This window comes from Abrus precatorius, unplaced genomic scaffold (genome assembly GCF_003935025.1).
Source record: "Abrus precatorius isolate BTA unplaced genomic scaffold, Abrus_2018 Scaffold11, whole genome shotgun sequence".
Taxonomy (NCBI): Eukaryota; Viridiplantae; Streptophyta; class Magnoliopsida; order Fabales; family Fabaceae; genus Abrus; species Abrus precatorius.
In genome coordinates, this window is record NW_020874303.1 from 27577356 (window position 1) to 27638399 (window position 61044).

General features: G+C 30.9%; 6 protein-coding genes across 9 annotated transcripts; 4 read left to right on the forward strand and 2 right to left on the reverse strand.

The window, feature by feature from the left end:
• Positions 1-4849: 4849 nt before the first annotated feature.
• On the forward strand, positions 4850-20859 carry LOC113856147. Its single transcript, XM_027487837.1, has 3 exons — positions 4850-5483; positions 5663-9911; positions 20735-20859. Exon 2 carries the CDS (start codon positions 5753-5755, stop codon positions 9902-9904), a length of 4152 nt encoding a protein of 1383 aa, XP_027343638.1. The 5' UTR covers positions 4850-5483; positions 5663-5752; the 3' UTR covers positions 9905-9911; positions 20735-20859.
• Positions 15530-21118, forward strand: LOC113856146. 3 transcript variants are annotated; one of them, XM_027487836.1, is made up of 3 exons: positions 15530-15596; positions 16179-20433; positions 20740-21118. In XM_027487836.1, the coding sequence occupies exon 2, from the start codon at positions 16269-16271 to the stop codon at positions 20424-20426; it is 4158 nt and encodes a 1385-aa protein (XP_027343637.1). In that variant the 5' UTR covers positions 15530-15596; positions 16179-16268; the 3' UTR covers positions 20427-20433; positions 20740-21118. The 3 variants fall into 3 exon arrangements, with proteins under 3 accessions (XP_027343637.1, XP_027343636.1, XP_027343635.1); XM_027487835.1 differs by having other exon boundaries at positions 15587-15998; positions 20674-21118; XM_027487834.1 differs by having other exon boundaries at positions 15587-15998.
• A 5209-nt stretch (positions 21119-26327) lies between these two features.
• LOC113854469 (kinesin-like protein KIN-5D) lies at positions 26328-32518 on the reverse strand. 2 transcript variants are annotated; one of them, XM_027485467.1, is made up of 24 exons: positions 32354-32518; positions 31991-32168; positions 31767-31896; positions 31324-31479; positions 30756-31232; positions 30348-30445; positions 30085-30241; positions 29919-29988; positions 29676-29752; positions 29529-29582; positions 29371-29451; positions 29174-29285; positions 28890-28976; positions 28615-28790; positions 28368-28529; positions 28181-28288; positions 27953-28111; positions 27755-27838; positions 27468-27673; positions 27275-27376; positions 27073-27182; positions 26837-26988; positions 26576-26758; positions 26328-26442 (listed from the first exon to the last, which is right to left on the reverse strand). In XM_027485467.1, exons 2-24 carry the CDS (start codon positions 32164-32166, stop codon positions 26374-26376), a joined length of 3186 nt encoding a protein of 1061 aa, XP_027341268.1. In that variant the 5' UTR covers positions 32167-32168; positions 32354-32518; the 3' UTR covers positions 26328-26373. The 2 variants fall into 2 exon arrangements, with proteins under 2 accessions (XP_027341268.1, XP_027341267.1); XM_027485466.1 differs by having other exon boundaries at positions 31991-32210.
• Positions 32519-39490: 6972 nt separating this feature from the next.
• LOC113856207 (chitinase 2-like) lies at positions 39491-40707 on the forward strand. Its single transcript, XM_027487940.1, has one exon. The coding sequence runs from the start codon at positions 39627-39629 to the stop codon at positions 40557-40559; it is 933 nt and encodes a 310-aa protein (XP_027343741.1). The 5' UTR covers positions 39491-39626; the 3' UTR covers positions 40560-40707.
• Positions 40708-43855: 3148 nt separating this feature from the next.
• LOC113856245 (ruBisCO-associated protein-like) lies at positions 43856-44768 on the reverse strand. Its single transcript, XM_027487984.1, has one exon. It carries the CDS (start codon positions 44714-44716, stop codon positions 43916-43918), a length of 801 nt encoding a protein of 266 aa, XP_027343785.1. The 5' UTR covers positions 44717-44768; the 3' UTR covers positions 43856-43915.
• Positions 44769-56114: 11346 nt separating this feature from the next.
• Positions 56115-58050, forward strand: LOC113856431 (zinc finger protein CONSTANS-LIKE 2-like). Its single transcript, XM_027488247.1, has 3 exons — positions 56115-56495; positions 56879-57052; positions 57826-58050. Exons 1-3 carry the CDS (start codon positions 56151-56153, stop codon positions 58048-58050), a joined length of 744 nt encoding a protein of 247 aa, XP_027344048.1. The 5' UTR covers positions 56115-56150.
• The last annotated feature ends 2994 nt before the right edge of the window (positions 58051-61044 follow it).

Below are 61044 nucleotides of genomic sequence, written 5' to 3' on the forward strand. Positions count from 1 at the left end.
ATTTAGGCTAAAATTTAAATTTGCAAACACTCATTAATTTTTGCTAAGTTCACAAGTTACTTTTTTACACAAATAAATTTTACAATATTAAATATCATATGTCTATAATTTTCATGATAACAGTGTTATATTTTTTTGTAGCATATTAAATATTATTAAAATAAATAATTTTGAACATTTTGATAATATATAACTTAACAAAGTTAGCTAACATTATTTTTTATTATCAATTTTGTGTCTCTGTTGTCACTTTAAGATATTTATTGAACATGTGATTTTCTTTAAATAATTTTATAAAAAAAATAAATATACACTTTTTAGAGAACAATTAATAAATATTATTTATTTTTATTAAAAACTACATGTGTTTGTTTATTATTTTTATTAAAATATTTTATTTAAAATCAAATTTTAAATATAAAAGATGTATTTTAAATATAAAATAGTTTATCAATTTTGTCTAACCAATTTATTTCACTTTAAAAATAAATTTTATCAAATTAAAATAAGTCAAAATTTAAATTTGTAAACATTTATTAATTTTTAATAATTTCATAAATTATTTTTTTCTGTATCAATGAATTTTATAATATTAAGTATTATATGTTTATGATTTTCATGATAAAAATATTGTATTTATTTCTTTAACACAATAAATTTAATTTAAATAAATCATTTTAAATATTTTGTTAATTTAACAATAGATGACTTAAAAAATTTAACTAATGTTATTTTTTGTTGTTAGAATTTTAAAAATAATTATTAAATGCGCAATTTTCTTAAAATAATTTTATAAAAATATATAAATAAAACATAATAATATAAAAATATATAAATATGAAAAGTTTTATGATTAATATTCAAATGAAATTATAAAATAACATGTTAAAAAATTATTAATAAAATTATATAAATGAAAATTGTTACTATAATATAATAATTATTAATAGTACAAACAAAAATTAGATAAAGATGTAACTTAATTTGATAATAAATTATTATATTTTATTTAACATTATTTAATAGCAACAATTTATTCTAAATATTTAATATTATATAATTTAATTTTTTTTTATCTATTTTTAAATAATTTTATTTATTTATAAATTTATAGTAAAAAATATGTTATATAAAATAAATATTTTAATGAATTGTAAAAATATTTTTAAAGATAGTTGGCTCATGGGTTAGCTCTAACCCACTTAATTATATAGACTTTTTAGTTCTATGGACTTTTCATAGTATAGGCTTTTTAGCCCTATGGCTTTTTTGCCCTAATCTACATGAATTAAGGTTAAATTAATTAGGACTGACTCATTTGACACCTCTAAAAAATAGAGGCTAAGTTCAATATAATTGTAAACAAAAAGTTTAATTTTTCTTTTTAACAAACAAAGGTCCCAAAATGTTTTTATAGAGGTAATAAAAGATGTTTACTTTTTAAGCAGAAAAAAATTTAAGAAAAGCCATACACTATTTAAGTACAAATAGGAAAAAGTTAAATTCAAGTTTTATGAAAAGAATTATATTAATGAGTATTCTTAAAATATTGATAAAGAACAATAAAATATATTTTATCAAATATAATTATATATAAAAGGACAAATGTTAAATAACTTTTATACTTTCAGTGTAATAAATATTTTTTAATAAAAAATTATTTCTTCTCAAAGCAGAAAAGAAGAAGCTTTATAAAGATAAAATGTTGGGTTAAGATATTAAAAAGAAAAATAGCTGAGAGATTAAGATAAAATGTTGAGCAAAAGCTACGGTGAATTAGTAAATAAAGTAAATAATTTATAAATAAATTAATAAAATAACTTACTATAATATATTTTAAAATTTTAAATATTTAAAATTTAATTTTATTATTTTTAAGACAATTAACATTTAAGGAAAAACATAATTATTCATTCACATAAAATTATGTCATATTCTCTTAAACTTATTCTTATCTTTATTTTTGAAGCAAATTCAATAATTTATTTTGTATTTTTAATATAAAGTTCAACGATAAATTGAGTAGCTACAACTAAAATTTGCTTTATAAAAGTCTAAAAAAATATAAACAATACAAAAGATCTAACGAAACCAACTAATTCTTTATTGGAATATTGTTGTAAATGTTTTATTCAATTTTTTTTTCTTTTATTTCAATTCCTTCATATTTCTCTCTACTTAATAGTATGCAAACATTTTTTTTCAAATATACCTTAAACTTACATAACCATTTTCCTTTTGAATTCATATACTTTCAACTATAATCTTTGTAAATTTGAAAACATCGTACACTCATCTTAATTATCTTAATAATTAATACTTTGATTTGATCAAAATAGAAGTAATGACTAAAGAAATTATGTGAAAAAAAAAATACAGTGAATTCATTTATTGTAAATTTTTCTAAGTCACTATTATCTTGTTAAGTGAAATTTAGATCATAATAAACTAATAAATTTTGTTAAAACTCACTTAAACCAACAACTATACGTTTAAGTGAATCATAATCAGAGATAAATTTAAAATTTTTGTCAAAGTTTACTTAAGCCAACACTATTAGCTTAAGTTAATGTTGTACTATATTACACAACTTAAAGTGTTTTATGTATTGCTTAAGTGAATTACCTCTAGTAAAATATCTTTTTCTGTAATTTTTATTTAAGTTTAAAAAATTAGCTTAAATTATGGGTGTCAAAATGGCCTAACCCGAGCTTGCTCCATTTAGAAACTAGGTCAGATTTTTAGCCTGACCTGTTTAAGAGTAAGTTGGCAGGCTACTGGAACAGCCAACCAAAAACTGATAAATAAATAAATAAAAGTTAGTGTGCCATTAAATTAATAAGTTAGTTCATTGAAAATTATGTTTTTTACAATAAATAATAACAAAATATTTAAAAAATGTTTTTATATTAATTAAAATTAATATTTAAATATTTTTTATTTTAAAAAAAATTGGGCTTGACGAGGCAACCCACCTTGGCCTGCATTTTAGCAAGCTAGGTAGATCGGCCAATTTTGCCACCTCTAGCTTAAATGATTATTGTAGAAACTGTGTGATTCAAAAATGACTATTGTCCAAAAAAATATGAGAATGATCTAAAAGAATATTGAATAATGTATTAATATAAAACTTCATTTTCATGTTGAATTTTGACTGTGAAAGTTTTTGTTCTAAAATTATTAGTTTCATAAATAAGATTTGTAAAGAATTCTAAAGATTTAAAATGATATTCAATATTTATTGATTTAAAAGTTATTTTTTATTATAATTTTAAACTTTTTAAAATGAGATTTGAAAATACATGATACGCAAAAGTGTAGAGAGAAAAAAAACAAACAAGTCTTGAAAATAAAAAATAACGTAATTTAAAGATATAAAATAATAAATTTTAAAAGTCTAAATTTAAAAATTTTTAACAAAAAATTAAATGATAAATAGATATAAATTTGTGTTCTTAAATTACATGTCAAAAATTTAGATTGTTTATAAATTTTAAAATATATTTAATAGTTTTAAAAATAGTCAACGGTGAATTACTTAATTTATTAATTTAATTTAACTTGAGCTAAAATTTTATTTTAATTTAAAAGATAGATGATAATGGATAAAATATTACAATTTTTAAAAAAAAATTAGTATCTTTAACTAATTTTTATCTAATAAGATTTTAAACTAAATATATATTTTTTTACTCTTACATTCCTTTTTTTATTTATAATAGTGTGATATCATGTGATTAATTGGTGAATAAATAAATATAATTATTTTCTTACCTTTGATAGGAGTGAGCATGGATTAGATTTGCATAAAATCTAGATGCATTTTAAATCTAATAATATGGATTAAATTTGCACAAAACTCATATAGATATATTTTAAATCCAATAATATGAATTGAATTTTAAATTAATATATTTTTTTAAACTGGTTTTAAAATTTAGATTCAGTTTAAAACTTGTTTTAAATTTGATTTTAAAATATTTATAATTTTACATATAAAATAATTTTTTTTATAAAAACTAAATTAAACATTAATTAATTTTATAGAGATAAAATAATTTTAATTTTTTTTGGATAGATGTATTTTAAAAATAAAATAATTAGAAGAAAAAAATGAAGATAAAAAAGATAAGAAGAAATAGGATGATTTATTAAAATATTAAAATTATATCTAATAGTAAAATTATTACTTTATTAAAAATAATTATAAAAATATATATTTTTAGTAAATTAATTAATTATTATTATTAGTATTTTTAGTATAATTTATTTATTTTCATTTATTTAAATGAGTACTTTTTTTAATATATTTTATTTATATTTATTCAAATAATATTTTTATTAAGATAAAGAAAATATTTTTCATGAAAAGTTCTCGATATATGTTGCAAAGTTCTCAACAATTTTTAACTATTAATATAAACGATTGATAGAAAGTGAGAGATAGAGAAATTCAAAATCTACAATTTTAAGAACTAGACATCAAATATGAAATGTTGTATATGCAAAAAATAAAAATAAAAATTGATAAATTAAATATAATTTTGTTAAATAAAATCTAATACATATCTGAACAATAAAAATAAAAAAATGGATAGGATATGGGATTATTTTAAAAATATGGATTAAATCCAGTTTGTTATGGTTAGAGATTGGGGTAATAAATCCAGATTTTTTTTGCCCATCTTGTCTTTGATTTGTTTTCTCATGTCAAATTTGTTTTATTTTACGAGCATAAATGTTATCGGACCCAAAAAGGCTTTATTATTGGGTACCCATATTTTTTAAATCCTCTAAACATGTGGTGGTTTGGATATATTTATTATGGATTAAGATCACAGGATATATTATTATTATTATTATTACTATTCTGGTATGTACTTTGAGAAGAAAAACCGCATAAACCATAACGAGTTCCTTACCACCGCACAACACTGACGCTGCAGCATTTTGCAGTTCGGTGGAGTTCCCTTTCTTCTCAGCTATACATGGAATAGACACTAGATAAAAAGGAATTAAAAAAAATTACGCAGATCCAACGGCCAGAATTTCGAGGCCGCACGAGCCCAAAATCGAAACGGTCTTTCTGGGCTCACTTGCTTCGTTCTCTCTCTCTCTCTAAAGCGGAAACCAAACTTATTTTTTTTTCTCACTTTGGTTTCACTTCTTTTCTGCACTGCGTTGCGTTCGTCGCTGTTTGGTGCGGTGGACTTTTTGGTCTTTTCAAGTTTCCATCACTCTGCCAATCGCACGGTCCCTCTACATCCACGTCACCTTCGTCTTCTTCATACCCTCCCCACCCTCCTTTCTGTCTTTCCCTTCCCTCACTATATAAAAACAACGTTTTCATTCCTTTAGGGTTTCCTAAAGCCATTCTCCATCGCACCGAGCAATTTTTCACCATCTCCAATATTTCATGTCTCTTTCCAGTTCCTCCTTCGTCCCTCAATTTCATCTTCCGCGCTTCTTCTCTCTCGATTCAGGTATTCCGCGCCTGAATCTCCCTGATTCAGATTTTTCTTTTTATGTTTCTGAGTTTTTTTTTTCTTAAATCGATTTCTGAATTGTGAACGTGGTTTAATTGTTGCTTTTTTTTTTATAAGTTGAGATTGGTTAGCTTTATTTATTTATATTTTTTAATTGGTGGTGTTGCGTTTGTTAGGGTTTTGATTGAGATTTGTTCGTCCGGGATTCAAATTTTTTTAATCGGATCCCAAAACGCGTTTTTGGCGGCAGTTTGGTGTTATGTTTCATGGCAATTGAGAAGAATAACTTTAAGGTGTTGAGGCTTGATTCCGAGTGTTCTCCCAGAAGTAGAGAAACTATGTCTAGTGATGAAGAGGAGCTTCGGGGGCGTGACTCTGCTGTGGAATCTGATGATGACGACGAGTTTGACGATGCTGATTCTGGAGCTGGGTCGGATGATTTTGATTTGCTGGAATTGGGTGAGACGGGGGCGGAATTTTGTCAGATTGGGAATCAGACTTGCAGCATTCCCTTGGAACTGTACGATCTTGCAGGACTTGAAGATTTACTGTCGCTGGATGTGTGGAATGAATGTCTGAGTGAAGAGGAGAGGTTTGAACTTGCCAAGTATCTGCCTGACATGGACCAAGAGACTTTTGTTCAAACCTTGCAAGAGCTTTTTACTGGTTGTAGCCTGCATTTTGGGAGTCCTAGCAAGAAGTTATTTGATATGCTGAAGGGTGGCTTGTGTGAGCCCAGAGTTGCTCTTTACAGGGAGGGCTTGAATTTTTTCCAGAAGCGTCAACACTATCATCTGTTGAGGAAGCATCAGAACAACATGGTTAGCAATCTTTGTCAGATAAGGGATGCTTGGCGTAACTGTAGAGGGTACAGTATTGAAGAAAGGCTCCGTGTACTGAACATTATGAGAAGTCAAAAGAGTTTGATGTATGAGAAGATGGAAGATTTGGAAGCTGATTCTTCAGATGAAGAGTCTGGTGAAGGTGTATGGAGCAGGAAGAGCAAAGATAGGAAAACCGCGCAGAAAATGGGTCACTATCCTTTCCATGGGGTGGTGGGTTCTGGTCTAGAACTCCAGCCACAAGGACGGTCAGTGGTTATGGAACAAGAGAAGTATGAGATGCAAAATCCAAAAGGCATACTCAAGTTGGCTGGTTCAAAGACAGCTTTGTTAAAAAACCGAACAGGTCGCTCATCTTCTTACCATGCTTCAGATATGAATCCTGGGCTAAATGGCTCAGCACCTGCTCTTTCTCAACAGAATAAATCAGTGGGATATGATTCAGGGTCAATGCACAGGTTGAGGGATCAGCTGTGGAATAGTGACAACGAAGAGGAAATGTCATATGGACTAACTGTCCATCAAGATCGCAATTTATCATGTAGCAAACTGATGGACAAGCCAGGTGTTCCAAGACTGGGAAAGAGGCATGGCCGTCTCAGAGGTGATGGGATAGATTCTGAAAATTTGATGGGTCTGTCTCTGTCCTCAAAGACTGATCTACATGGATACACTAGAAATGCAAACCAACCTTCTGATATGAAATTGTTCATTAGAAAGCCATCTTCTAAGAGAAGTTCTTACGAGTTTCCTAGAAAGGTTAAGCATCCAGAAAATCTTCAACAAATTGTAGGAAGTGATCAGGTAAAGTCTAGATTGAGGGGTTCACACTTACCACTTAAAGTCAATACAGTTGACTCAGCAGATTATGATGAACTTTTCTATGGAAACGAAACACCAGGACAAGAATTTGGAATGGATTCTTCATTTAGGTATAGTGATTGGAACCTGAAGGGCAAGAAATGGAAGGCAGGGAGAAAGTCTCCTGACCTCAGTTACACTGCTTATAGATCATCCTCTCCACAGGAGAGTGATAGACTTCTATCCTCTGAGTTCAGAGAAAAATCATTGCAGGAGAAGATCAGAGGGAATTTTATGAAGAACGGAGGAAAAGGTACAATGGCTTTGAGGGGTAACCAGATGCTTCTGAGAAGTGAACAAACTGAATCAGACTCATCTGAACAGTTGGATGATGATGAAGATAACAATCCTTTATTCCAGAGCAAATATCCTTACCTGATGGGTACTGCTTCTGGTTCTCGCCTGAAATCATTGAAGTCTCACCTAGATCCCAAGAGGGACAAATTTGTTACAGATTTCAAGCCACATGCAATAACGCACTCCAAAAAGAAGGGTAGCTTCTCGGAGCTGGGGCACATGCATGGTGCAGAAAATTACCATTCAAAAGCAAAGCAGAAGGGTGAAATACGCAATAATGGTTCGTTGCACAGCCAAGCTGCTAAATTTATTGGAGAGAACTGTCCTTCTGGATCAGATTTACTTAATGTTGGTGATGATGATTGGAAACAGGTATACAAGACAGGAAAGAATGGTAGAATACAGGAACCTATTAAAAGGTCACACATGCCCTCATCAAATGCATACACTGCTGAGCAAAAGAAGAAAGGCAGAACTGGTTTTGATCATTCCATGCTGAGGTCAAAATATTTGCATGATTATGCTGGTGATGGGGATGACTCACTTGAAAGACAGTTGCTAGTGGATGATAATGAAGATGGGCAAAGTAGGTATGGGAGAAAAAGGCAGAAATATGTTGCAAGTAAGGGTGATCAAAATGAGAGATCCGAGGCACCATTGCTTGGTTGCAAGAAGCGAAAAATGAAGGTTGATGCTTCAGATCTTGTTGGAAGAGAGGAAGATGCCAATCTTCTGTCAAACAACCAGACAGATGCTTCAACTTATTTGAAAAGAAAGTCAAAGAAAAAAATAGAGGCTGAGATGGTTAATTCAGAAATGGAAAATTCTGAACCACATGTTACAGATATTGGGACAGCAGATATAGAACTGGAAACAAAGCCACAGAAAAAGACGTTCACTTTGATCACACCTACTGTTCATACTGGATTTTCATTTTCTATTATGCACCTTCTTTCTGCAGTTCGCATGGCAATGATTAGTCCACCTTTAGAAGACAGTTTAGAATTGGGGAAACCTATAGAAGGGCGGAACAGAGTACATGAAGGACGTATGAATGATGCTCTTTCTAACAATAAGGTGACTGCCAATTGTGACCCTGCTGACCAAGTGAACATGCCATCTCTTACTGTTCAGGAGATTGTTAATCGTGTGAGATCAAACCCTGGCGATCCTTGTGTTCTAGAGACACAAGAGCCCCTCCAGGATTTGGTCAGAGGTGTTCTGAAGCTATTTTCTTCCAAAACAGCACCCCTTGGAGCAAAGGGTTGGAAGATACTAGCAGTTTATGAAAAAACTACCCGAATTTGGTCATGGACTGGTCCAGTTGTTCAGAATTCATCTGACCATGATAACATTGAGGAGATGACATCTCCTGAAGCTTGGGGTCTTCCTCATAAGATGCTTGTCAAGTTGGTTGATTCCTTTGCCAATTGGTTGAAATGTGGTCAGGAAACTCTTCAACAAATTGGAAGCCTTCCTGCACCACCTTTGGCCTTGATGCAAGTCAATCTTGATGAGAAGGAAAGGTTTAGAGACCTGAGGGCCCAAAAGAGTCTTAGCACCATAAGTACAAGTTCAGAGGAAGTAAGAGCATATTTTCGCAAGGAGGAAGTTCTCAGGTACTCAATTCCTGACAGAGCATTCTCTTATATTGCAGCTGATGGTAAAAAATCTATCGTGGCACCTTTGAGAAGGTGTGGCGGTAAGCCAACATCAAAAGCCCGAGACCATTTTATGTTGAAACGTGATCGTCCACCACATGTTACAATTCTTTGTCTTGTCAGAGATGCAGCAGCTAGGCTACCTGGAAGTATTGGCACTAGAGCCGATGTTTGTACATTAATTCGAGATTCTCAATACATCGTTGAAGATGTTTCTGATGCACAAATTAACCAAGTAGTTAGTGGAGCCTTGGATAGATTGCATTATGAACGTGATCCTTGTGTACAATTTGATGGGGAAAGGAAACTGTGGGTTTATTTACACAGAGAAAGAGAAGAAGAAGATTTTGAGGATGATGGCACTTCATCCACAAAGAAATGGAAGAGGCAGAAAAAAGATGCTGCAGATCAAGGAACAGCTGATCAAGTAACATTAAATGTTGCTTGTCATGGAACTGGGGAGCAAAGCGGATATGATTTGTGCTCAGATCTCAATGGTGATCCACCATGCCTTGATGATGATAAGGGAATGGAACTGTTGTCTATTGATACAAGGCTAAATGTGGACGATAATGTTGATGTCAATCGTGCTTCTGAAGGAGGGAATGTTTGTGATGGTAATTCAATGGCTTGGGAGGCTCTTGGTTTAAATCCTCCTCGAGAGTTATGCCAAGAAAATTCAACTAACGAAGATTTTGATGATGAATCCTTTGGGAGAAAAAGGCCTGTTGGGCTACTGAGTGCAAGCTTATTGTGAAGAATTCCTAAGGTAGTTTCTTACATCATTTTGCCATTATTCTGATTGCATGTTGTTCCTTGCCATTTGCTTGCTTGTTATGAAATTTCATTATACATTTGCTAAGGTGGTTTTGGAAAGCAAAATTTGAATAAACTACAGTTTCTTGGTTTTCCCCTATAGCAATGGGAACATCTATTAGTACTTGTGACTTATGCATAGGGATACTCGTTTCTGCATATGCCCATTGTCATTCAATAGTTTGGTCATCCTGATTGTATCTGTGCTTGTAAATAATGTGGGTGCAGTATCCTTGTCTATTGATTTGATTGGAAAGAATAGAGTAGAATAGAATATGATCTTTCAAAGATCGGGCAATTTGGTTAGATTGGCAACTTGGCTGAATGTTTAATGGCTTTACATTCCACAAATAATACCTTTTGGATCACAATGTTTAATGATTTGAAGTTGGCTTCTTCTGTGATCGATCAAGGAGCTCAATGTGGCACTGTTGTCTTGCGTCGCAAAATTCTTTCATATCTGTAATATCACTGTTCTTTCATGGGATTGATATGATTTTTATTTATGTTTTACATGTCTTGTTTGGTGTTTGTGAGATAATATTTATTTATTTTTTATAAAATAAATTCCACTTTATGTATGATCCTATGATATAATGCTATCCTTCTATGCTTTGGGTTTATCAGGAAAAGTCAGTCCAATGATGAAGGCATCAATAATTAAGTTGTTGATGACCTCAGCTCTGAAAGTGATGATGATGATGATGAAAGGTCCAGTAGTTTTGAATTCTATGACGAAGAAAAGCAGAAGGAAAAGTGAAAGGGTCTAGATCTTGCTACTACACTTGAGCATATATTGACAAATACGTTCCAAGGCTTCATGACAATCCTATAGTAAGAATCTTTAAATCATTTATGTCACAGTAAAAAAATGTTTCCCTTATGTGTTTTTTCTTGGACTGAAGGTAATATGTATTATGTAACACGGTAAAGTTTGTAGTTGGTTTTTGCTTTTTCAGATCTTTGCATATGATAGTTTCTTAGAGCATATAGAATTTAGTCGTGAAGAAATATTGGGAAGAAATTGCAGGTATGCAGTTTGCTTTAAGTTGAATATCATCAGCATAAAATAAATATCAAAACACTTGACTCACATATAACATCTTCAAGAATCAAGCTGAAATTTTTTTTTTTAATTTGACTTAATTATTGAAATAGTTTGCCTCCAACTTTACCTCAGGCTTCTTTAATTGCATTTTAAATGCTCCCCGTGGAGACCAACCAAAAATTTCCAAAAATAAGGAGCCTAGTCATTGCAGAAGATATATGAATGTAGCAAAATGACCGAAAAAAACAGGAAACTGAACTGAAGTAAAATTATTAGAGGGCCAGTATACTAATGCTAGTGGAACCTAGTGATACAAATTTAAATTTATGAAAATTTCAAGCGATTAATGTACCTGGAAATGTCACGGAGTTGTCTTGTATAATATCAAAATTTTGTGTATTTGCCTCATGTGTGCTATTTGGCTATGTAGGTGTCTGCAAGCTCCAAAATGATTTACCTACTGTGAGAAAAATTAGAGAGGAAATTAGAGAGGCAATTGACAAGCAAACAGTTACTGTGCAACTCATTAGTTAAAAAGAGTGGTAAGCTTGTTCGATTTTCTGCGGGGAAAACCACTTTCATTAGCTAATTTCTTATAGATTGGAAGTAAGCATCAAATGCATATCTCATATATAGGGGTACGAAATATGTAATTGAGTTTGAAATGATAGGAAATGTTTGATATTCAATATCGCACGAATTAGTTTATTTAAAGAAATACAAAATACTCTTACCTCTTAATGTTTTTCATGAATACATTAACAACGTTTGGATCAATAATGTTGCAATTTTTACTCCACTTGCTATTAGGTTTTGTATTTCCCAGATTTAAAACAAGTCCATTTGAAATCCATCAGCAAGTCAAACAAACTGCAGAAATTGTCGTGAGGCTGGGAAGGAACTTCCGGATGCTAATCTGGTTAACATCTACTACTGGTTATCTTTGTCTTCTAAAGAGTTTTGACTTCAATAGTCACCTTCAGAAACCAGATATTATGGTGAATCATTCAAAAGTATTTCACCCAAACCTCATAGGAAGGATGACGCTACCTGGAGGAGCTATCCCGTCGATGGTATTACTTTCGTATTTGAGAGTATGTTATATGTCATGTTTACTTGATTTCTTTTTATTTTTATTATCCGCCTAAAGAATTAGGAATTCCTTTTACACTGTACAGCTATGCTATTATAAACTTCATGGTTCATTTCAGTTGTGCTAAATTATCTTTTGTTTTTTTAACCTTTCCGCAGTTCTTTAGATTTCTGGGAAGTGGGTAGTGATCATAATTTTTTCTTAAATTATATATTATATCAAATATTGTTTATTTATAAAAAACATAACCTGAAACCACTATAGTTCCTTCTGTATTTCATAGGATAGTAAGTATTTTGAATTTTCCGTGTAATGTCTTGTTGAATTTATGTTATTTTGCAAATTATTCTTTGACCTTGGTTTTGCAGGTCCTAGAAAGTGCAGAACCGATAGGCTTAAAGTCACTTTAGGCCAATTAAACCTTAATTAATTCCTTGTAGTCGGGAGATATTGGCAGGTCTTTTTCTCCCCCCTTTCTCTATTACATTACCCCTATTTGACAGTTGCATGAAGGGGGGGGGGGGGTTTAAATTAATTGTACGACTATCATAATCATCTACGACTGACATACTAATTGAAGTTTTCGCTTCTACTGTTAATTCTAGCCTTAAGGATGAATTTGTCTCTCAAGTTAACTTACTATTCTAATGAGCTCAAGATTTTAAGATCTTAATTATAATTTCTTTATTGATTTATTGATTTTTTCTTTCTGCTTCATCATTTTCCAAAGCAAGCTCTCGTGGTGATGATATTATTATCATATATTATAGGCTTGCAGCGTACATATGTTGGAGCTACGCACATGGAAGTGGAACTGCTCATTATTTTGCCGTGAAGGTTATGGATAAGGGTGTTAAGCTCAATCGCAAGAAGGATCTTCTTCTTTTTGTTTTGGTCCGTACGATTATTTAACATGGCCTTTATAGAAACTATATTGACTTCATTTAACTGGTTTCACTTAATTCAAGTTTCTATTGGATTCTGAAAATCCAAATATTAGTTTTGTATTACATACATGCACCTTTCACATATATGTATGTAACTATGGATAGGACAACAATTTGTGTTATGAATTCTTCTAATCACCTGTTACTTAAGAAACAAAATTACTATTCTATTTGTGGAAATCGAGTTAGAGCAACAATTGCCACTTGTCGTAAGTTTACCTTAAACATATCCACTTCTGCTTTTCCGTGCTTTAATTTATTCGGATTTACGTTTTTCTTAAACTTTCCCGTTTCCGTTTTTTGACGTGGCCCCAATTGGGCGAAGAGCCCTGTCTGAACTTACCATATTGAAAATGATGATTAAGGCACTTCTCGTTTTCTAGATTTTCTCTCTTTTCTTATTATTATTGTAGTTGTCGTACTTGTATATCTTTTATTCTTATCTGTTTCACACTCGGACAGATCAAGAAAAATAAAAGCAAAAGAAAGAATACCATTAATTACAAGTATTTTTATAAAAAAATGTTTAAAAAAACAATATTAATTAACAATTAAGAGAAAATATATTTCACCAGAATTTAGATTCATCATGTTATAAATTCATAGTCTTAAAAAATAGGTATATAGTTTATTTAAAACTAAAACAATTATAAGACTGTTGTGACATCTTCCATTTACTAATATTTTTTATTATCTATGCTAAATAAACTATATTTTGAGTCGATGTTAGTGTCACCAAAAAAGGAATATTCTTTTCTTTTTTTTTTCATTTGAGAAACATTTAGATTGCATTTTATTTTATTTTTTGCTTTTTTCCTTTATTTTTGAGAGATTAATGCATGTACACTTTAGTTTTTTAATTATCATTGTATATAGAGTTTTTTTTTCCTTTTAGCATTATTTGTTACTAGTTCGGATTTCCTATTATAAACTTCGATAATTTAAAAGATATAATGGAAATTCTCTTTGGAGGTCTCAAAGTTAACAGTTGTTCAAAGTATCATCTCCTCTATTAATATTAAAAAAAATACCTTTAAAAGATTCATTTATCGTTACTAATTACTAAGACAAACTCATTTGCATTAAAAGTATAAGGCATATTAACATCTTAAAAATGAGATTATATTCAAATAAAAGAGAAGACGATATTATAATTCACATAACTCCCATGATCATTGCCGGTTTGTTCTCTTGTTCTTTGATCTTATGATTGTTTTTTTCTTCTAATTTTATTGAAAACATATGCTAGAGCAATAACCCAATTTTTAAATGACTTATAAACTGTCACAAATTTTATCAAATGTTTAATTATCTCTCTCTCTCTGTACCAGGTAGAACAGATAAATAAATCAATAAGTGAGAAGGTTAATTATAAAATTTTGTGTAAAATGTATTTTGAGAAGTTTTAGAAATATACTAGCTAATATATTTGTTAACATACTTTTAATTATTTAAAAAAAAACAAAATTTAGATGTACTTTCATAAGTATTGTTAATGTTATTTTAAAATGAAAATTTTAACTTGATAATATAAAATTACAGTATTAAATGTTATATTACCAATGTGATTCAAATTCTAAATTAAAAAATAGTACCTATAGTATTGTAGTCAAATATTGTTTATTTTAAAATTTGTTAAAAACTATAAAAATGTAAAAATTTATTAAATTAAATTTGAGATTCATATATTTTTATAATTTTTAATTAATTTTAATTAATAATATGTTAAAAAGATTAGTTAAATAAAATATTATTAGCATTTATAATATATTTTAATATTTTAAAGATATAAGTATTATTATCTTTGTCCTTGTTTATAGGATAAAAAATATTAATTTTAAACTTTAAAACTAAATTTAAGCAACTAATAATAATAAAAATTTATTTAAAAAAGTATTTATTATATTTTATAATTTTAATATGATAAATATGTTTTATTCGAATAAAAACTTTATACATTTACATATTTAAACTCATCTCTCAAAAGAGTTGAAATTAACAAATCAAAAATAGTACCGTATTTCTTAAACAGCTCTGTCAAATGATACAAAGAAATTTCGCACGAGAAAAGGGCGAAGAAACATGGTATTATTTATTGAATGAATAATAAATTTAGAAAAAAAAGGGAAAGAGATGGAAATTAATTACAGTACTTGTAATTCGTATACAAGTTTGTGTGTATATTATAGAAATGCAAAATAATTTTTTAATCTATTTTATATTATAAATGATATTATTTTGTTTAAAAATATTAAAGTGGATTTATTCTGAAGGACGTAAAACATTAGAATATACTTTGGAGAAGGAAGAAAATAAACCTTATTGACTTCCCACCGCACTGCAACGCTAACGGTGCAGCATTTTGCAGTTCTAAATTTTAATCGAGTCTTATAAGAAGGAGTGTAAACGACGTCGGATAGCGGTCAATCTGGATCTGACGTTAGATCCAACGGTGAGAACTGGAGCCGCATGGGCCAACGATGGATTAGCAACTCACAACGGTTTTTCATGACTCACTTGCCTCGCTCGCTCGTTGGCTCGCTCAGTCTGACTCACCTTCTCTCTCGTCTTCCCTTTCTCTCTCTAACACCGAAACCAAACCCTTTTTTTCTCACTTTTGTTTCGCTTCTTCTCTCTGCATTGCGTTGCATTCATCCCTGTTTGGTGCGGTGGACCTTTTGGTCTTTTCACATTCCCATCACACTCCCAATCACACGGTCCCTCTCCATCCACGTCACCTTCGTCTTCTTCATACCCTCTCCACCCTCCTTTCTGTCTCTCCCTTCTCTCACTATATAACAACAACGTTTTCATTTCTTTAGGGTTTCCTAAAGCCATTCTCCACCGCACTGCACAATCATCCATCGTCTCCAACATTTCATGTCTCTTTCCACTTCCTCCTTCGTTCCTCAATTTCATCTTCCGCGTCTCTTCTCTTGCGTTTAAGGTATTTCACGCCCGAATCTCCCCTATTCCGATACTTTCTTATGTTTCTCAGATTTTTTTTTCAAAATTCGGTTTTCTGAATTGTGTTCGCGGTTTGATTATTGTCGTTGTTTTTAATAAGTTGAGATTGGTTAGATTTTATTTTTATATATTTTTTAATTGGTGGTGTTGCGTTTGTTAGGGTTTTGATTGAGATTTGTTCGTGCGGGGTTCAAATTTTTTAAATTGGGTCCCTGAACGCGTTTTTGGCGGCAGTTTGGTGTTATGATTCATGGCAATTGAGAAAAACAACTTTAAGGTGTTGAGGCCTGATTCCGAGTGTTCTCCCCGAAGTGGAGAAACTATGTCTAGTGACGAAGAGGAGCTTCGGGGGCGTAACTCTGCCGTAGAATCCGATGATGATGATGAGTTTGACGATGCTGATTCTGGGGCAGGGTCTGATGATTTTGATTTACTGGAATTGGGCGAGACGGGGGCGGAATTTTGTCGGATTGGGAATCAGACTTGCAGCATTCCTTTGGAACTCTACGATCTTGCAGGGCTTGAAGATATACTGTCGGTGGATGTGTGGAACGAATGTCTGAGTGAGGAGGAGAGGTTTGAACTTGCCAAGTATCTGCCTGACCTGGACCAAGAGAATTTTGTTCAAACCTTGCAAGCGCTTTTCACTGGTGGTAACCTCCATTTTGGGAGTCCTATCAAGAAGTTATTTGATATGCTGAAGGGTGGCTTGTGTGAGCCCAGAGTTGCTCTTTACAGGGAGGGCTTGAATTTTTTCCAGAAGCGACAACACTATCATCTGTTGAGGAAGCATCAGAATAACATGGTTAGCAATCTTTGTCAGATAAGGGACGCTTGGCGTAACTGTAGGGGGTACAGTATTGAAGAAAGGCTCCGTGTACTGAACATTATGAGAAGTCAAAAGAGTTTGATGTATGAGAAGATGGAAGATTTGGAAGCTGATTCTTCAGATGAAGAGTCTGGTGAAGGTGTATGGAGCAGGAAGAGCAAAGATAGGAAAATTGCACAGAAAATGGGTCGCTATCCTTTCCATGGGGTGGGTTCTGGTCTAGAATTCCCGCCCAGAGGACGATCAGTGGTTATGGAACAAGAGCAGTATGGGAAGCAAAACCCAAAAGGTATACTCAAATTGGCTGGTTCGAAGACACCTTCAGTAAAGGACCCAACGGGTCGCTCATCTTCTTACCATGCTTCAGATATGAATCCTGGGCTTAATGGTTCAGCACGTGCTCTTTCCCAACAGAAAAAGTCAGTGGGATATGATTCAGGGTCAATGCTCAGGTTAAGGGATCAGCTATGGAATGGTGACAATGATGAGGAAATGTCATATAGACTAAGTGTCCAAGATCACAATTTACCACGCAGCAACCTTGTGGACAAGTCTGGTGTTCGCAGACTTGGAAAGAGGCATGACCGTCTACGAGGCGATGGGACAGATACTGACAATTTGACGGGTCTATCTCTGTCTTCAAAGACTGATCTACATGGATACTCTAGAAATTCAAACCAATCTTCTGATATGAAAATGTTCACAACAAAGCCATCTTCTAAGAGAGGTTCCTATGAATTTCCTAGAAAGGTTAGGCATCCTGAAAATGTTCAACAATTTTTAGGTAGTGATCAGGTAAAGTCTAGATTGAGGGGTTCACAGTTACCACTTAAAGTCAATACAGTTGATTCCGCAGATTGTGATGAACTTTTCTACAGCAACGAAACACCAGGACAGGAATTTGGTATGGATTCCTCACGTAGATATGATGATTGGAATCTAAAGGGCAAGAAGTGGAAGGCAGGGAGAGAGTCTCCTGATCTCAGTTACACTGCTTATAGATCTTCCTCTCCACAGGTGAGTGAAAGATTTCTATCCTCTGACTTTAGAGCAAAGTCATTGCAGGAGAAGATCAGAGGGCCTTTTATGAAGAACGGAGGAAAAGACACAATGGCTTTGAGGAGTAACCAGATGCTTCTTAGAAGTGAAGAAACTGAATCAGACTCATCTGAACAGTTGGATGATGACGAGGATAACAATCCTCTATTCCAGAGCAAATATCCTTATCTGATGGGTACAGCTACTGGTTCACGCACTAAATCATTGAAGTCTTATCTAGATCCCAAGAAGGACAAATTTGTTACAGATTTCAAATCACGTGTACTAACACAGTCCAAAAAGAAAGGTAGCTTTGCAGAGCAGGGGCGTAAGCATGGTGTAGAAAATTACCTTTCAAAAGCCAAACAGAAGGGTGAAATACGCAATGGTGGTCCTTTGCATAACCAGGCTGGTAAATTTATTGAAGAGAGCTATCCCTCTGGATCAGATATGCTTAATGCTGGTGATGATGATTGGAAACAGGTATACAAGAAAGGCAGAAAAAATGGTCAAATACGAGAACACATAGAAAGGTTAGACATGCCCTCATCAAATGCATATACTGCTGAGCGAAAGAAGAAAGGGAGGACTGGCCTTGATCATTCCATTATGAGGTCAAAATATTTGCATGAGTATACTGGTGATGAAGATGACTCACTTGAAAGACAGTTGCTAGTGGATGATAATGAAGTTGGACAAAGTAGGTATGGAAGAAAAGGGCAGATATATGCTACATATAAGGGTGATCAAAATGATAGATCGGAGGCATCATTGCTTGGTTGCAACTCAATAATGAAAAAGCGAAAAATGAAGGATGATGCAGCAGATCTTGGTGGAAGAGATGAAGATGTTAATCTTCTGTTGAACACCCAGACAGATGATTCAACTTATGTGAAAAGAAAGTCAAAGAAAAAAACAGATGTTGGGATGATTAATTCAGAAAAGAAAAATTCTGAACTGCATGTTACTGATATGGGGACAGCAGATATAGAACTGGAAACCAAGCCGCAGAAAAAGACATTTACTTTGATCACGCCTACAGTTCATACTGGATTTTCATTTTCTATTATACATCTTCTTTCTGCAGTTCGCATTGCAATGATTAGTCCACTTGCAGAAGACGGTTTAGAATTGGGGAAACCTAGAGAAGAGCAAAACAAAGTACAGGAAGGAGGAGGTGTGAATGGGGCTCTTTCTAACCATAAGATGCCTGCCAATTGTGAGCCTGCTGACCAAGTGAACATGCCATCTCTTACTGTTCAGGAGATCGTTAACCATGTGAAATCAAACCCTGGTGATCCTTTTATTCTTGAGACCCAAGAACCACTGCAGGATTTGGTCAGAGGTGTTCTGAAGCTATTTTCTTCCAAAACAGCACCCCTTGGAGCAAAGGGTTGGAAGGTACTAGCAGTTTATGAAAAAACTTCAAGAAGTTGGTCTTGGACTGGGCCAGTTAATCATAATTCATCTGACCATGATAACGTTGAGGAGGTGACATCTCCTGAAGCTTGGGGTCTTCCTCGTAAGATGCTTGTCAAGTTGGTTGATTCCTTTGCCAATTGGTTGAAATGCGGTCAGGAAACGCTTCAACAAATAGGAAGTCTTCCTGCACCTCCTTTATCCTCTATGCAAGTCAACCTTGATGAGAAGGAAAGGTTTAGAGACCTGAGGGCTCAAAAGAGTCTTAACACCATAAGCCCAAGTTCAGAGGAAGTAAGGGCATATTTTCGCAAGGAGGAAGTTCTCAGGTACTCAATTCCTGACAGAGCATTCTCTTATACTGCAGCTGATGGTAAAAAATCTATCGTGGCACCTTTGAGAAGGTGTGGCGGTAAGCCAACATCGAAAGCCCGAGACCATTTTATGTTAAAACGTGATCGTCCACCACATGTTACAATTCTTTGTCTTGTCAGAGATGCAGCAGCTAGGCTACCTGGAAGTATTGGCACTAGAGCAGATGTTTGCACATTAATTCGTGATTCTCAATACATTGTTGAAGATGTTTCTGATGCACAAATTAATCAAGTAGTTAGTGGAGCCTTGGATAGATTGCATTATGAACGTGATCCTTGTGTACAGTTTGATGGGGAAAGGAAATTGTGGGTTTATTTACACAGAGAAAGAGAAGAGGAAGATTTTGAGGATGATGGCACTTCATCCACAAAGAAATGGAAGAGGCAGAAAAAAGATGCTACCGATCCATCTGATCAAGGAACAGTAACTGTTGCTTGTCATGGAACTGGGGAGCAAAGCGGGTATGATTTGTGCTCAGATCTCAATGTGGATCCACCATGCATTGATGATGATAAGGGAATTGAACTTTTGTCTACTGATACAAGGCTAAATGCTGAGGACAATGTTGATGTTAATCGTTCTTCTGAAGAAGGCAATGTTTGTGATGGAAATTCAATGGCTTGGGAGGCTCTTGGTGTAAATCGCACCCGAGAGTTATGCCAAGAAAATTCAACAAATGAAGATTTTGATGATGAGTCCTTTGGGAGAGAAAGACCTGTTGAAATACTAAGTGCAAGCTTATTGTGATGTACAGGTAGTTCTTCACACCATTTTGGCATTATTATGATTGCATATTGCTCCTTTACGTTTGGTGGTTTGTGAACTATCATAACAATTTTGCTTATGGTAATATTTATAATTTTAAAGAAAGAAGAGAGACACTAGAGCCGCTTGGCTTGGGTGGTTTTGAGAATTAAAATTTGAATAATACAGTTTCTTGGTTTTTCTGTTCATCGATATTGATATGTCTCTTTTGCTGCCTTGATTTTGTCAGGAAATTATAGTAATGGAACATCTATTAATACTTGTGACTTATTCAAAGATATACTTGTTTCTGCAGACTCTGGTCCTTCTGCATTCGAGAGTTCGGTCTGCCTGGTTGTAGCTGTGCTTGTACATAGATGCGGGCGCAGTATCTTTGTATATTGATTTGATCGTAAAGAATAGAATAGAATAGAATAGAATGTGATCTTGTTGAAGATCGTGCACTTTGGTTAGATTAGCTGGATGTTTTAACAGCTTTACATCCCATTAATAATACTCTTTTGGATCAAGGAGCTCAATGTGGCGTTGTTGTATTTCATCGCAACATTCTTATTTTATCTGTATATATCGCTCAATTAAGACATGATGTCAAAACATCCAATAAGTCTGTTCACCCAAATGAACAGGACAAAATATTAATTACCCTCAGATGAAAAGCACGAGACATTATTACTCATTGCCTGGTTGATATTTTTGTGCTTACTTTGGTGGTGTAGTCTTGAGAACGATCTTTGACAAACTGACCCATGGAGCTACACATGTATTTAACACTGGCAAGACCCTTATTTTAATTCGCATTTAGAAGTATAAAGGTGTTGGATATTTTCATTCCGACTTTTCAATAAATTTTTCTTTTGTGTTAGGAAGGCGGTAACCCCAAAGTGGTTGCCAACGGTTCTCTCTCAATTATAAATGAATTTTTTTGAATTTTTTTAATATTTTTTTGTTAAATTTCTTGATTTAGAAATATTTAAATAAATTATTACACATGTTTTATGAAAATATTAAAAATGAAGGAGAAAGTATTTTTTTATTAAACTAATATTATAAAATATGTAACAAATTATTTAAATAGTGTTCACTATGAATGTATCATGTGTTCTTGACAAGTTTTATTTTTCATTTAAGGGATATTAATTCTTTATACATTCAATCTCTTTTTCTTTTATCTATTCTTCTCTTTTCTGTTTTCTTTCTAGTTAAGCGGCCTGACAAAGATTTATGACTTGACCTACTTTAGGACTAATATGGCCTGATCTTTTAATAAATAAATAAAGTTTAAATTTTTTTTAAAGCCTGTTTAAATAAATAAGTGAAATTTAAACTGATTACAAAGTTTGTTAAACTTTAAGGTCGATCTATATACATATATAATGTTATTAATATTAAAAAATAAAATTATCAAAATGAATTAAAGTCTTATGTTTTACTCCACTTAACCTTTTATGTAGTCTTGGTTTTTTTAAAACTTTATAATTAGTAGGTTAATTTTTACTCCAAGTCCCAATATAAAGAAAATGATGGATTAGACACCTATTTCTAAAAGTAATTAATAACTATTATATTATTTATTTATAATAATTATTAAATTATTTTATTTTAAAAAATTAAAAATTATATTTTAAATATAAAAATTAATTTTAAAAGTAAAAAATATTTATTCAATATATTCAAATTTTATCATAAAAATAATATTAAATATAATTATATTATAAATATTATAAAATTAAATTAAATTTAAATTTTATATTTAGTTAATTTTTTATTTTAATTTAATATGGTATGTTAATAATTTATGATTTTAATTAAGAATTAGTAATAAATATTTTTAACTAAACAATAATTAAATTATAAAATAACATTTTATAAAATATTATTTAATAATTATTTTAGTAAATTTAATCATTCTTGTATGTTTTGATATTATTTAATGACCTTCAATAATTATAGATTCAGTTTATTTTTAAATATGGTATGGTTACTATATTAAAAGTAGGTAAATCATGTGGTACCCATAAAAATTTTCAAGGTACCATATATGAAATATTCAAACCAATAATATTTAGACACGTATTTAAATAATAAATTTATTTAATAATTAATTATTATATTTGTTATATTTAAATAAATTAAAGAGCTATTAAGTTTTTGAACCAAATCAAGATGAAATTAAAATTAAACAAATTGAAATTTAAAAATAAAATAATAATATTATATTAATATATTTTTTATATTTTTAATTTTAATATTATTAATATTTAATTATTTAATTATCATATTAATATATTATGTTATAATTCTTTTTATTTATAATAAATAGGAATTATATTCTATTCAAAACTAAAAATATTTATACACCACTTTAAATAATAAATTTATTTAATAATAAATTTTTATATTTATTATATTTAAACAACTTAAAGAGTAATTAAGTCTCGAAAAAAGAACATGATGTAATTAAAACTAAATAAACAAAAATTTAAAAATAAAATAATAATATTATATTAATATATTTTTTAAATTTTAAATTTTATTATTATTAATATTCAATTATTTAATTATTATATTAATATATTATATTTTAATTTTTTTTATAATAAATATTAATTACTTAAATATGAATTATATTTTATTTGAAACTAAAAATTTATTAAAAAATGATAGAAAAATAAAATAAAAAATTCAATATACACAAAAATAAATAAATAAATAAATATATATATATATAAAAAGATCATGTAACAAATAATATAAATAATATAATTTTAAATGAATTATATATAATAATATTTGTTTTAACTTGCCACATGTTTCATATTTATTGGTATAAATTTTTTAGGTACAACACTCCTAAAAATATTTTAAGGTACCTTTAAAAATAAGATAAATTTTGTAGTATCCTTAAAAATTTTCAGGACATCGTACATGAAAAATTTTAACTAATAATTATTTAGACACATGTTTAAATAATAATTTTATTTAATAATAAATTACTATATTTGTTACATTTGAAAAAATAAAAGATTAGTTAAATTTTTGAATAGGATTAGGATGTAATCAAAATTAAACAAATTAAAATTTTAAAATGAAATAATAATATTATATTAATATATATTTTTCATATTCTTAATTATTTTATTGTTAATAATTAATTATTATATTAATATATTATGTTATAATTCTTTTTATTTATAATACATAGAAATTATATTGTATTCGAAACTAAAAATATTTATACAAGTATTTAAATTATAAATTTATTTGATAATAAATTGTTATATTTACTATATTTAAATAAGCTAAAGAGTAAGTAAGTATTTGAACATGAATAAAATGCAATTAAAATTGAATGAAAAAAATTTAAAAGTAAATTTATAATATTATATTAATAATTTTTTTGTATTCTTAATTTTATTATTATTAATATACAATTATTATATTAATATATTATGTTATATTTTTTTTATAATAAATAAAAATTATATTTTATTTAAAATTAAAAATATTTATACAAGTATTTAAATAATAAATTATTATATTTACTACATTTAAATAAGATAAAGAGTGATTAAGTCTTTGAACCAAAAAAGAATGCAATCAAAATTAAATGAATTAAAATTTAAAAATAAATTAATAATATTATATTAATATATTTTTCATATTCTTAATTTTATTATTATTAATATTTAATTATTATATTAATATATTGTTATAATGTTTTATTTATAATAAATAAAATTACTTAAGTATGAATTATATTTTATTCAAAACTAAAAATTTATTAAAAAATGATAAAAAATAAAATAAAAAATTTAATAATAATAATAATAACAACAACAGGACCATGTAGCAAATAATATAATTTTAAATAAATTATATATAATAACATTTTTTTAACTTGTCTTGTATTTTATGTTATTGGTATAAAGATTTACAATTTTGAATATAAAGATCTATTGAAGACTTATTTATTATGTGTTTACTAATTTGAGCTTTTTTATTAGTCTAAATTTGATGATTTATTGAGATATTTTTTTATAACAGACTTTATTATCAGAAATTTAGGTTAGGTCAAGTCACTCACACAAGTTAAGCTAAGCTAAAAATAAAATTTTTATCAAATAATAGACTAAATTTAAGCTCAATAATTATGTTAGAATGAAATTCAGTCTAGCCTAACCTATTTTCATTCCTATTTCCCGTTCTCTCAGCCCTTCTCTGTCTCTTCCAACCAGCCCTTCTTCCTCTCATGCAATTCAACCTTCTTCTCCCTCTTCTTTCAATCCTTTCCCTCCCCCCTTTTGTCTTTTTGCTCTCTTTCTCCCCCCCAACTACTATTCTCTCTTTATCCACTCATGCTCTCTTCCTCCACCCCACCCAACCCCCTTTGCTCTCCCCTCTCTCTTCCCACTCCCAGTCCCCTTCGCTCTCTCCTCTTATGCTCTATTTTACTTATCGTTTTCTTGAGTAAAATTTTTAAATTTTACTTAAGCAAATTTTAAGACAAACAAAAAATATTTTTTACAAATTTTAAGACTTAGCAAAAATTATTTTTTTGTTTAAGTAAAAATACAATATAAGCTGTAATTTACTGTCAAAGTGGTATCAAATTTAAATTTATCTATTTCATATTAATTTATTTGTCTCTTTTAAATTAAACATGATTAGTTGAAATTAAATATATCTCAAGATGTCTACATTTGGTATAGAGATACTGGCAAGCAAGGGAATCCCAGACATAATAAATTATGGATAAGTATATTAATTGACTCTATTACTAACAAGTTTACTCTCTATGATAGTGAAAGAAGAGTAAATCTTCCAGATTCCTTGTCATGTTGCGATGGAGAATTGCTAAATGACATTTTAAGAGTCACACAGTTCTAGGTATGAACGACTGGTAGACAAGATTAAAGAAAGAGACCCGAGGGAAAACAATGAGGATTTTTTTTTATATATGATTTTTATAAACAATATATATTTAAAAATACAAAATTATGAAATTTAAAAATTATTATTAGTAAATTTTAGTGTAAACTCAAATTTAGAGATAAAAAAACTGAAGTTATAAAGTGTTGTCAGTGACAATCTTTCAAAAGAAATTTTAAAAATTAAAAATTGTAAATGTCAATTTTTTTTAAAAATAATAATATTCTAGAAGTATAAAAAGTTGTCATTAAAGATTTTTGGTCAATAATTTTTTAAATTTTTTCTTATTCCTGTAATTTTACTAAAAAAAAAATCATATTTTTATAATTAAAAAAAAAAACAACAACAACACACAAGCCAAACAAGGATGACCAAAGATGAGTTTATCGGGGTTTAAAAAAATCTTTCTTTTGTAATTTTTCTAATTATTTTTTTTCTCGTAACATGTTTTTCAAATTAGAAGCTACAGCTTTGAGCACACAGAACAGACGGCCTTGACCTGGGACCCAATTATGAGTGTACCAAACCCAAGAGAAGTACTTCTCCCCGTTACCAGGCTGTACCAGCCCCCTTTCCGTAGGTTAGAGTTTTGGCATCTTTCTCTTATTCCTGACAAAGCATCCTCCCCAGCGCAGATTTAGGCCAAGCACTAAAGCAAATTCTTTTGTCTAATTGAGCACGAGCAGAAGAAATGTTTCAATGAGCTCCTCATCTTTGTTGGTTTGGCCAGTTATATTATGTGTACTGAACTGCGGGTCCATACGCGGAAATATATCTCGTTACTACATTAAAAAGTTCACGGATACTTTTTTTCATCGTCATCTTCAATATGGAAGCGAGACCTTTAATTCTCAAGTTTCCTATGTACCCTCATCCGGCAAATATTAGTTTAGAATGCCCTGATTTAATACAAACATCCGAAAATCATATTAAGTAGTACGTACTAATGCCAGTTGACATCAATAATATATAGGTTACTTCCTTGCAGAAGCGAAACTAACTAAAAAAGGGTAGGTAACCCTTTCACATGGCGGCCTCCATAAAGATTGGCCCCTTTTTCTTCTCTCCTCTATTTTCAAAAAAAATAAAATAAAATAAATGAATATATCATTTTATGGAATTACATCTGAACAATATGCTATTTACAGAAAATTCGGCTGTTTCTAGTTAATGGCAGTAAGAGGAACTCTGGAATCTCTCACTGATTGAGCGGCTTCATATGCCCCTGCATGCTTAACATCTCCGTTTGCTTGTTTTGGAGATTTTGCATCCCAGAATGACCTCAACAGTTCCTCAAATGATGGGGTTCTTAGTTCTTCTATGGATGAAACACTGGGCAAATTGAAGAGTCTCTTTCTTGGAGTTGAACAAGATGGTTCGTCAACCTGTATGTCACAGGATATTATGCAGGGTAGAGCAATTATACAGAATTGATTCGTGAGGTCCAGAAGTCTATTTCTTACCATGTATTCGTTGAGAAGACAATTCCCTGCATTTTCAGTTATCTCTACAATTCTGTGGTAATGGCCACCCTTCAGTTCTCTCAAATCACCACAGCACGGGATAATCATAGAGTTCAGATTTCCACAAGCTTCATGATCAAGTTGCAACGAATCTGCAAGTGTTTTTTAATTTGTCAGCTGACATTCATGGTATGAACTAATAATAATGCTGCACAGGTATAACACTAAATACTGACGATCAATGGATGAGTTAATATCCGTGTTTGCTATTCCTGCATCTTCAAGTGTAGTTGACACAGCACTTGAGAATCGAGTGCGTAGAGCTTGATTAGCTTCCATTCCTCCCCTGGCCATATAGCGATGATAAAATAGGTTGACATAATAATAATGGCTTGTCTTCTGACTTTTTTTTATCTTATTAGGGAATATAAAACCTACCTAACAATAGTATCAACAGAAGCAGCATTTCTCTTCTCTAAACTAAGCAAGGACTCTTGAGCGTTTCTCCACTGTTGTGAACCAACTTTGGCTTTGTTGAGGCTGCAATTGTTTTTTCAGTATAAGAATTAGTAAACACGAGATTATATACCATAGACAGGAAAGAAAATATGCATTGTCCTAGCTCACATACCAGATTTGAAGAACCTCCACAAGGTCTTTCTTCCCAGATTCTACAGCAGAAGTGTCCTCGTGATAGTTGGATTCTGTTTTCTCCATGTGAATTCTCCATTCTGCCTTGACGGAAGAAGTGGAATCCCGCATGGTTAATGCTTCTTGCCGCAGTTTACTGGTTCTACAGTTTGCACTTTCTCGAAGATCATTAACTGCCATTTGAACCTAATAAAATACGAAAGAATGTTAAGTTCAAGAATGGAGAACACTACATGTAAAATTAGCGTGTTTTAAAGCTGTAGTTACCAGTTTTTTCTTTCTGGCATTCGAACTTGCTAGCATTTCTGCCACTTTCTCCAGTAGCTGTTTTTCCTCATAAGCAGTACACTCCTACGTCCATTAAAATTGAAGAATGAGAAAAATCGAAGTCACATTTAGAAAATGAGTGTAAAAAAAATTTCGATCATGATTTATGTAATTCTCAGAAAAGGCGCTGCCAGTCACCTCAAACTTCTTCTCAAGTTCGCACAATTTCTGATCATTAACGAATTGTGATTCTTCTACAATTTGTGTCAGACTGGATGCATGCCTGTCTATTGTCTCAAAGAAGTTCACTGTTATTTTAGATACTGCACGGGTAGTCTCCACTGCTCTGGCATGTGCCTGCATGCAATAGCAGAAATTTCAGCATCTCGAAATATAAGTTCGGTCAACAAACTTAAAGTGACAAACCTCGCGTTGTTGATGAGCATAGGCAGTTAAATTGGCCTCTTGCTTGTGGAGACTACTTTGGAGATCATTTAGCAACGAATCAGCTTCTAAGGCGATTCCTTTAAAGAGCTGAAGCACATAAATTAAGTTAGACAGAGCAACCAGGCTTAAGTAGAATAATCAACTTTTAGGGTATTAGACCGCTTACATCCTCCAAGGCAGATGAATGCTTGGCTACTTCAGATTTCAAGTCTTCATAAGTTAGCTGGTTATTTACTTTAAGCTCCTCAGCTAAATTATCCAGAGCTTCAATACCAGAACCATACATGTTTTTCAACTTTCCTACCCTTACTCTAAGATCTTCAGTAGCCTTCAGAAGCATATAAAAACGAAGTTTGTAAATCTGAAAATTGATGTTTAACAAACAAACATAATTGCATCATTTGCAAACCCACCTCTGCTTTCGTTGATACAAAAGACTGCATATCTTCCTCCATGTCCTTCAGTTGCTGCTCTTGATGCATTACCGATGCTGACACTGTCTTGTGCAAAACTTCAAGTTGTTGAGCTAACTGAGACTGGAATTTCTGGATAAGTATTCTATTTCCTTCTTCAATTTTATCCTTCCGCTCTAAAGATTAGAAAAGGCAGTTTATGGGCAATTTTATTCCTGTGCATGCACTTCTCCAATTGACGCCTCAAAAGAAAATCAATAGAGAATAATAGTTACCTATTTTAGAGAAGAGGTTTGACACATCGGATACCGCATTTTCGAGCTCTGCTCGTAGTTCAATTGCACGCTCCACAAGTGCTTTCTCTGAGAAATGAATGAAATATTTTCAAAAATAAAAGACAGGAAGTATGATTTTACTGCACGTTACATTCATGATTCAACCAACCATGAAGTCATGAACCTTTAAGTACGCACCAAAGGCATGAGACGAACACTTCAACCAACCCGAAAAAAGAATTTAGTACGGAATACACAAACGGCAAAGATTACACACGACTAACCAGATTTTAGAAGATTTGATATCAAAAATTCCTTTTCCTTAATTGTAGCATTTGCTTGTTTGTGTCTTTCCTCAAGATCAAACAATGACTGCTCAGTTTCTTCTAGACTTTTCTGAGAATTCAGATGCCAGAAGTACAATTAATACTTGAACGGACCAGAAGTCCAGAACGAAAGAACTATGCACAGCCACTCTTACCTCAGTTTTTTCAAGTTTAACACTTAATTCAACAGTCAAAAGTTGCTGAGAATCGTAGAGTTCTTGAAGCTCCATCAGTTGCTACACACGTGGCCAGTCCTTGTTTCAATAGCTAAGCAATCAGAATAAATATGGGAATAATTAATAATAAAATATACCTTATCCTTTGATTCTGCTTCTAGTTCCATGCGTTCTATCTTTTCAGTCATGGCCTAGAGAGAACATATTAAAAAATTAAGATTATCAATTATTTCCAAAATTACAACAGTATTTCTATTTTCACATTTAAACACTTAATAGGACACCTTCTTCTCTGCTTCTTCGTGAAGGTAGCGATCACGCGGTATATAGATTCCATTCTTCTCTCTTGCTGCATACACCTCTGCGTAACGTAAATAAAAAGTACTACATTTCAGCACTGGACCGTCAAAGGGGGAGGAACAAAGATGTTTACCAGCAGACTATTATCTCTATTTGGAGAAGAGGAGCAAGGAGGAGAAAACAAAATGAGTTACAGAAACTACATTGATATGGGAACAGTAAATAACCTTGCTTTAGTCTGTCAATTTCAGAATACAAATCCTTAATCATTGCAGATTTCATCATTTTCTGATTAATCTGAAAAAATGACCAATTTCAAACTATTAGAAATGCTCCCGCGCCTGATAAAAGCCAAAAGTTTGAAAAAAAAGAAGGAGCAACTATAAACGTCACCTCTGGCTTGTTCTTGATATTTTTGGCACGGTGTGCATAATCCAAGGTACTAAGAGTTTCTTCCAGACAGTGAATTGAGGGTGATACTGTAGCAATAATGCACGTTTTCGTTTTACCACCCAAGGAATCCCTCAATAGTCTGGTTAATTTGCTATCCCTGATAAAATAAGAGATATCTTAATTGTAAAATCATTCTCCAGATTTTCATAAACAACTAAAATATGATAATGAGACTTAACTAGAGAAGTTGAAGATATTCATACCTATATGGTACATGACCTGAGTGCTCAACTAGAGCATTAATCACTCGACCAAGTGTAAGCAAGCTTTTATTTATCTCTCCAGCCTCCCTTGCTCTACCCTGCAAGTATTTTCTACTTAGTGAAGCTCCAACGCTATGTTTTTCTTTCTTTCTTTTTTTTCTTCAGATAAATGCTATAGAACTAGGCGGAGATGATGCCAGCAGTGAAATGGACAAATTAGACAAGGGTCAAAGGGTTTCAATTTCTGAAATATAGTCGAGGAATTAACACAAATTTTTACGATATCAATACTCTCACAGTCAGGCTAAATAAGTGTCTGCCAAGTCGTATTGCAAAACAAGCAGGTTTATACTATTCCAAATTATACTATTTAAATGCATGCGCCAATTCAAATCCACTCATTTGTACCTCTCTCGCACCAGAACGCGAAATATTCTCAGATCCCGCAAGGTCCACAAGATTTAGCTTTCCACATTTAATCATTTCTTCACCCTCTGGAGTACATTCCTTAATATGAATCGTGATAGAAAATATGGAGTGAGAACGGCTGCTTTGTTTGTTCAAGAGAGTCTCAGCTGTACGCCTTTTCGCAGAACCTTTTTCCAATATCTTGTAAATCTCATTTGCAGTGCAAACGATCTCTTCTTCTAATCCTCTGACAAAAACACCCCCTTTTCCATCCTCCATTAGAGCAATAGGTTTCTTAGACTTATCATCTATAAATTTTGAAGTCTCCTCAGGTGCCAAAAGATCCGTTATTTCCTCGTTGTAAAGTTCTAAAAATGTTACTTTCATGCTATACTCAGCATTCTGAGCTTCTAATATATCAAAAATCTGTTTCACAGCTCTTGGAATGACACCAGCATCACTTGGAAATTCTCCATTCTACAGAATCAAGTAATAAAGAGAAAATCAGATTTTAATACAAAGCAATGAGAAACACATCACAAAGAGTATAGCAAATGAAACGAACAACCTTTTTTATTGCGCCTCCTTCCATTGTGTACGTCTTCCCCGTTCCTGTCTGTCCATATGCAAAAATTGTGCAATTATATCCCTCAAGCACTTCATACACAATAGGAGACACTGCCTGATCGTACAGTTCTTTCTGTTGAGAGTTGGGACCAAACACCTACGCCAAAATAAATCAAAATCAGGATAATAGCACCGAACAATGTTATTCGAGTAAGACATAAGACAGTTTGTAAATAATGTCATAATTAAAGAACTTCAAATTCAAAATTTAATTCCTAAATGATGTTGTCATCTTCTGGAAATCCGATTGCGTGATAAATAATATTCTCTCTCCTAACTCTGATATTCGATTCCTAAGTTAAATTCACAAGAACATTATCTTCAATTTTATCACGCAATTCGAATAGACTAAAACTCCAAATAAGAAGCAAAAGGCAGAAAAACCTTGTCAAATGCGAAGGTTCTATCGATCTGTTTGTTGGCTATATTCTGGACAGCTGAAACTTCTCTTCTACCTTCGTTACACGAAATCACGACCGGCGTATGCAGCCTCATTTCATCTTCACTCAATGGCCTGGGCAAAGACAATAAACCAGTCACCGATCTTTCCGAGTGATAAACAAACTCAATGATCGACTCAGCGACGAGTTAGAACGAGTCAAACTCACCTACACCTCACAAGAACCTGCACATTGACGCCTTTGTCTTTGTCATACTTGCTATGACTATTGGAATTCGAATCCGCAGATCGCAGATCTCGTACTGGCTTATCGCTGGAACGCGGTGTCTGGGATGGCGATAGCGGCACCAATCCTCCTCCAACTCTTCTCTGCTGAGCCTCCATTGCTGTTCCAATCTCAACCACTTTCTAAATCAGTCAAGCGATTCCTAATCAGTGAAGCGCTTCTCTCAGTGTAGTTTTTACTAAATACGGAGCGATCCAACCGTGCGTGATGGAAATGAGAAGAACAGTGAAATGTGTGGATCGAGAATGAAGAAGAATCGGTAATGGAATTGAAATCGGAACTTACAGTGTGCCGGCCTTGGCTTCTAGTGTGTTCTGTTTCAAACGGAATTTCACGTGAGGAATCGTCAAGTCAAAGACTACACTGCACACACAACCAATTGCTTAAGATATTTCTTATTCTTAATGGTTAATGTATATATATCTGCTTATCGAGAGAGAGAGAGAGAGAGCGTGAAGTGTGGTGAAGAAAGGGAAGGAGGGAGTGTCTCTTTCGGGAGCTGAAAGAAAAAGAGGTGGTGCAGTTAGAAAAAAGTAAATTAAATAAAAAAAGTTAAATAGAAATTGAATTTCAAGACCGTTACGGGGCGTTGGAAATAAGTGACGGCAAAATGACCAGTAAGGGGGAGGATAACGGCGTCCGTGTGGCACGTTTCTCGTATCATCCGACCGTTATAAAAAGGACAAGCTACGTCAATAGAATATGATAACATCTTTTTAAAAAAAATGAAAATTTAAAACCAACCACACAGCCAAAAATGCGCACTCTCTCTTTCTCTTACTCAAACTAATTTATTTTTTAAAAAAATTGGTCATGGATTGGGTAAAACAGAATTGCTTTTAGGTTCTTAATCACTGTTTTAGAACATGTAGGTGCTCCTAGCGCTTATAGCGTGGTATTATTATTATAATTAAGAGAACAAGATCTTTCTACAAAAAAGGAAGGGATCAAGGTGAGGGTTCCCATCACTGAGGATGAAAGCTGGCCCTCCTTAGCATGCTCAAGGACCCACTGCAAAATTTGCTGCTTACAAGAAAATTACATAGGGGACTTGTTTTTTGGCCTTCTTGAGTAGCCTATAACAAAACGATTGTTTTTTACTTTTCACAGATAGTTTGGTTGTCACATTGGTTTTAACGGACTAATATTATCATAATATGCACTGGTAAGCCCTTTCAAATATTTAAAACCATTTCCCAAATAATAGCAACTTAACACAGTTTTAAAAAGTGAACCGTCAAAGTATATCTCTCCCGAGATTCACTGGACTTGAGATGGAGCGTAATTAAGTGACTAATATTGTTCAAATATTCTTTGCTCTTGTCTTCCATTAGAGAACATGATAAAAGTATGCAAAGTTGGTGCCTAATTGGGATGGAAAATTTATACATAAAGTGATTTTTTTGGATTAAATATGTTCAAGAAAGGACTTGGATGAAAGGGAGTAGGAAGTTTGGTGGCTCACAAAAGAAAGACAGAGTGGGGTTTAGCATGGTGGTATACTGATATAAGTTACCCCACTTGATAAAGAGTAAGGCACATGCCAGTTGGTTTGTATGATTCCATCTTGCACCCCTTTTTCTTCTTTTTCCTTTCTTATGCAGCTTCTAATTTTGATGCTTGACAGCATCCTATGACCAAATATGTTTTAAATTCATATCAATTATGTGAATATTAACTTAAAATTTATTAGAATATAAGTTATGAATAAAATTTTTCATGCTTTAAGTGATAATATATTAAAAGATTCATTCTTAAAATAATAATTTAAATTTAATATATAGGAGTGAAGTAACTTTAAAATTTTGGAACGAAGTAATTAAAATTTGGGGGAAAATAATAAATTTAATTTAAAATTTTTTTAAAAAATAATTGAGAAAAATAAGAAAATTTTAACACAATATAATTAAAAATGTATTTTGGGATTACGGGTAAGCGAAGCTAAAAAGTTTTAATGTAAAAGAATAAAGCGTTAAAATAACGGTGAAACAATTTTAATTATTTTAAGAGAGTTAAACAAAATTTGAAGGTTTTATATATTTTAGTTTCATCTACCATGCTCTTTTATAACTTTTTACTTTATTTTATACCGTTACTTTCTATAATTGTGAATATAAGATTTAAAGGAATAATAAAATAAAAAATTAAGAGTATGGAACATAAAAATATTAAAATAAATGTGTAATTACATTAACAAATTTGAAACGATTTTGTATGAAGAGATATTGATGTGATACAATATAAAATAAAAAATAAAAACTTTAGTTAAAGTGACTTAATTATATGTAAAAAAAATTATTAGACACCAATAAAATAAATTGTAATTTTTAGTCTTATAAAATAAAGTAAAGAGAGGTAAAAAAAATAAAAATATTAAAAGCAATCTCGTAACAAACAATTTATCTATACATTTTATTAGTAATAAGTATATGATATAGATCTATACAGTAACTTTATTTAGTGAAATAATACTATTATTATTGGTATTATTGTGTCTCACTAATAATCAAATAACAAATTTTATTTGTCATAATTACTTTTTTTGTAACGTTATTAAAATAGATTTTAAACTTATAGCTTAATATATTAACCAGTAACTTTCTCATATACTGTACGGATATTATTAAATTAAACTAAATTGTTTTAAAATAAATAGTTTAATATATATATGATTAATTTTTAATTTAATAAGATTTAAAAATAAATATTATAATTATTAATATTAAATATCCTACTATGTTAGATAAAATTTCAAATAAATTATGAGTAATTTAAATTTTAAATTAATATTAAATTAAAAATAAATATATAATGTAAAAAGTAATTATTTGACATGATAAAAGAATTTTAAAACATTTTCATTACTTAAAGCACTTTTATTTAAAAATATTTTTGTTCAAGAATTAATATTCATAAATTATGTATTAAAATCGATGTTATATCTTAAAAATCAAGTTTTGTAAATAAAAACAATTGTGTGAGTTATGCCCTCTAGAAATATTATTCAACTCAACTTAAGTTAGTTAGACCTTAGAGTAATTTTCCATTATAATAATCTCATACGAATAAAAATTTATAACTTTATGCAAACTATTCAAACATTGATTTATTTCTAATCGCTTGTATTAATTATTTTGAACTCAATAAAATGAGTTCTATATTGCAAGCGTTAATCGAAAATTAATAAATTCAAAAAGTATAAAATACAAGACTCTGTTAGTGAATTTTTTAACAATATTTATAAAAAAATAAAATTATTTGATAAAAATATAGTTTGCATATATTTTAATAAAAACTAAATACTTTAAAATTATTAACAAATATTTAAAATGGTAAAAGCACGTTTAAAACTGAAAGGAATTTTAGCAAGATCAAAAGCCCAGATAAAAATTTATACCCACCAAGACACGGCCGAAGATTATTTTTATTGGAGCATGTACTGTTGTGACCAGACTGGTAATCAAAATGAACAATAAACATTCTTCCTTGAGTTTAACTTAACAAGTAAATTTAATCTATTGGTTTAATAATAATAATCAATCTACCCAGTTCATTAATTTTACTTTTATTTTAATTGGGTAAATTAATTGAATTTGTAAATGATATTAAATGTCTATTGGAACAATCCAACTTGACATTAACTTGGCCGAATGGCCTTGAACGACCTACTTAGCCGGGAAACTTCTCCCAAGTCCAAACGATCATCTACACATTAATGGTACCCTTCCCATTTAAATTAGGAAAACAAGTGATCGGATTATCTTTACATCATCTCTTCGACCTTATCAAGGTTGATTTCGATTTACCTTAACCTGTCTTTGGAAGTTGTGTAAATAGTAGTATGGTCACGAGAAGTTACTATTTTAATGAAAAGCAATGCTATATATTACCAAATGTCACATTACGAAATCATCGCAAAATTAAGGCGCGTTAATTTAACCACATTGCCTCTGAGTGTGTAAACTTGGATATTTTTTATGAGAAGTAAAAAATTATCAATTGTACCATAATTCCATTAACAAGGGCACATCATATCTTTTTGATAAAATTATACTAGCATTACAGAGCGATCGCAGCATAAATTTTAAACACTAGACGTGTAGAGGATGATGGCAGAGAAAGAAAAATGGCTAGCAGTTCGTTCAAAGCAATATACACCCTTTCAATAGATGAAATCAGGTCATGTGAAAAAAGAAGTTATCATAAAACGATTTTGCATTGAATTTAATGATATAATACAATTTTTAATAAAAATTAAAACCGATCGTAAAATTATCTATCTCATTTGTGTTAAAAGTATATGTATTCAATGCAGTATTCACCGCTTCGCTCCTTACAACACGAGTCCATCCTAATCTATTGCCAAAATCATACGAATTATCATTCAATATTTTTACTTGGGACATACTCCATGTCTATTCTTCGTACCCTTCACGTCACTTCTTTTATTTTCTGAACAGATGACCCCCTTCTCTGACATGTACACATGAAGAGGTTCTGATTCCGCTTCAAAATTCTGCTCTCCACCACTTGCCCTCTTCGCAAAGATCAAAAGTGTTACTTTGCTCTCGGAAAGTTCCGCTAATTAAGCACAACCATAATGTCCTGCATCTCTTCTAATTCCGCAAGGTTGTTACGCTTGCAAAAACTTAACCTTTCATCTTTTCCTTGTCTGACTCAATAATTACCATGGCTACGTATATTTTAATTACGAAACTTCGAAAGGTTCTTGTCACATTTATTGGACAAATTTTGCATCTTTATCTTTTTTCTTTTATCAAAATTGTGTTGCGTGTATATAGTAACCATTTAGAAAGGAGACTATATTTCTTCCAATCTTGGTTGTGAATCATTTTTAAAACTCGTCCTTGATCAAGTCTCACTCTTATAAAGTCGGAGCACTCATTTTAAAAAACATATAATTTCTTCTTTGAGAGGACAATAAATGTTTTCCCTATTATTTATGTATGACATGACGAGGCTGGGAATATGACTGTTATTTATGTTACTGCACAAGTAAATTGCAATTGAAGGGGCATGTGGGCTATGATGCCACCGAATAATAAAGCTTGTATAGACACTGCAAGCACAATAAAAAGGCAGATAAATATTTGGTCCGATTTTGCTTTCGAGGAAGTTGAAGTGCGAAGTATGCTTTCCATAGGATGAATATTTAAATCAAATAATGGTCCCCAAATGTAAATTTTAGCAGCACTTCAATGTACTAACAACGGTTTTAACCGATCAGAATATTCATTGAAATAAAATATTTATTCCCATTTATTTTCCTTGTTTATTTCTCGGCTCAAGCCCACGAATGAAATAGTTAATAATATAAGAAACTAAGAAAAATTTTATATTGATTGAAGTATAAATGATTGACGGTAAAGGAGGATACTAACGAGGGCCGGCAGCATTAAATAAAGAAAAATATATATTTAATATATTAAAATTGTTCAATATTACTATTATTATTTTACCTGTATTTAAAAATATTCACATTTATATGTTTATTTAAAAACTGTTTTAATTTTCTCAATTATATCCTTATATCACCTCTCAAGTAATAATGGATTATCTCTCTGATATTAATGAGAAAAAATATAATAAAAAGTTTGAAAATATTTTCAAAAGACAAAGACATTAATTATATTTTTCAATCAATGTATTACTAATTTAAATATATATATATATATATATATATATATAATGTATTGTAAAAAAAGAATATTAAATTTTAAAAAAATTAACTTAGAAAAAATTCAGAGTTAGTACAAACTAAGAATTATAAGAAAGATCACCCATTCCCTTGAAGATTTAGTCGAATATTTACAATATATGTGAAGGACAAAAAAGTTAACTCTAACAACAGTTACTTAAAAAAAAATTCTAAAAAAGTGATAGCCCGTGACTTGGCAGTGTTATTAAAAAAAAAAAAAAAAAAACTATATAATAACATGTCAAAATTAAAACTATAAAATTATGTGCAACAAAAACAATTAAAGGTTAGATAGTCGAATATTTGTTTTTTTTTTTTGTAATCTGAATATTTTAAAGTAAGAAAAACGAGACATATATTTTATAAGATAAAGTATAAAATTATAACCATTGTAAAAAATCATGATTAAAGTTTTAGTAATTTTTTTAATTTATGATCTACATGTGTTTATTTTATCATAATCTTCATTCTATCATTATTTTATATTTTTTGGAGGTACATTCTTGTTTACGTTGGTGGAGATAAAATTAAAATTAACTATTTATTATCTTCTTTGATCAGTTAATTATCACGCACGAAACCAAAAAGAAAAGGAAAAAGAAACTCACACTCACAAATATTATAATTCTGCTTTGGGTTGAACCGCCCCAGAGCCCGCACATGCGGCCCTTTTTATTTCTTGCCTGCAATATCTTTTTTCCCCTTTATTCAATTTGGGCCTTCATTTGGGAATAGTTTGTAAAGAGTGACAGGTTCACCAAAATACAAAAACATACAGTTTTAGTGTTTAGTAAAATCCAAAATCAGATTTTTTATTTAATGTAGAGACTAAAATTAAAAAAATTATAAATGCTAAAATGAAAAATCGTAACTTTTTTAGGTTTGCAAATACATCAATATGACTTTATCTTCCACAAGAATGGTGGTGAGGCATTGCAAATTTGACATATCAATATTCACTCTCAAGTGACTTTATCTTCCAGAAAAAGGTTTCTCATTAAAGTTTAAAACTATTAAGAACTGGTCAATTAAGATTTGAAATGCTGTCTTCGAAGATAATTAAGATTGAGATGTTTTACCTGCAAAGATTACCCTTCTTTCCCTCCCAAGCATAAAAACCAAAATTTCTACTAGCTAAATTTCAATAGGAAAGAGTGTAACGTAACAGATTTTAGGAGGAAGGGGTGATATTTCATTCCAAAATAGAGAATGTTTTTGGGTCAAAAAACACTTTAAAGCTCAATCTTAAGTTAACATAGTCAATGTGATTAGTTGCAATATTAAAATTGTATGATTGCAATATTAATATCAAAAGGTAACCAATAATACTGTTTTATCCATTATTCAAAGGGCATATTGGAATTTGCTTAATTTTTAGGTAAAAGATTTATAAATTTATTTCACTAAAATTTTGATTATAAGCTATTATATAAAATAAATTCATTTACATATAATCACATTTTTACTTCTTGATTGAAAACCCATGAAAATGAAAGTGAAAATCAACTCTGGCAGGCACGTGTGGGTGGTGTGAATTACTTCTAAGACGACAAAATAGTATTCAACACAGGCTATATATAATGATTTGGTTGCCCATGGAAAAGGAAAGGTCAAGTTTGATAGTCAATGGTTGAAAGCTTGATATTTGTAAATAGGGAGTAGAATAAATAAAGCATGGGCATCGAGGAATGGCAGGCAACCAATCATCTCCTTGCATCACCATTCTTACTCCATATCTTCTCTATCTTCAGTATCGTTTTAAGAGTATCTTTGTGCATCACTCAATTACTCTTTATTGTAGCAGTTGTGCTGAATCTAGCTTTTTAAAGTGAATTCACAATGAAAATTTCCACACTTGAGCATTGTTTTGCCATTTTAATCCTAAACGCTTCTTTCTTCTTTCTCCTTGCATCAACCCAAGTTGGAGTAGCTGCCTCAAACTCAAACTTATTTCGAGAATACATTGGAGCTGAGTTCAAAGGTGTCAAATTTTCGGATGTGCCCGTTAACCCAAATGTTAATTTCCACTTCATTTTGTCCTTTGCTATTGACTACGACACTTCAACTTCTCCTTCTCCTACCAATGGAAAATTTAACATCTTTTGGGACACCAAAAATCTTAGCCCTTCTCAAGTTTCTTCCATCAAGCGAAACCATTCAAATGTTCAGGTAGCCCTTAGTCTAGGAGGAGACACTGTGGGAAGTATATTTGCTTACTTTGATCCATCTTCAGTTGATTCATGGGTTTCCAACGCGGTTTCTTCACTCACCAAAATAATCAAGGAGTACAATTTAGATGGAATTGACATTGACTATGAGCATTTCAAGGCAGATCCAGACACTTTTGCTAAGAGCATTGGATTGCTAATCAAAACCCTCAAAAGCAGCAGGGTCATCACTTTTGCTTCTATTGCTCCTTTTGATGATGATCAAGTTCAGAGTCACTACATGGCTTTGTGGAAGAATTATGGGCACCTCATAGATTATGTCAATTTTCAATTTTATGCGTATGACAAAGGTACTACCGTGTCTCAATTTATCAATTACTTCAATAAACAAAGCTCAAATTATAATGGTGGGAAAGTCTTAGTAAGTTTCATTAGTGATGAGAATGGTGGATTGATCCCTGATAATGGGTTCTTCAATGCATGTCGTACGCTCCAGACTAAGCAGAAACTTTATGGTATCTTTGTGTGGTCAGCTGATGACTCCAAGGCAAATGGTTTCCGCTATGAGAAGCAATCACAAGCCCTTTTGGCTACTCCCAATTAAATTTTAAGTCTGTATATTTAAGATCAATTTTAATATTTTAGTGCATGCCTTTAATGGTTGTTATATTCAATATGTGTAAGCAAATTGTGTACTCTTGATATTCAATATTGGAATTACATTTGACTTTATCATTTTGCCAATAAACAGTAATTTTTCGGCATGTTATTCTTTAGAAGATTCACAACTGGCTCTTTTTTTTGGACTATTCCTATGTCACTCAGAACTCCCCTTGCATTACGAAAAGTTTATATAAATTTATAAATATATTTTACAACTTTTTATACTGTAGCATCTAGGTAGAGGACAGATATTAGATGAAATTTATTATATTTTTGTCATTAAGTTTCAAATAAAATAATGACACTAAATATTTCTTTAACATTAAACACTTTCAATTAATATTATATTGTAAACTTTTAAATAAATGTCCACGCGTGACTGTTTAGTTTAAAAATATGTTGACGTAAAAAACTTGATATGTCCCTAAATAAATAGTTGATTTATGATTAGACGAAACTAGATTTTCAAATTTGGTAAATATGATCTTTAATTATTTACCTTTTAGTTATTTTTCCTTGGCACTCATCGGTTATCAGCACCGACAAGAACCAATGCATTATTTGAGTAAGATCATTGATAAAAGGCATCCAGGGTATATTTAATTTTGGGACGCAACCCCATTTATCTTCAAAGGGGCAAGGTTGGGCCTATTCTTAGAGTAAGCAGTGCGTGCCAGTTGTGAGGATCTATTTCCTTTATAGAACTCACCCCCAATGATTTTCTATAATATGTGCTTTTCTATAATAATTTTAAAAAATCAGCAATGAAAAGAAAGGCTGGCTTTATCGTTGGTCAAATGGGAAGAGGACATGTCACGGACATACAGAACCTCACTAACAGATCAACAGTCAAAGATTTTAAATTATATTATATTATATTTTATTTTTTTCTCTTTTCTATTGCATTATAAATCATATCTTTTTTTCTTGTTTTTTTTCGTATTTCCATCCAATTCATGTGTACGGCTGGGAAATTGGGAATGTCATTCTCTTGAGATTTTGCCACCGTTGGCAATAGCTCGAGAGACACCTTCATTTCTACGATTGATGACTTCATTCTATATAATCTTCACATTATATATATATATATATATATATATATATATATATATATATATATATATATATATTGCCATGATAATCTTCACATTATTGGATAGATAATTTAGTTCATTCTCGATTTGGGCTGTACGACCCATAGACAGCTGGATTTGGGCTCGAATCCAACATCTACTCGTAATTTTAATTGGAAATATTATATTTGCAAGTTTAGCTCTTCTTCAATTGGCCAAAAAGTAAAAAGCTCTTTTCTTCACCAATCACCATTGTCTAAATGCAGTTAGTTTAAATGTTGGAAATTAATATTATAGATAGTCATGCATAACCTTTGGAGATTAGTCGAGAATGCCATGCCTGTTCCTACAACCTTCAATTATAGTCTCGGATTTATATTCCCTACTAAGTTGTACTCCCATGTTGCAACCAATGGGAAGATATTAACCATATTTTTCTATAATTTGATAAAATTTGTTGATTTGACTCCCATTGCGAGGATTACAGACTGAGAGTACGTTTGCTTCTCTTTTTTAAATAGGAAAATAAACATACTATGAATCTTTAAACCAAAATTCTTTTCCAAATTGGATGAAAACTCTGTTCAATACGCAATTATGGTTGGAAGAAAATGCAGCAAAACATTGATTTTTTTATTCTTTTTTCAAAACTAGCTCCATTTTGTAGTAGCGAAGGGAAGGCTCTTGGTCAGCAATAATACCCAGAATTTGACTACGTTTGGACATCTAAACCGTAATGTGAGAAGAAATAGTTGAGTATCCAACGGTAAATAGAATGAAATTATAGTTTTATTATTTAATTGTTTTTAAGATGGAAAATATTTTTCTATGTCTTAAATTAAATAGATAAAAGAAAATATATTAAAGAAAATAAAATAAAATGTATCTTATTTTATTTAAATAATTTAAATTATGAAATTAAATATTATTTTATTTTATTTTGTTATTTTCAATTATTGTAAATAATCATTAATTTTTTTTAGATGTGATGATAAATTTATTACTAAAAATTTTTTATATATAAAAAATTCAAACTCAAAACTTTATTTAAAAGATATCGAATCACTTGTTACTCAGATCAACCTCCATTAATAATCATTAATTAATTTTATTGTACAAGTTAATCTCGCTAATATAAAAATATAACAATATAACTTAATTCATATTAATTTAAATCTTTAAAATTACAATGAGTAGAGTGAGAATAGGTCAAAAAATGTATTATAAATTTATTATTTAATCAACATTTTAATATTGTTGTTATTATATTTTTTATAAGAAACAAAAAACTAAATTATCATGACTAAGAAAAGTAATTAAGTCAGTTATGTTTTTTATAAATATAAATTTTATTTTAAGAATACTCATGATATTAAATAGTTTAATTAGTAATTTATATATTTAATAATATTAATAAAAAAAAGTATAAATTTTTTTTAACAATTAATGCATTTTTAGTCTATCATTTGTTTCTTATATTAAGAACAATAAAAATATTTTATTTTATTTCTTATAAAAAGGATCGGAGATAGTATTATTTTGCTGTTGATCCCTCAATTATACTTTAAAAAAAAATTTAAATATACTTTAAAATAAATCTAAATTAAGCAAGCATGCATACCCTATCAATATCTTTTTAAGACAAATTTGCATGTTTTGCTGATCTTTTTAACATTATTAGTCTTTAAACCCTACCCCACGTTATTATATACAAAATGTTTTTAACAATTAAAGTGATTGCTTCGTTACAAAGGATTGAAATCACTAATTTCACTTCCCGTATGCTGTTTTATTCGTCCAATTAAAAACTAATACGCAATTAAAAAGTAAGTTTACTGCTATCTGTTGATTATTAATTGAAATTATTAAATTCCCCGCTATTGTGTAAAGGATCGAAGAAACAACAACAGAGGAACAAATTGACCAGCATATTTTATTACCACCCACGAGCCATACTTAAATGACGATAATATTTTGTGTTAGAGAAATGATATTTACACGCCAGATATTTTCAATAATTTACACACAAGATAAGAAGAAGAAAAAGAAACATAAATGTGGGATAAAATAAATAACGTGCCAATGAGATTGAAGAAAACTATATATATAGAAGTTATCATAGAAGTATATTATATATATGAATGGCATTATTCTTTATTTTTTATATATATAGTAGTGGAGTACTTCAGCATGACTGCGTCAATATTTTGGCATGATGTGTCATTCATTCCTTAGGGGGAGCTTCAGCATAGTAATTATGGTAATGAATGGAAACACCAACACCTCTTTTCTTCTTGAGAATGTCCATGCCACCCAGAAAGAACACAATGGGTGACAACGTAGCCCAGTCCTCGTTCTCCGCACTGTATCCAACAAACAATTTCCTTCTTGGATAATCATTCTTCACTAGTTCACTGTACCGTTCCACCAAGTTATTGGGTTCGAACACAGAAGTAACCTCATTTTGGAACTGGTAATCCACCCAATCAATGAAGAACGAGAAACCCCTGTACAAGCACGAGTAAAAGTCTTTGTTGAGAGAAAAAGATGGAGAAATGGAAGCTTCTCTCACCACCCCACTTTCCTTAAGGTTCTTTATAAGGTTCCCAACGCACTCTACGAAGTCACTGGGTGAGGCATCGATTTGTTCGTACAACACGTCGATGCCATCAACTTGAAGATTGTAGTCTTCGCTTTTTATGATTTTGGTGAGCGATTTGGTGGCATTGGCGATCCATGAATTGTTGTCTTGGGGTTTGAAGGGAAATTGGGTGCTCCGGTTTCCAATGCTCACGAACACTTTGACTTTTACGTCGGGATGTTCCTCCTTGAACCGTATGATTGATTCGGGTGTTACTTTGGTTTGATCCCACGTGGGTAGGAACACCCCGTTTGTGGGATCATGGTTCTCGTCGTAGTCTGTCGCGAAAGTTAGAGCAATTTGGTATTCCTTCAGAAATTTGCTCGACACGAACACTTGTTCGAATGAGTCATCGAATGTGTATTGGCGAAAGATTGATACCATTGTGTTTGTGAGAAGAATTAACAATGGTTTTGGGTGGAATTGCAATTTGGGTTTTGGTTATTCTGTGAGATATTGGCTAGCCCAAGAGGCCATTATATAGTTGGAAGATATTTGAGTTGGGAGAGCAAGAACATGTCCTCTTTTAAGGTTTAAAAAGAATAGAATTGACATGTATTTACATTACTTTTTCTAACATTTATTTTTTACTTTTTTTTTTATCACATCATTAATCATTTTTATTTTTCTCTTCCTTTCATACACTTTACACCCAAAAAGTAAATAACAACAAATAATTTTCCAAAACTAGAAGGCAAGCTTTAGAGTTTACGTCAGATCATATCCTTGTTCGAGCAGCAACGTTATGCTACTGTTTCACCCACTTCCTATATTGGCTAAGTAAATTTTTTTTATTTCCTCCTCATTGGCTACATTTGGATGTGGTCCGAGATTTCCGAAAGCTACTTTCGCTTGCTCTGATGAGTATTTAAATACGAAACACTGATAGAATATCTGTGAAGAATTTCCAATATTTCTAATGAAATTTTTAATATTTTGGATTTCATTATTATTATTAGTTGGGAAAATTAGTTTAATTATCTTTTTCGATTGTTAAATTTGAGAAAATTTTGCATTCAGAATGCAAAATATTAATGTTGAGGGCTTGGGTGATGATGACATAGAACTCCACGCGGCTGATCATTGTGGTCTATTATGTAGACAATATTGGAATACCTACTAAAATACCAAAGAGATAGAAGTGTAGACAAAAAATCGAGTGTGGTTAAAAATAAAGCCTATGGTTTAATTATTGAGTTTTATGGCTCTAGAACCTAAAATGATTATTCAAATGCATGCATTTAAGTTATGCACAATAGGAAACTACCTGTTTTAGTAAATTTTATGCCCAACACGCTAGTTATTTTCCTTTTTCTTCTCCCAAACACCCCTTCGTCCCCCAAAATTGGAATGTTACCCTTTTAATTTGGTGGTTTTGTACCACGTCCGTCAAGTAGTGCATTAATGTTAATCAAACTAAAAGTGGCATAAGGTAATAATTTTGAATAAACATTTACATCTAATGAATTCATTAGTTTATACAATGAAACGTCCTACGAATCGAATAGTTGGTTGTAAAATAACGAAGATCTCATTTTAAAAAAAATATATTGTTAGGTTCTACATCTAAATTCAACTGACACCATTAGTAGGTATTACTCTCATTTTTTTCCGGTTGTTCAAAGTTATACATACATAAAATAGTTGTATTTTCTTAATATGTCGTTTATATTTCTTATTTATTACTCTAATATTCTCTATACTATTACGTAAGTTTCTCTCTTTCCTAACGTGTATAATGATTAAATAAAAAATATGAAAAGAAAAAATATGAAAAGAGTATTCACCCTAACGTCATTATTTATGACAGCATTTCATTTCTTCAGATTCAGTTCTGAAGCTCTATCCAATATATATATATATACATAGTGCGGAAGTAGTGTTAATACAAAGTTTGGGTCACTGTCATAATAGTTTTTTTTTTTTTTTTGAAGGAGGTGAGTCATGTGACAATGAAATAAGTAAATAAATTTGATTAACTTATGTTGGAAGTTGTTTGGAATAATAATGCTTTGAAATCACACATTTCTAATATTGCAGTTCCATAAGTTTATTTTAAAATAGGGTTTAAATAATATTTTGTTATATACTTATCCCACGTTTGTAATTTAATTTTTATATATAAAAAATTGTAAAATTAGTTTATATATTATATTTATTTTTATTTAGTCTGTACCATTAAATTTAAACTAAACAACGTTAATTTCTGTTATCCTTTTTGCCTTCTGTTTCAACTCTCTTTGCGTCGTCGTCGCTGTCTTAAATTTACCATTCTTAATAGGGCATCAAGTGCAAATGTTAAGCATGGAAGGTTTTATGTGTATGATTCTTAAGAAAAATTTGGATCTTGACCCAAAAAAATCCTTCAACATGGCCTTATGGAGTTGTTGATGGCACATGTTCGCCAAGTCTCTTTGAATAATATAAGAAGTGTGCAGTCGAAGCATAAGTGATGATGTAGAAGGAGTTGGAGGAGAAGGTGAAGACGGGATAGGGACTAACATCATTCATGATATGGATTAAATAAAAAAATAAACGTATATATAAGTAATGATTTACACAATTTTTTACATGTGTAAAACTGACTTACAAATATGAATTAAGTATAAAAACTAAAATACTATTTAAACTTTAAAATAATATTAGCTACGCATAAGTTTTTTGCGAAGCATATTTTAAGACAACTTGGCATATGAGTTGATTTTTAATAATAAAAAGAATTGCAAAAAAATTATTTTAGTAGTTATTGAAGTTTAAAAATCAAATCCAAAAAATAAAATAAGAAAAGTTATATCACGCACTTTTTTTTATTTATATAAAGCTTAAGCAAGCATGCCATAATTTATCGAACAGAACAAATCTCCTTTTTGGTCTAAAAATAATAATAATAAATTTTTTGTTAAAAAATTATAAAAATAATCTTTGACTTTTATTTTTGGACCAGATCATTGACTAAGTTTTTTTGTTTTTGTCAACAAAGAGTTTAAAAGTGCACAACTGGCTTGGACGATGAAAAGAATGGGCTTCTTGACCGATGAAGAGACATTTTTATGTGTTCCTGACCCAAGAAGAGGCTTTTCATTTTCATTTTAAAATTTTTGTCAAGTGAACCTTTTCTGGAGCTGGGCCATATTTGGAACACAATATATTCGCCCTTTCTATTCCTTTCTGCAAAAAATATTCTACTGGGTCTCTTTTCTGCACCAATTTCACGTTTCCATATCTTAACGAGTTGTTTCCGTTGGACAAAAAAAACTAACCAGTTGTTTCTGTAGTAATGTTGACCGAAAGCAAAAAAAGAGAGAGAAAACGAACTAAGGACAAAAACATTAAAATTAAGAAAGAGAAAATGAACTAACATAACATAAAACATTTATGAAGACTCGCCACTGTGCTAAGGTAAGGTTGCTGTTTACGGTTGGGATTTGGCCACGTGTATATTGGATTTCTTTTTGTTGACATATGTAAGGTGTTTTTAGTCGCTGGGAAACGTATAGATGTTACTGATTGAAGTTTGATTTCGATCGATTTTTAACTAAAAATTTATCTGATTTAATCATAATAAATTGTGGTTTAGTTTGGATACAATATTAAATCTGATTCAATACTCTTGATTGGATTAGTTATTGTTTTTGCTTTGCTTTTTTTCCCCCAAAAATACGAGTTAAATAAAACATCAAACACATAACAAAAGTAATAAAAATTTATTTAAAGTATTAACATCTCATCATAAGTCACGGTATAGTCCATCTTATAAATCACTGATAAAAGCAATGTTAAGTTTCCTTAAAATACAAATACATATTCACAACATAAAATTAATACAAGTAAAAATTCGACTTCTTTTACAAATTTAAGCATGTCGCTTCATCTAAACTCATTATTTGATATAAAACTTATATCTACAAAGTACAGGAGATTAAAATAAATCAATCTAACTAAATTAATACACTTATAAAAAAAATTAATAATATTGGCTTGGTTAGATAATAATAAACTGTCATTCTGTTTTTTTAAAAATTTAGTCTATTTTATCTTTTAAATTAATATTTTGTTTTTAAAATTAGTTAATTAATTTTATTTATTGCAGAGAGTGATGGCACTACAAATTGAATAACTACCGTAATCAATTATTGAAAATTTGATAAATTATCACATTCATTAATTTTACATTGAAAATAATGTGAGACTCTTTTCTATTGTTAATTTTGTTTGAAAAATATTTTTTATTGGGACAAACAATAAAACAAACGTGCATATAATTTTAAAAATGAGAGACTGAAAAAAATAATATTGTAATTTTATAAACACATACTTATAAAAATACAATGGATATACTAGTTATATACGTGCATATAAGTTTGATTAGTATTGAATACAACTAATTTTAAAACTCTATCTAGAATATGGTTCTATCTATAAAAAATAATTATTTGTTTTTAATTTATTCAAATTTTAGTTCATTTGATTTTCAGTTTTTTTTCCCTTTTCATTTTATACTTATTATTGGCAAACGCAATTTATGTTTGATTGAATCCATTTATTTAACACTTTTAGTATATTTGATGTCGTGGCAGGAAGCCCGTGAAGCTATCAAAAGCCCAAATCCATCTTCAAATGAAACTGAGATTCCCCCGTCTCCACGCATAGTCACATTTGCTGGCCACCGCACAAGTGCATTGAAAAAGTTAGTGAGGTCTTCTCCTACACATATCAACATCAAATGATAGGACCAAGCGATTGAAATATGATAATTGCTACTAAAGACGATAAATTTTGAATCCCATAATAGCTTGTTGAATCAATTAGTATTAATAGATTTTATAAATTGCCGGACATAGGATAAGACCAATAAATATTAGTCTCAAATTTCATAGCAACACCAATTAGCAATATGCAACAACGTGTTGCTATAAAATGTGCTTGTCATTGTGAATTAGCATCCAAGCATTACCTTCCAGCCATGGCCCTTTTGACTCAACATTCCACATTGGTGTTTTATGATTGATTAATTCAAGTCTAACTATCTTTCAGATAATTAAACTTATGAGTTGACCTCCCCACATACATAGTTTTTAATCACCAAAGAGCCTGTGTATTTGGGTAGGTTCAGGTCCTCTTTTATAGTTTAGAAGAATGAGCATTTAAATGTGAGAAGGTCCCATGAGAAACGTTTTAGACTCAACTTTTCTCCTTGTATGCTAGAGAAATGTTTGTTATAAATTAATTTTGTGTAACGTAAAAAGGAGAAAATAGAAAATAAAATGTACATGTAATAAAATGAATAATGTGATAGAAAGAGAAAAAAGAATTACAAGAAAAATATTGTATGAATAAGATAACTCTAATAAGTAGTCAACCTTCCACCAATTTGTAGAGTTTGGGATATAACAAATACCGACCTAGTTGAATGTTTCCAACCGAGAATGACCATTAAAGTGGGGCTTGGAGTTCAATGGGGCCTAGAGTTGAAGCTCAAGTGAGGTCCAATATGAAATGACACATCAGCATTTAGACACAGAGGCTATCCAAATAATTCATTGTTTCTGATAAATTGTGGTACGAAGAAAATGTATCCCATTAAAGTTAATTAACATGACAAGTTAGAAAGTGATAGCAGCGGATATGACTTGCTAAATGTAATTATTTGTATCCATTCCCCCATTTTCTTCAACCCATCACATTCTATCTCTATTAACTCTCTCTCACATGCATTCATCTCCGTAATTGGAGAAGACATTGAAGTAAACCTCTTAAGGGTGGCAATTGAATCTATCTTTGTTATACAAAGACGCATTAAGAACGAAAAGGTGAAAATGTATTCCTATAAGGACTAGGCACATGGAAAAGTGAGCTTAGTTTAAACTTTAAAACATTTGCCTTATTATCTTAAAATTTTGTGAATTTTATGTGTTACTCCGTGGAGGGTGTCCGACGGTATGGGTGTTATTCTTCCTGTCTTCCTTATCAGCAAAAATATTAGTGTTGTTCCAGAAAAGATCCTTTTTTTTCTTCTGTCTTATTGAATTCTCATTTTAGTTCTTTTTTTTCTTTTCAAAGTTTTTTTTTATTTCTATTAAAAATTCATTTTTTTAATATGCAATATAAATTTTAAACATAGTTCTTGATGAAAAATATTTAACCAATGCAAATAAACGCCTAAATCTTTATCAAAGATATGAAAATGATGAGAGTGATAATTATATATTACCATTTTCAGAGAAGTCTTTTGTAAACACATTAGTAATGGTATCAAGGGATTACTATATATATTTTTTTTTCATTAGTTTATTTATAATTAAACATCATACGCAATCTACATCAGAAGCTTCTGACATAAAAACATGCACACAGTACTGTGGCTAAAAAGTCAAAAGGAGCGAGTGAAAGAAGTGGAGAAACTGTTTGTAGTGTTTAGAAGAGCCCACAAACCTCTACAAAGGGCCTTGTTGGGCCATAGAGAGATTCATTGTTACTGTTCATTTAGAAGAGTTAGCCCCACTCCATTTTCTCCCGTGTTCAATATGAAACAGCGTATTATTAGAGAGTAGGATATAGACATGCATTAGTATTACCTAGCTAGTAGCTACCAAAAGTTGGATTGGCCGGTGCCCCAAGATTCTTCTCTTTTCTTTCACATTTTCAAGTGAGTGTTAACGGCTTGTCATAAGAACGCAACTCTTGATTAAGTTATTAGAAGGAGAAATATGCGCAATTTGTGTACAGAATCACTGGTTTTGCAATTTTAATTATGGCTGCAATGTCTAGAATTGTTGGCATTGTTTGTCAAAAATAAAATTGAAAATTAAAAAAACACTGGTAAATGATTCGCTAGTATGAAACAGGAATTTGACCTTTTGATGTAACATGTAGTTGAAAAGTCAACTGACCTAAAGGTTTTAAACACAGTTTTTTGTAACGCTGTACGAGTCAAAGAAATGTTGACTATGCTATTTTTTGAACGAAAACTATAAAATTACGATTGTAGTATATATATATATATATATATATATATATATATATATATATATATATATATATATATATATATATATATATATGCATAAATGCAGGTAGTTAATAGTCTTGTGAATAAATTAGTGTCCTAAAGGCACGGTTTAACGGATTAATTTTTTTACTAAAAACATTTATTAATAACATTTTAAGATAAAAACTTTCTTTAAGAACATTGATTATAACATTTGTTATAAATAAATTTTTATAGCAAAATTCATACTTATCTAAATCAGATTTTATGTATGATAGAATTATTGTGATCAAGTGGTTTAATGTATGAGAGAATTATTGTGACTATAGTCTGTCAATAATAATAATAAGTAATTATTGTGGCCTCTCATCAAAGATAAACAATTGTATGGAAGTAATTGCAGCTAAGTACAATGGTTTATGGTCATGAAAACATTTTCCCTGATGACCTTCTTTTGATGAAGTAGTTTCTAGCTAGGTCAGCTTAAATATATTTCAATTTATTTAACAGCCAAGCTAATCAAAATCAAGTTATTGGTGTCAAAGTTAAAAATATTACAATGATATATTTTGCAATATATTCAAAGTTATTGATATATTTAGCATTTGAACATACTCTTTGTATACTTATTTCAATTTTACTAACAATTATCTCAAAAATAATAGTTAAGGAATGAAAATGATTAATATTTGATACTATCAATTATTTATAATTGCAATTTTCAATAACATTAAAAGCAAATTATTAGCCATAACAAGATCACTTCTATTAAATTATTTCCATCAAGTACTTTCCAGTTTTTTATAAATATTTGCTTAAAAATATCCAATCAAATCCTGCTTCAACTATTTTGCTCTAATGCTATTATTATGGTTGACTTATCTAAATGCAGATCTTGAAGCACAAAGACGGGCATACAAGATAAATCAGCAACTAAGACATTACTAATGGCGGGTCTATTCAATTTCCAGTATGAAAAAAGAACCACAAGCATGTTAATTTTAGATAAGCATATGAAATGAGTTAAATGTGCTAGCCCAGGTTGTCAATTTCAAGTGTTGCATGTGCTCTACGGAAGTGACCAAGAGGAAAATAATTATGCGAATACAGAACGTGTGGGGACTAAAAAGTGGTGACAAAGATGTATCAAAGTTAGTGTAACATGGATGGAACCCAAGAAATGCAATCAGTTTCTCCTCTTAATGCGTAATCTGATCATTGTTTAGGAACCACCCCTCCAAATTCTCGTTTGCCATTTGTTTCATTTTGGTTCGACCTGTTATTGACCAACCCATTTTATACATATATTTCACGCTCAGTTGTTTTAGTTTCTTTTGGTAACAATCAGTTCTTGCAATTGCACGTATATTCACGTCTAGGGGCAATTGGTTTTCTCTTGTTTTCCTTTTTTTCAACAAAATTATTAATTTTTTTATGTGATATAGATAATAGATTATGGTATTGGACCTACCTTAGATGTCTGCCCATTTATGTTCTCAATTGAGTTTATTTAAAAAATATTTAATTTCCTCATGCTAATCATAAGAAGTTATCGGTCTAACATCTAACTATGATCACCCTACCCTAAGTTATGCAAACTCTTGCTGAGACTAACTTCAGAGTAGACCTTATGATACATGAAATTATTTTTAGAAATAGTAAGAGTACGTTTCATGAACATTTCAACGTTAGTAGTGTAAAAGTGTGGCTTTAAATGGTAAATGGTTACTTCTTCTACACATGGTTTTGAAAATCCTTTGGTGTGATAAGTGGATGAGTGTAGGTACCTGCAAAAAGCACGTTCAAGTTAATGGGTATAGTGAGAAAGATCGTTGTGACAAAGTCGATGTGTACCAAAGAGCTGTCCTTTTTTTGAGATCATCATCACTCTGTCTCTATTTTTGCAGTGCTAGACAATTCCCACTAATGAGTGAGTGTATGTGTAACAGCCACTTAATTAAATGTAACATTAATTCTACCTATTCGTATGGAGTAGTATTAACTTACTATAATTATTTAATACTATCATCGTTTTAAAAAAAAAACTATTTCACTTTATTTATAACAATACTTATTTAAGATTAGTAGCAAAAATAATTGATTACAATGGTTGAAATTTAGATTTATTAATACAATTATAAAACATTTAACTAAGAATGAGACTTTGGTCCTTAGCAATAATTACAAATTATTGAACACCTATAATATTGAGCATTTTAATTATGATTAAGATTATAATTAAGACATTATTGTTTAATTAATACAACCCACCTTCAATTTTCTCCATTTCAAAAATTATGAAAATTTTTAACAAATTGTCACACACAATTAATAGATTGATTAAATTTTTTTTGATACTTTTGGTCCTCATTACAATTACAAAGAGCATTTTTAGCAGTGAAATTTTTTTGAGATAAGACTCTGACAACAAATACATCATTTGTTTCTTGCAAATAAGTTAGATGTTTATATTAAATTTAAAAATATTTCTAATTTTCAATGCAGTAAATTATTTATAAAATTGACTTTAAGAAGGATTGTCAAAGTTCAATTTTTTCAAATAACTACTCTACTTCTTCTTGTTTTTAATCTACATTTTATATAAATATTAATAGCTATGAATCTTTTAACTATCAATGAATTTCGTTACGATGATTTTGCTAATATATTTTAAATTTTCATTTTATGCATTGTCTTTCAGCAAAAAAAAATTAAAAATGCTAGCTTTGCTTTGTATCAATCGATCTATTCATCCATCAAATCCTTATGAGTTAGTATTATTTTATACTTTAAATTAAATTAACAATAAATAATTTTTATTTTTTTAGTATACAAACATACTCACTTTTAGAAGCCTTGTCGTTTAATTCCAATGCCAGTAAAATAAGCTTTGGGTAGCAGTAATTAATCCTAGCTAGGTTTAAAAATACCACATCAACATTTATTCAACAACTTTGCTATAAATAGTTTAAGAAAAGTAATTATAACTCATATTTTCGTACTATGGGAACAAATAATGTATCAAGGGCATGTATGATAAATAAGCATTTGCTTCGTCAACGAGTGCTACGGGTAGGTAATAGATAGTTAAGAAGTAAGATTTTAAACGGCCCTTCTCATTTTGAAAACAACATGTTCCAATATAGTTGTCTAAAGCATTAGACCAGCAAGATATTTATAGTGCTATTTAAATTCTAATGATGATTCTGATGAAAATAATGACATTCCGAGTTGAAATCCTAACTCCTAATTCTAATTAATCTTCCCTAACAACCTAAACTAGGGAGGTTTTGCCTCAGCCTAATTAATTATGAGTAAGAATCTAATTAAATTATCTAGAGCTTGGTTGCTGTGTATTGATACTGTATATCACCACTATATCTGTCTCCATGTGAATGTCACAGTGAAGGGATGTCGAAAATTACAGCAAGTGGTAGGGTCAGATGCTAGTTGGGTACGATTTTATAACCTTTCGGGAGAGGCAATATGTCACACCAATAGCAAAAGGACCACGCAAGAAAGTGCTACTTCTTCAACTTTCTTCCTCCTTTGACCATTGTGTGAGACTGGGGAGCTCAGTCAGCTTCGAAATCTGAATTTATTTTCTAAAAAAATCTGTTTTTATTGTCATATTTTAATTTCTAAAAGCATTGCTTATTTTCTAATAAATTTTTTGAGTCGTGTGAGCATTCAGAAAGCACTAGTATTTTTCTTGGCCAGATGATGAAGGTGATTTGGGCTCCATTTTTAAGGATTAATGGAAATATTAAAGCGCTGTTTTAAGTGGCATCATCCAAATTAAGAGTTGAACGTATGGCTAAACCAAATGGAGACATAAGATCTGTCTCATGTCCAAGTGGAAATTCTTTCTTCAAAACATCCTTCAAAGTAGTTTGTGAGTTTGTATGTGAAGTGACTTCAGAATTTTATACTGACATCAATCTTTTATGGGATGTCAGCTCCCAGCTCCATTTCTTTGTCTCGTTGACCTCCCTGCTACTTGCTCGTAGTCATAAAAAGCAAAACTCAAGAATGTATCTTTTATATTTATTAAAAAATTATTTTTAATTTCTTAGATAGTACTCTTAAGGTATTAATTAATATTTTTCTTGTTATTTTTTTTTTGTTGAGCAAGCGAAATAATTAAAATTTACACGTATAAGGCAAAATATGCGAAGAACAACCTGTTGTAATGAAACAAATGATTTATTATAAAATTAAAATAACTGTGTGTGTGGATATTTAGATATATATATTTTTATTGAATGAAACATTCAAAGCTCGTGGTTTTTTCCCCCTAAAATCCCGCTATTGATTCATTTCAATTCGTGAACGATGTCTTTTACACCTCTAACTCTTTTAAAAATAGAATATTATTTGGTAAAATTCATTTAAAAATGTTAGAAAATTATTAAAATTTGCACATTTACTTTAATGGAGGAATTATCTTTTGAACGAATTTTAAGGGGGATCAAATAAATTGGAGGGGACTATATTTGTAGGTTTTACCCAATGCCATCACCAAACTCCAACCCCTAATATCACTCTTCCAAGTTGAAAACACAGGTCAACGCACTCCTACTTCAATCAAACGATTACGTCATCATCCGCGTCATTCACAGCTCGAGTCCAATCCCTTTTATCATTTTTAATTTTTCAGAATAAGAATATTTAATTTTTTGGGCATTTTAGGAGCTCTTGCCACGTGTCTCATAATTCATAAATGTTTAAATGCTTGGCATTGGGAGTGTGTCTTCTATCTTCATTCTTTCAATCTCACTCATTCCCGTTACCAACTGCTTCCATTTCATAATTTTGATCCACACCGCCATGTATGCACCCTCCAACACCGGATCAACCCTCCCCTCTCCTTCCCCTCTAATGCACCACAGCTTCCCTGAACTCACCGAGTTTGAGACTCTCTCCCAACTCAACAACTCGGAGACGAGTTACTACTACAACAGCCATAGTTGTGGCAGTGGTTATAGCAGCTATGGTGGGTCACCCATTTCTCTGGCGAGTCCCACTTTGATGCAGAGAAGTGTTAGCAGCCATTCCCTCCAATTCCATCATCACAATAGTGGCACCCACCACCCCTTCACTGCTCTATTCGCTGAGCTCCTTGACTCCGACGACGCCCCCGTCAGAAGAACTTCCAGTACTGGTGATCTGCAGGTACCTATACGTACCTATCTACGTATATACTCATTTTTCTACTCTTCTTCTTTAGTCCATCATCACCTGCTTCTCATCCCCATGCTATCTACTCTACACCCTTTCCAAATTATTGTTACTGTAAGCTTTGTTTATGAATAGTCAAATGTCGCGAGACACTTTTTATATTAACTACTAAAGAAATTAAATTTTTTTGTTGGTATAATAATTTCTAATTGAATGAAAGTGTAATGAAATTTTACATTATCAATGTATATAAATTACATTCTTTAACTGATAAATAAGAGATTGTGAAGAAAAGCACGTTAAAGAATATGTTTTTGACAAAGATACTAATTAATTACCATTTTCCTTTGTTTTAATAACGGGCAATGTTTGTACAGGGGGTTAATGGAATGCAACAGAATCATCACTTGGATAGTCCATTGTCAAGCGAGAGCAGTATGATCATCGAAGGGATGAGCAGAGCCTGTAGATATAGTCCGGAGGAGAAGAAGGTCAGAATTGAGAGATACAGAAGCAAGAGGAACCAGAGGAACTTCAACAAGAAAATTAAGGTTCATCTTCATATACGCGCCTGCATTATTTATATTATATTTAGTTCAATTTTTAGACAAATACTCACTTAAAAAAAAAAAAAACTTTTTAAAGCTGTTAAAAATAAATCACACATTCACTTTTAGTAGCTACCTATGTTTACTCTTGTGAATAAGGTCCCGTGCTACACTAAATAAACCTTTATAGAGTGGAATATACATGCCATTAAAATAGGAAAATATAGATTACCTTTTGCATTAGGAGACTTCCTCGGATGAATTTAAAAGAACCACAAATTTACAAATATAATGGACGACACAGTGTGAAGAGTAAATCTACTGTTAGGACACCTTTTTGAAAATCGCTTCATGATCTATGTTAAAGATAAAATCATGTCCAAGGTTGAATTTAGTGTTAAGAGATACAGTAAAAAGATAATCTATTGGTCAAAATCCTGATTTTGAAAAGAAGTGAAACATTTTCAATATAATAGGGCAAGAATTTGCTCTCGATACACTGCTTGATAGACCTCCGCTGACCATACAAAAGATTAAACATTACAATAATTGTAATTTTAGGTGTATACTTTTTATGCTCAGAATTTTAAGTATGAAAATATTCACATAGATTTTGTCTTATTTTCTTCAAAGGCTACTAGTAAATAGTAATCTTAATGTTGGAGAACAGGATCAATCAGACTTGTTATTAATCACACACCCTTTATTCTACTCTCTAATCGATAGTTATGAAAAATTATGGTAAAAATATGAACTTATTTTCTTCTGGGAATCAGTATGCATGCAGGAAGACATTGGCAGACAGCAGGCCACGCATTAGAGGACGGTTTGCGAGAAATGATGAAACAGAGAAGAACACTACAATTCAGTGGAGCCAAATTGGTGGTGGAGAGGAAGAGGATGAGGAAGATGAGAATTGGGTCAGTGTCTTAGATTCCATAGTTGCTGCTAATCTTGTTCAGGAGTCTCAAGGCAGTTCCTCTTATGGTTTATTATATTAGAATAATTGCATGTTTGATAACCTAGTTTTTTTCTTTTTTCTTTTTCAAAGTATTGTAATGCGCTTTAATTAGTTTAGATAATAGTAGTAATGTAAATATAGTTATTTAAGTCATCTGTGCAATTTTTAGAATTTAATCTAGGGTGATGTTTTTGAGTGCCCTCTATGTTCTTATAGGATTCAGCAGCAATGTATTATTGGATAAAAAATTTGGCAATAGTTGTACTTGTGGTTAAAGTCTCCCTGATGTGTTTATAGCTAGATGTCATATTCTTTTGTTGAAGCACTTGCGAGAAAAATATAAAATAGACAGTGACCATCACTTTTTGGGGGGATGTACCTACTGTAAATTTGGGACAGGACAACAATGAAGTGCTCCGAATTTGTTTTCAAGTTCAACAAATTAAGGCTTTTCTGAGTTTATTTTCACACAATTTTCCTACACCACCCTACTTTATATATATGTGTGTAGAGAGAGAGCACCAAAAAGTGGGCGTGAATGGAGTATAAGAAAGTTAAATGTAGGGTAAAAACTACTTATCATATTTTTATCTTTTTGTTTTGCTGAATATGTATCTTATAAAATAATATTACATAGTTGGCTTCTCAACAATTGTTTGCCCATACGCAAAAACGTACAGGAGAGTGGCCCTGTCAACTTTTTCTTGCGGTCGAGGATATTGGGAGGTTCAAATGCAATTATGAAGATAGAACGTTGTTGGAGTGTTAATGCTCTGAAAAGGACTGAAGAGTCAGAGAGTAAAGAAGGTTGGAAGCTGAACAATACATAAGCAAAGATCCTTTGAACTTTGAAGGTTTTGAGCTTTGAATAGTGCACTTTGCTGAAGCAGCCAGAATCAATTCCACGTGACATGCTTATTTGAGCTCGAAGACATAACACATCAATAAGAAACAAAAAAATACAACTTTAATTTAACATCAAACGTATTGTAATTTAATTTATTAATTTGAGAATATGCAGATCCTTGTTTAAAACAACTTTATTCAGGATTAACAAAGCCAGCAAGAGTCGCAACAATCACAAGAGGGCCATTCAATTCGAAGTCACCTTATGTATATGGATGCAAAAAAACCACCTCACGAATTCAATATAGTTTAAATATACTTTTATTTCATTATGTAAATATATCAACTTTATATTTAAAATCGCTTATTTTAAAATAATTTGCTTAATTTTAAAAAAATACAAAAATAAACAATTATTTTAAAAAATAAATTAAGATTTGCACTATTGTACCTTTCTAAACTTTTGTACTATAACATTATTATGTGTTCATATACAATTAATCTTAATATATATTACAATAGTATATGAAAATAATTTTGCGGTTTAAAAATCTTGTAGTCAATCTTTCATGATTCTTTTAACATATAATTATATGGTTAATCCAAAATCTTTTTACAGTATTTGCAAAATATTTACTAAAATCATGTAGGAAAATATTATTCGCACACCAATTGAAATGACATTTTACAAGTAGAACAATTAGACTTGCACGCATTATATACATTTAGACATACATTGTCTCATATTTGTACAGAGATTTTGTTATATGATTACAGTTGGTCCCTTTCGTTTCTGATGCACATGGATTTTGATTCTGTCACTTATGTCTGCTATTAATTAATTAGCTGATATGCATATATGCACTAAAAAAAATGCTTACCAACGTCACTTCCAAAGCTTACAAAATACTGTATATTAATGTGCAGAAAATCTCCTGAATGGGGGCCAATTTGCCCCAAGTTATATATAATCCATATAAATATAGTGTAACGCGTATCCCTGCCCCATTCTTGCTATGTCTTTTGAGAAGGACTATAGTTTACAGCGCACAAAGCATAAAACTCGAGTAAATCATTAAATCATAGATAGTAAATTGTAAATTTCGTAATAATCTAAAATAAGTAAGAGGGTTTATTTATATAGTATGTTAGGCTATAAATTTTATTAAAATAAATTTAATAAAACTTATGTTCAATCTAAAAAAATACTTTTACAAGTTTAAATAAATTCTAAATAAGTTAATAAAAATATCCTATTGTATTTATAGACTCATCCATAAGAAAGCATAAAAAAAGTAACTTATGCTTCATTCCACGCATTGACTAAACAAAATGTTTTAATTCCAAGCCAATCAGTCCAATCTTTTTGACAAATTTAAGTTTCAGGCATGTTCTAGCATGCAAAGCAAGCAACCTCCCATTTTTATATTGCTTACATTTTATAGTTTGCTTTCTTTTAGAATAATTAATTTATACTCAAATTGGCTACGTTTTCTACTTTTTACTAATCATTACTTAGGGGGTTGTAGATATTACCTGAACAAGTTGTGAAATTGAGGGTTGGTTGAAGAGATATATATATATATATATTGTCAATGCTCTATCTAAATCTGATGAGGTTATGAATTCGTGTTCCTTTCAAAGCTAAAGGCTACAGCTTCTAAGGTAACATCCAATGGTGGGGAGGACGGCCCTATTCATCTTTGTCGGCCGGCGGTGTGTTAGCCACTAGGTTAATGGGCAGCTTTTAATATCCAAAAATGATAACAAAATTAAAATGTAAAGTGAAACCCAATTATTGTTACTCTTTAATTATTTTTGTTTCGTGCTTATTTTGATTTTGATTTTTCGGTGTATGTTATGCTCCCCTCAAAGCGTTTAAAATAAACAAATCTTCACTTGTTGCTAATTTTGATATGAATCTCGTCATAGTTTTGAGGTTCAACTTCTTAATCAATAATTACCCACAAGGAGTTAGCCTATCCCAGTAGCAAAACTTGAATACTAATGCTATTTAATTTCTACAAAGCATTACAAATTCACTAATACCAGTGTTACATATAACAAAAATATTACAGAATTGAATGCTTTAATAGCATTAAATGCTATAGTTTTTAATAATTTTTTATTGCATGTATATGAACACAAGTTGAAAATACTAAAATTAAAACAAAAAAATTGACAAAAG

What these genes read in the sequence shown, in the direction of transcription:
- LOC113856147 (XM_027487837.1), top strand. Translation starts at nt 5,753, where the DNA reads ATGGCAATTGAGAAGAATAACTTTAAGGTGTTGAGGCTTGATTCCGAG.
- LOC113856146 (XM_027487836.1), top strand. Translation starts at nt 16,269, where the DNA reads ATGGCAATTGAGAAAAACAACTTTAAGGTGTTGAGGCCTGATTCCGAG.
- LOC113854469 (XM_027485467.1), bottom strand. Translation starts at nt 32,166, where the DNA reads ATGGAGGCTCAGCAGAGAAGAGTTGGAGGAGGATTGGTGCCGCTATCG. An exon ending in ATATCAAGAACAAGCCAGAG is followed by an intron (nt 29,989 to 30,084) that starts GTGACGTTTATA and finishes TCATTTTTTCAG; the next exon opens with ATTAATCAGAAAATGATGAA. An exon ending in TATTAACTCATCCATTGATC is followed by an intron (nt 26,989 to 27,072) that starts GTCAGTATTTAG and finishes AAACACTTGCAG; the next exon opens with ATTCGTTGCAACTTGATCAT.
- LOC113856207 (XM_027487940.1), top strand. Translation starts at nt 39,627, where the DNA reads ATGAAAATTTCCACACTTGAGCATTGTTTTGCCATTTTAATCCTAAAC.
- LOC113856245 (XM_027487984.1), bottom strand. Translation starts at nt 44,716, where the DNA reads ATGGTATCAATCTTTCGCCAATACACATTCGATGACTCATTCGAACAA.
- LOC113856431 (XM_027488247.1), top strand. Translation starts at nt 56,151, where the DNA reads ATGTATGCACCCTCCAACACCGGATCAACCCTCCCCTCTCCTTCCCCT. An exon ending in CCAGTACTGGTGATCTGCAG is followed by an intron (nt 56,496 to 56,878) that starts GTACCTATACGT and finishes ATGTTTGTACAG; the next exon opens with GGGGTTAATGGAATGCAACA. An exon ending in ACTTCAACAAGAAAATTAAG is followed by an intron (nt 57,053 to 57,825) that starts GTTCATCTTCAT and finishes TCTGGGAATCAG; the next exon opens with TATGCATGCAGGAAGACATT.